Raw genomic sequence first — 71,269 nt, 5'->3', positions numbered from 1 at the left:
TAAGAAGGATTTCAAAAAGGAGAAACGACATGAGTAAAGCACATATTCATTGCTTCTTGATGTGGTATTTCCTCGGTAGGTATTTCCTTGGCGGGAAGCCAACGGTTTCCTTGATCCATACCAAAACATATGTGCCTATTTAATATGTTTCTATTAAAAAAAATGATAAACACACGCATTCGTATAAATATAATTTTATATGTTCGTTTGTGTACACGGATGAAGTGATTAATTATCATATACCGATCATGACGTGATTAATCAATTATTTCTTATTAGTTTTAAGTTATGAAGCTTGGGCTGTCTGAATTACAAGGGCTCCATATAATTTTTAAAGCAGATCTAGTTTTGTTCTCATGAAGCTGTGAAGAGCTTTTTTTTTTTTTTTTTTTTTTTTTTTTTTTTTTTTTTTATTTTAATTTTTGGATATATAATTCAATTTTCTCATTAATTATCCTCCAATACTATCTAGGCTAACCAATGGTAATGCTCCACGTGTTATTAAAAACTCGAATCTGACTACTTGAGTGTTCGAGATTTGTTTGCATACATTTTTCTATGATCTGTAGGAAAAATAAACGTCAGTTGTACATGAAGTTATTTAAACAGATCGACCCTTACTCTTCCCGATCTACTTCCCAACACTTCCGCTCATTTTTGCTTTCATGCGAAGTGTTTCATAGTTGTTCAAAAAAACAAAAGAAGATGTTTCATAATTGTACAGACACTGATGCTTCAATGGTCAATTAATCAAGAACCAACAAATTTTCACGAAACTTGACAACTTTTGCAAACAACGGTAAGAGAAATTTCTCAGCTATGTTGTAGTTTTAACATAATTCTAAAAGAATATTGGAATAAAAGGAAGAACAAAAACCTGCTCAAACCTTTACTTCGCCCTCTCAACCTTAAAAATGAAATCTTATGTCATTATGAATGTAATAAGCAATAGAAATAGTTAGTGATCTTTATTGCAATTCTATGTCCCTATTTTTAGAATGTAAAGTTCGAGTCTACTTCCATACCGTTGAGAGATTTTTAGAGAAGGTAGTAGTGTTTGTAAAGAAAATAACTTCCATGGCAAAATGGCCCAGCAAGAATCACATTCTCTTTACCATTTTTCTTTTATTCCTTTTTAGTTTATCTTAATTTCTTCTTTTCTTTTCTCAAGACATAATGAAATGCTAGTGAGTTACTGTTGTAGAAGTGAATCTGCACTTGCTTACATATATCCTTTCTTGAGATTGGTTTGAAGGTAGGAATGCATGTGAAGAAAAGAACATAATTGACGAAATTGCCAAGAAAGAACTAGATCCTCATTTTCTTGCAAAATGAGTTTAGACTCCTATAAGTAGACACAAGACATGATGGTCGTTCCCATCATGCTTGTGATTTCTATCTAAACTACATTTTGCTCAAAATCGCTTTGCTGCACTGCACTTGTTTTCCAAGCTCACTTTTCTCAAATCCATACCTACAGTTCTATATACATACTTCTCTGTTTTCTAGAGAAGGCCGTAGAGGTTAGTACTTAGTCCCATAAACTTTCCCTTCTTCGTTTCGATGTTTCTCTATCATGTTTTTGTTTCAATTCTCTGGTAATTTCTTTTTTCTATGTAATACTTTTTGGATATGTAATTGTGAATATATAAATGGCAAATAATGTCTCGTAGACTATTGTTCCTCCTTGGCATATATTGATTTCAAGGCTTTGTTTTCATTTTTTTGGTTGACTTTAGACTTGTATTCTTGCATCACATATAGCTAGGCCTGCCAGTCAGGTACTGATACCCAACCCCTGCCTAGGGCGAGCAGGCGGGTTGGCGTGCGAGCACCTAACTATAAATAATATGCTTTTCTCTCTCATTTATCTCATTCCCAGTTCTTGGCCATCTTCCCTTCCTCTCCTCTCCTCTTTTCCACTCTTATCTCCTCTTCTCTTTTCTTGTTTCTTTCCCCCCCTTCCTTTCATGCCTCAATGGTTGCTCACTGTCCTCTCTTCTCTCTCATTTCTCCTCTCCTCTATCTTCTTTTCTTCTTTTTCTTCTCATCCTCCTCCTCTAAGCCAGCTTTTCTCTCCATTTTCGTGGGTCACGACTCATGACTTACGGCCAAGCCGCAGTCTATATCGGTAAGACCACAACTTAGCCATGAGTCTCTACGGCTGCGACTGTGGCTTTATAAGTAAAGACTCACGGCTGAGACTATGGGTTTGCGAGTTTTATAACCATGAGACCCATGGTTACAGCCATGGGTCATAGATCTTTAGATTTGTGTCGAGATATGTGCGATTTGTAACTTTGTTTTGGTTTTTTTTGTTAGATTTGTGCGATTTTCTGATTATATGTGATTTTGTTGGTTTTTTATTTAATGAAAAATGTGTACTTGTCGGACGGGATGGCTGGACGGTGGGTGGCTGTGTCAATCTGACTGCTCAGCTGGTGGATGCGGACTGTCACCTTGTCTAAGTAGGGACGAGATGCGAGGGTAGATTTAGTATTAGTTTGGGTAATGAGATGAGATGATAAATTCTCAAAACTTCTCACAATTTTCTTCTCAAACATCACTCAAACATAAAATACTTTTTAATTTCAAATCTTCAATTTTTTTTTATCTAATCATTATAACTTTTACAAACTTCAAAACTAAACTAAAAAACAAAATAACTTTTTTTCTCTCATTTCTCAAAACCCAATAAAATATCTTAACTCAAATGATTTCATTGTTATTCAATGTATTTACAAAATTTTAAGATACTCAAAATGTCCAAATAACCCTTAGTCACTTGGTCCAGGGAAGGTGTGGGATGAGTTGAGATGAATTAATATTAAAGTTATGAGTTATAAAACTTGTAGTTCCATTAGCGCAATTTTGAATCTTTAAAACCTTGTTTGTTTTCACAGATGAGATGAGATTGATTGATATTAAAGTTAAAAATTGAATAAATATTGTTAGAAAATATTATTCTAATATTATTTTTGTTTTGAAATGTGAAAAGGTTGAATTGTTTATTTTATTTTGTATGGAAATTTGAAAAAGTTGTAATGATTAAACAAGATGAGATGAGTTGAGAAGAGTTGTGAAAACACGATGACTAAGTTACAAATTCACGACAATGACAGTAGTTTTGGGTCGTCGAGAGGTACGAACGATTTCAGCACGAGAGGAAGGAGAATTTAGGGTAGGTTTGGGGCCTTAGATGAGACACAAGATTCTCATCTGATCTCATTTCATCTCATCCTATCTTATTATCAAGCATAACTTAAATATAAAATTTTTAAACTAATTATTATAACTTTTTCAAACTAATCATTATAACTTTTTCAAATTTTCAAATAAACGGGATGGACAAGTGAAATGCCAGGCAAATGGGGTATCGATCCAGCTAACTCTTAACTCTCAATCTAACCATTTTTTTTTTCAAATATTTTTTTAAATTAATTAAAAACTAGTTCATACCTAACATCATCTACTAAAGAACCATAAGAAGTCAGCAACTCTTCTTCACTAGAAATTGACAAGATGACCTCTTTTGCATCTCCTTCGAATTCTACTTTCTGAAGCTGAAGATCATTGCACAGCTCCACTATTGTCCTCAAAGCTTGACATTTTGCAATGACTGCCTTTTCTACATATCCTTTCTGATTACACACAGCAGCTAAAACCTTCCTAGTCTCATCTCTAATTATAATCCCTATTCCCATTTTCTTTCTTTTTTGATCCAAAGAAGCATCCCAATTAATTTTGACATATCCACAATCTGATTTTTCCCAACTCAAAGTGTCTGCACCTCTAACCTGCTCTTGTCTGTCTGAATTGCCCAAAGTCTGCACTACTTGGTAGTCCTTTACAATAGTCTTAGCAGATAGCATAAGTCTATTAGGACATTCCATTCTATTTTCAAAGACCACACCATTCTTTCGAAACCAAACATTTCTAAGGGTTGCCGCCATCTCCTCCAATTGGCCCTTATTTAGAGAATTCCTTCATTTATCCCACAATAGCAGAAAATCATTTTCAAATCTGCTCCACTTTTCAGTGTTAGATAGTCAATTTAATTTTTGAAAAGGATGATTACAAAAAAAAAGTGTTTGAAATAGTCAATTTTTTTTTTTTTTTTTTAACTCTTATGATATGAAACTGGTTATTTTAATTTGTAAGCCTAAGACCAAAATCATTTTTTTTCCCCTAAAGCTGGACTACATGGGTTTAAAGCGGGCTTGGGATTTCTTAAGAAAAAATAATTTTGGCCTTAGGCTTACAAACTACAATAAGCAGTCCATTTAGTGATTTTTCTAAATATCAATGCTGCAACAAAGGGCCAACTTTATAGATTAAGCCCATTGTGCCCCAAAAGTGGTCATCTTTATACCAAAGGGCCAAAACCCATTAATAAGGACATATACTACTCTACTTTTCTCGTTATGTGTGATATTCAGAAAAACTATTCATTTTGATTTGGTATTTCTTTAATATTATTCTTTTGCCCCAATTTTCTACTGATTTTTTTTTTTTGGTTTTTTGGTGTTTTGCTTCTTTGATCTGTAAACGAGCAGAGCCAGACTTTGTCTTGTTATTTAACAAATAAGTAAAAAATAAAAATAAAAATACAAAAACAGAAAACTACTTTTGAAAAAATGGAAATTCTTTTTTCAATTGTTGGAAAAATAGGAGAATACTTGGTTCTTCCAATCGGAGAACAAATTGGCTATCTTATTTCCTACAAGAGCAGTATTATGATTCTTGAAGAGAATTTTTCGAAGCTAAGTCAGAAGAAGGAGGCGGTACAACAATCTGTTGATGGAGCCCAATGGAATCAAGAAGTAGTCTCAAGTGAAGTTAAGACATGGCTGACAAATGTGGAGAAAAAAGTTGAAGTGCGAAAATTCCTTGAAGAAGATGTCAAAACTAATAGGATGTGGTTGAATGGTTGGTGTCTTGATCTGAAGCTCCGCTATTCCTTGGGCAAGAAAGCTCAGAAGAATACTCGAGCCATCGTTGCATTGTTAGAAGAAGGTAGAAAATATGATAGGGTATTCAATATTGCACCTCCATTGAAAGTGCGATCATCATCCATAGAACGGTTTAAGGATTTTGAATCATGAAAAGCAATGACTCGAAATGTTTTGGAGGCTTTAAGGGATGAAAAAATCGACATGATTGCATTATGTGGTATGGGAGGGATTGGCAAGACGGAAATGGCAAAAGAGATAGCTAGAAGAGCCAAAGCTAATGGTTTATTCCATGAAGTTGCCATTGCAGTGGTGTCTCAAAGTCCAAACTTGACAAAGATTCAAGGTGAACTTGCCAAAATGCTAGGCCCGAGACTTGATCCAGAGAGTTTACATGGAAGATCAGATGAATTATATTCGAGATTGACGAAGAGTAAGAGCGTCCTTGTGATATTGGATGATGTTTGGGAACCAATTGATCTTGAGGCTATTGGAGTTTACCATGCAGTTAAAGAAAAGAGCTGTAAAATCTTGTTGACTTCAAGAAGTGAAGAAACTTGCAATCAGATGAGATTTCAAAAGATTTTTCCAATTGGACTTTTATCCGAAGAAGAAGCTTGGAATCTGTTCGGAGAGATGGCAGGTGATTGTATCAATACTCCCAATCTAATCTCAATTGTAGAACAAGTTTTGAAGGAATGTGCACGTTTGCCCATTGCTATTGTGACGGTTGGAAGTGCTCTTAGCAACAAAAGAGATGAATATGAGTGGAAAGCTGCACTTGACCAACTTTAAATGTCTAACCCACAAAATATCCCCGGTATGCATCCAAAGGTATATTCCAGCATAGAGTTCAGTTACAATTATTTACGAAGTGACGAAGCCAAATCATGCTTTTTGCTATGTTGTTTGTATCCCGAAGATTATGATGTGCCAATTGAACATTTAGTCAGGTATGGAGTTGCAAAAAGGTTTCTTAAAGGCTTTAGTACTGTGGAACAAACAAGAGCACATGTGAACACAATAGTTCGAAATCTTCAAAGATCAAATCTCTTGTTGGGTAGCTACAAGGACGAATGTGTCAAAATGCATGATATTGTGCGAGATGTTGCCATATCAATTGCATCCAGAGACGAACATGGTTTTATGGTTGAGTTGGATAGAAGACTTGAAGAATGGCCACAGAGGGATACATATGACAGTTATACCACAATTTCTCTTTTACTTGGAGAAATGAGAGGGCATCCTAATGGGTTGAAGTATCCCAAACTTCAATTTTTGCGACTATCATGTTTAGAAGATTCAAAAAAGTTCCCAGGCAATTTATTTAATGGTATGAATGAGCTAAAGATGTTGTCTTTGCAAGAAGGTTGCTTCTCCTTGACGTCATTGTCACCATCAATCCAGATCCTCAAGAACCTTCGGATGCTGAATTTGGAGAGTTGTCGCTTAGGAGATGTGTCGGCAATTGGAACTCTTGGAAAACTAGAAATTCTTGGTTTTCGTGATTCCAAGATCGAGGAGTTGCCGCGTGAAATAGGAAATCTTAGCCAATTAAAGTTGCTGGATATGAAGAGATGCTATTCTCTACAGCAAATTGTAGCTGGTGTCTTATCTCGTTTATCTCGTCTACAGGAGTTGTATATGGGAGACTTTGAGAATTGGCAACCTAAGACATTATGACATGTATAATTGTAAGGGTTTTGAAAATATATTTTGGTCGGGCATGGTGAGAGATTTGGTTCAACTCAAATCTTTAGAGGTTTTTCGTTGTGAAAAGATACAAGAAATTTTTTCAAAGGAAGGAGAAGATGGTGATGTCACTACATTGCCAAAGTTGGAGAAAATACATCTATTTTCCTTACCAAGGCTCACTGGTATCTGCAAATCCATGGACTCAGTTGAGGTATGTTCTCCCAATTAACAGTACATCTATGATTCATATTATATATGGATTACTTCAAAGATCAAATCTCTTGAAAATTTCTAAAAAGTTAACGGTTTTATACTACTGCTGGAAAAATCTAGCTTTCTTGCTCGAAAAATTTGCAATTTAGAAATATGATTTTCGTTGGGAATAAACATCTTATTAATTTCCTATCTTAAGGATATACATTATATATATTTGAAAACTACTACACACAGCATTGTAATGGTTGAATTAATGGATTAAACAGGTTGAAGGAGGAGGTGGCAACACTTCATCAACAACCATCTCTCATAAACTATTTTCATCCAACACCATTTTCCGGTTTCCCAATTTGGTAAAGCTTGATGTTGATGAATGTGAATCACTAAAAGTGGTATTTGATTTGGAAGGACTTAAGTTCATAGAGAACCGCCAGCCCGTCGTAGCACTTTCTCAATTAAGAAGTCTAGATTTACAGTACTTAACTCGGATTACACGTGTGGAAGAATATTCCAAGAGGATTTCAAGGCTTTCAAAACTTAATATCAATTAAAATCTCTCAATGTCAAAGTTTGAGAAGTTTGCTTCCTGTTGCTGTTGCAAAACTACTTGTGTTCAACTTCAAACCATACAAATACATAGTTGCAAATTGATGGAAAATATTATTCAAAGAGAGGACGAAGGTGGAGAAGAAAACAAAGCAGACATCATTGTATTCCCTCAAACTCATTCCTTCCAACTAAGTGAGGTAGAAAATCTTGTGAGTTTCAGTAGCGAGGCCCATTCTTTTGAGTGGCCATCCATAAAGGAGATCAACTTGGAGGGCTGTCCAAAAAGGATGCGGAATTGGATGCAAGAGCCCCCCAAGAGCCTAGTGTTGGCTCCTCCTCAACCTCAGCCAAAGAAACTTCTAGACTTTTCAACCGATGCTTAGAGTTGTCTTGTGTACCACGTCGCAGGAATTATAATCCAGACCAAGCAAATTGTAGCTCCTCTTCACAAGAGAACAAACACAACTTTCACAAAGAGGTATATACATCAAGACTAAGGTTTATTTATTATTATTTTTTTTTATAACTTTTTTGAAACACTTCGTCTTCTTCTATTTCTGTTCATTTTAACAATTAAAAAGTTTCTTTTTATTTATTTATCTTCATATTTTTAATTTAAACCTGTAAGAGTACGTCCTGCTTTGAGTAAAAAATGAAAAAGAAAATCTTTTCCCTTTGTCGTTCTGCCGTAATTTTTCTAGTTTCATTAAGGGAGCTTTTGGGCCACCTTTTTATATCACATTTTATTTTTCATGCATTCCAATTTTCACCTTTTACGTCGCTTTAAAAATTAAATTTTGGAGAATTTCACTTTGCATATTAAAAATTATCAGTGCTCGTTTTTCAAAGAATACTAGAAATGATTAAAACTAACAATTCTTTTATTTTAAAGGTTGAATTTGATAAAACTCATAAGGTGGTTAAGTAAATTTATTTATCTTTACTATAAATTATAAGCTACTTACCTACCAAAAATTTACTAACAATTCTTTTATTAATGATTCATTCTTTTTCTAGCTCTCTTTACTATTACATTAATTATTTTTATTTTTATTATTTATTGTATATGTATTTGTACTAAATCTCCAAAGAAACTTTGGACTATTAATAAAAAAAATAGAATTGGTTATTTGCAGTATTAAATTATTGATTTGATCATTTGGCCGTGTAATTTAGAAAATGTGGTAATTTAGTTGTTCAAATTGAAGTCAAGCCTAAAAATTTCCTCCTATGAGTCTGCTTTTGACTGTATCTTTTTTTTAATGTTTTTGTAGGTTACATTGACAAAGCAAGATGAGCGAAATAAGAGTGAGACTGAAAATCAAACAAAGACGTGGTCTCTATTTCCATACAACTTGATTGAAAGTTTGGGAAATCTAGAAATACTTCATGCATTTAAATGAGATTCATTGGAAGTGATATTTGAACTTGAGGGACTAAAAGTTGAAGAAAGCAGTATCTTCAATAACTTGACGTTCTTGATGTTAGGAGCTTTACCGAAGCTGTTGCATGTATGGAAGAAAGGTCCACGAGATATGAAGGGTTTCAATAACTTGAGAGTGCTAATATTATGGGGATGTCATAGTTTGAAATGTTTATTCACACCATCCGTGGCAAAAAATCTTGTGAAATTATAACAAATAGATGTTCAGGACTGTGACGAAATGGAAGAAATCATTGGAAAAGAATCATTGCATTCAGTACAAAAATGGAGTGCAAAAACACCTAAACTAAATGGAGTGCAGATGGAGTCCGAAACTTTTCAACCACTCCTACAAGGAGACCTCAATGCCACCATACTACATATTATCAAAGAAAAGGTACGTTACATTTTATGACAAACATTGCTTAATGGGAAGTTTTTACTTCAACTATTTGTAGACCATCGTAATAGTAGAGATGCAATCAGTCCATATTTATTAGAAAAAATTACATTGCATTTTTATGTTAGAAAAATGGAAACTAAGCATCATTCAACTTGTAGTAACATAGGGTTTCAATATTAAGAGTACTATTATTCATTTTTTTCAATTTCTAGGCATCTTATGAGTTAATAATTGAGTTTCACGATGCTGTTTTGATATATGAGTTCTCTTTGCTTTCAGGGGTTGGATCGATCTTCCTCTTCACCTTCTTCTCCATCGAATGAGAGGTACCTAATGTGATTAAATATTTGTTTCCTTGTTAGAATCTAAATTCTCTAAGTTATTATCTTCAAATTTCAAGTGAATTTCTCGGAGATCTCGAAAGTTCCAACTCTTCATATATAGCAGGTGAATTTCTAACTTTGACACTTGAAAGACTAATCAATCTTACATTGTATGTAAATGTACCATGCATCTTTATGAGAATTTGTTTAGAGGAATGCCCTCATGGTTGTCTCCCCATTGCTCTGCTGTGGTGAGTTATGCTTTATGCATGGATAAGAAAACTTTTGGTTGTGGGTAAATCTAATTATTAAGCAGTGATTAAGTAGAATTTAAATAACTTTACACCCTTCTCTTGCAACTACTCCCTTAGATAAAATTTCATTCCATTTGGAGAACTGCTACTTTGATAGTTTCCTTTTTGATACTGGAGAAAATTTTCATTTTTTCTTGAGTTTCCTTTGGGTTGCAAAGTCATTTTGCATTAATATCAGTTAAATGGTGAAATCTACCATTCGCATCAGCTAATGCTTTTGGGATAGTTTGTAGGTTTTCAATCTTTTAAAAGTTTGTAATTGCATCGCACAAGTTTGTATGCAGGTTCATCATGTTGGTGCTGGAACAACTACTACAGGGCACTGAAATTTCTGATTGTCTAAGATTGAAATTATATGAATGTTTTAGTATATCTTTGAGATATTAGTCATTTGGATTTAGCAATAAGAGTGAACGAGTCAAATTATATGATGTTATTGGGAATGAAATTGAATGATATGATTGCTTCCTATTTCTGAAAACATGATTCAACATCAAGTAGACTCGAATTATTTTCTTATTTCTAGGTGTAGTTAATGCCTGCCCAGCTTATGAATTACAGTGTTGGAAGACCATAGTTCCATTCTTCAGAGATCAATTCTTCTGGGGCGATAGAGTACATCTAAATTTGAATAATATGTAGAAGTCGATATTGGGACAATTATGCAGTCCCTTGATGATATTTTCCTTGGTGATTTATTCAGCTCTTTACTTATTGCAGACTGGTGATAACAATTTGCCATCACTTTTTTTAAAGTTGGATCAATTTCCAGCTCGATTCCATGTAGTTACGTACTCGAATAAGTTGACGCAACATAAACACCACATTTGAATACATGCTGCCTGCCCCTCTATCGTTCCCCTCATACTTTTGGATACCATTAATAAAAACTCTCACTTTCCCTTCTTCACCCACATCATTATTGGTGTTTACTCCGAACCACTTACCATATAGATTTGCTGTAACGTCCCGTCTCCGAAGGTCTGAAGAGTTAACTCAAATTACCTGATAATCAACTCCAACATTGCTAATACTCTTTTAAAAGCTCCAAATCTAACGTAAACACTTCAAATTTAAATTAACCACACCTACTCGTATATAAAATCATCAATACAGTAACTCTAAAAAAATACTAACTTCTCTACATGTCACTTAAACTCACATTTCAACAATATAATTATCTAAAATCACTAATATTCATCGAAAGCTTTCTATTCTCTATGCACTATTCTTAAGTCATCTCACCCAATTCTTCATAGTCCTGATCCTCAGCTGAAATATCTAAAAATCATATGAAAATATTGGAGATAAGAGGGGGTGAGTTATCAACAACTCAGTAAGCAGAAAACATATACTAGTATGTAAACATGAGCATTTACAGATTTCAGAATGCAGAACAAAATACTTTTTATTTCCAAAATGCAGAGTCAGAACATGTTTTAAAGAAATATTACAGCGAAAGTTCACAATATTCTTATTCAAAATTCCTTGGCACATCATAACTGAAACATCATATCAGAACATAATTTCATGTTTAACCCCCGTGGTAGGGTTGTGCAAACCCCGGCGGCCAACCGAGCAGAAACAGAATGTGAATCTTCCCCTTATCATTCTCGGAGCCCCGAGTGTGCACATAGGAAAGATCACGCAGAAAACCACTTTGTTTTCAAAGTGGGTGCACTAGAAACAGAAAAGTTAGTACCAACCCAAACAGAGGCCATAGTTTTACACCCGTGGTAAGGTCAGAACAGAAACAGAATATCATGCCAGATGTTTCAGAAATCACATCATATCACATCAGAGTACAGAACATTTTTCAGAACAAAACAGAGTCAGATCACAAAAATATAATTTATGCACAGTTTTTCATATTCACGCTCTTTTGTATAGTTCAGAAACAGAATGCCAAAACTTTGCTCATGTCTACACCAGTCATGACAAAAAGTACTTTATTTTTAAACAGAATTTCATGAATCATGCAGAACAAATAACTGAGATCATTTCAAATTTCTTTTCATAACAAAACATGCATATTTTTCCAAAAATCAATCTCAGTCCATTTTATTTATTTTATGCAAAGTCTAGCATAGGAACCCCGCTTACCTGAACTTCTTAGTTTTCCAAAAATTTCCTCAACAATGTCAAACAACTATTAATCGTTACCTATAAAAATCATGTAATTCCCGTAAATTTCCAATCAATCACGTATTTAAATATTTAAACCTAAAATGCTAAAAGAACCTATTTTAAATCCTCAAAATCTAAAATTCTCATAATTCTTAAAATACCATCATTTTCTAAAACCATCAATATTCACTTAATCGAATTCGCACCAAATAAGAAATTTAAATCGAACAAGTATTAAAATAATTACAGAACTCAATAAAAAGTAATATTTAAGATATCTAAAATGCCAACAACGTATTATAAATTAATAGAATACTTTGACTACTTTTAAAAAAAAAAAATCTTATAAAATACGTCATGAAAAACTTCTCTCTTAAAAAAAATAGGTTTCTTCCTTTAGTTAACAATATTATTAAAATATTATTTACACAACAATAATTATTTTATGAGACTTCAAACAAAACCCATTTAAACAAAAATCCAAAAAGATCACTCATCCGAAAACATATATATAGTACATACACTAAGGGTAAACTGATAATAGTATTCAACTATTAGGTTAACACTTTATAAATATATAACATATATATTATGTACGTACATCACTTATAATCATAAAACCAGACGCACACACACAATGCATGGGAATAACAACACCCAGTACACGGCGGCAGGGGCTTACCCTAGGGAAACCAAGGCACGCATGGAGGGGTAAGGCGCGACGGGGCTGGCTGGAGGAGCTGTGGTGGCGAGGCAGGAGAGCAGGAGCTTGGCGGAGCTTCCGTCGAGCAGTGCTGAGCACGAGAGAATGAGAGGAAAAGGTGAGCGAGAGAGAGGGCGGAAAGAAACAGATGCTCACCGTGAGGGGTTGCTACGGGCTGGGGTGGTCTGTGGGTGTCCGGCGTCCTTTTTCGTGCAGGTGGTGACAGCTTGGAGTGGCTGGTGCGGTGTGGTGCAGTGCAGTGGTTTGGTGGATGGATTCTCTGTTTCATGTGGCTAAAAACAAGGGAGTTTCGTGGGTGGTGTTTCCGTGCGTGTGGGTGGCTCTTCCGAGGTGTGGAGGTGGCGGGTTCAAGATGTGGGATTTTTCTGTTTTCGGAGAAGCAGAATAAAGTGTTTCAGTTGGTGGTTCTTCAGTGGCTGGCGTCGGTTGTGCTTGGTGCAGGGTGACTGCGGTTTCAAGTGAGCTGGGTTGGTAATGAAGACGCAATGAGAGCTGGCTCCGAGGTGGCTGGGTTGTGGTTCGACAGGGAGGAAAATGGGTGCTCTGGTTTGAGCTGCAGGAACCGGGTGATTTTTGGTTGATTGTATCTCAGTTGAAGTGGTAGCCGTGGTTCACAGTGTAGGATGGATGCTCAGAGGAGTTTGGATGGCTGAGGGCGTGAAAAGAGGGCAGCGGCACTTATTCTAGGGTTGAGAATGCTTAACCTATATAAGAGCTATAAGAGGAAACATATAAAACCTAAAGAAGAAGAAGAGGGGGACGTGCATGAAAAAGGAAATGGCTTGAAGCCGTGCGATGAAGTCTAGACTCGTTTTCACGGGCCTGGGCTGGGGACCAAAGGGCTGGGCCCAAAAGAAAATAACATACTCTCAAACAGCCCAGTCCGAGAATAGAAGAGTCCAACAAAAGAAAAAAAAACACAATAAAAAAATAAATAAGAACTAAATAAAAACACTACAACTCAATATTAATAAAATGAAATAATTAAAGTCTAACAATAAAATTATTCATTAAAGCAAAGAGCAGTTTAAATACAAACAATTATTACTATCAAGAAAGCACATCAAAATAAATTTCACAACTAAAAAAAAAGTTTATATAATAAAACCAATAATAAATCCGATAAATTTAAAACAAGAGAACTAATTTTTTTTAAATTAATTAAAATAATCCTTCAATAAATAAAAAATATATATATATATACTAAAATATGGGATATCACATTTGCAGCTAGCAGTAAGTATAATATTTTATCTTTCCATTGTAGATCCCTAGTTACTGCGTCATTAATAAAAGGTTCATCAACAAGCTGCAGATTGACCAGAATTTGGGAAAGATGACAAAAATGCATGTAGTGGGGGAGGACGAACTTGCAGTTATCCGTACTTCACTGTGTGGCCAAGTTGGGCTATGAGGCTGTGTCGTTGTTGTGGACCCCAACCTTCTAGCTCCATTTTCATAAGTTTAACGATCTTCTAGGGGTAAATCATAAGGCTTCTGCAAGACAAAGTTCTTCTGTAAGAGGGACTTGGGTGAATCCACCTGTAGGATCAACACCACAAAGGTGGAGAGGCTCCAACAAAGAACTCACAAAAATCAAGAATAGAGCTCTGTAGCACTAGAAATTGGTATTCACTTTCATGTTCTATCCTGTATCTTTTCTAAATATTGGAGTTATTAGAAACTGAAGTTGTCATCACCTTAATTAATAGCTCTTTTTTTGTGGTTTCGATTACCTCGACGATTACTGCTTTTGAATGTGATGGAAGACTGAAGTCAAGTCAAGCTTAAATTCAGTACATTCTAGTTGGGGTGTGATTACTTAAATGTGCCTCCAACTCTCGTTTTTCTTCTGTTATGTGATTACCTAAGTAGCTCATTTATGTAGGGCTGACTTGCTAGGACAACCTCCCCCACATGGCCAGAGTCTCCCAGAGTATGTTAAGACTTCTAAAAATTCAAAATCAAACATTGATGAACTTCAACCCACCAATAACAATTGAAAGATGGTCAGAGACCTTTCCAAATCAGTGATTTGTATTTCATAACATAGCATGGACAATAGGATAGTATATACCATTTTTGGGATGTGTATCATAAATTACACATTCAAGCTGAAGATGATTTAAGGTGCACATTGAGACTTTTCGTAGTTTTTAGGATGCAAGTTGTAACCGGGTGCACATTGCAACTAGTCATGGCTCTCTCTTTCTCTCTCATTAAATAATTTGCAACTCATTTCAGTTTAATCTACTATAGAACAAGGCTATAACAACAGATATCTGATACCAACTTGACATATGTTAAACTCAAATAGAGCCTTTACAAGGACTATATTGCCGTTTGTTAGGTTAGCTTGAGACAGCTTGCATAAAAATTATGCCAAAGAGCACGACTTCATGTCCAAAAGATTGTTAAGAACAATTGGGCATTATTTTTTGTCCCCACATCTTTGCTATAATACCTCATTTCCCCATCATAGATCTTATTATCAAAGTGGTGGCACCATGAGCAGCACCATGGATTTGTGCAATCGTAGCACCAGATGTTCAATTGAATAATTTGGTACAAAGCCATGGCCTTCGAATTGCCACACTCTAGATAAATAGTCAAGCCCCTAACAAAAGAGAAAAGGCAGCTTAGTGTTTCTGCAATTTTGAGCATTAAGATGTAATTAACAGCCAATATGTATTAACTCATAAACGCAGATAGCACATACATCATGGGAACATGCTTATCTTAAATTATAAGCTAAGTCTACTTGAAAGTCATATGGAGACAGCATTAAATTATATAGGATTCATACTATGTATCTATCTCTCTCTTAAATTATATTATTCAGTTTTGCCAACCAATTAGAGAGAATCTCTATTTTCTCTGATGCAATGTTAGAAGTTGTGAACTACCAAACACAAATTGATTATTTAGGACGGCCACCTATATGTATATTAGCTCAATTTTTTTTAATATATATATATATATATATATAAATATCTCACTTGTGGTGAAAGAAAACCGTGGTAACAAATATCGCTTAAGGTTTAGATATCAACCAACCCCTTTTCCTTTGTCCCCTGTTCTTTGTTTTTTATCATTGGTTGTGAGTAAGGAGTAGCTGTTGCTTTAGTAGTAGAGCTCATGATGGCACTACAATTTAATTAGTCATTTTGTATGTATATGTTTCATTAAACGCATAATTGTGAGGCTATATAAGTCTAATGTTTTTTAGGATGTCACATTGACATGCATATGGGGGTTGTATACATGTAATTTATAAGATGAGGAAAGATGGAACTAAGCAACACAATTTAGCATTTAAAGTGAAATTCATATATCCACATAAACTTAAATAGAAATGAGATGGTTGTGCATTTTGGAATTTGATTGATATTACAGCACATCAGAATCGAATCCCATGATTTTAGCAAATCCCACCAGTTTTGCCATTAGATAGTTACAAAATATTTGATTTAATTGTATAGCCATTTTTTTATCTTATTTCCATGTATATCATCACTCGTGTATAGCTATATATTTCTATACAATATCAATGAGAATGCAAGAAATTCATTCAGCAAATTATTTCTTAACAATTGAGAAGTAGAAAAATGATTATGAAATGGATATGGTCGCCTCCAATTCTAGAAACTGCATACTGCCTTGTAAATGAGAACTGTTTGCTGTTTTTCATCTCAAGTCTTGGTAAAAGATAATTATCTCCTCTGGTTAAGAAATATATAATAAATTTTCTTTTTGGAAGGTTCATTAATTTCAAGTTTTCATATGTTTTTCAATATTAATCCCAGTAGTAGTATTGCTTCAAATTTCTTCTTCACCTTGCTCTTCTGTTCTCCATCAAAGCTCAGAGGTATCTAAATGCGATTAAATTTTATGTTTTTAGTTTTTTAAAACCCCCATTAGAATCTAAGTTGTTCTCTTAATTAATTTTCAGAGTATGCAATGAAAAACTTCACAAGTTTTTAATAATGTAAAGCTCGAATCTGCTTCCATACCATTGGGGAGTGAGTGGTTTCAAAGGAAGGTAGAAATAATGCTTGCAAAGAAAAGAACTTTGATGGCAAAATGGCCCAGCAAGAAGGGTGGCTTTCTTCCGCGTTGCCTAACAATTACTGGAGATCAAACAGAACCATGCATACATACAACACTCGTAGAAACCTTGCACTGGACCCCACATTTACTTAGATATTGCTTTTCTTTCCTTCTTTCTTTTTCTCTATTTATTCACTTCATTTGGAGGTATAGATTCAAAGATAGTAATTCAAATATTTTTTTGGTAATTTAATTCAATGCAAAAGAAAAGCTCAATTACGATAATCTAATCTAAGGAACAGGCTTTGTCAGATGCTTGTGAAGACTGAAACTTCTGCTTGGCATGTCTTTTGTAGATTCAAAGATCGTAATTCAGAACGCCATTTCACAAATAGCCAAAATTCGATATAAAAGAAATTAGCAAGAGTAAAGAGATCACAGAAACAATTGACCTTTGAGGTGGACAGTGAGGATGAACATGTTGTCATCTTCACCAGACAAGAAAACAGGACCCGTTCGATCTTTCGCAAACTGAAATTCGGCCATGGAAGTGAGATCATCACTCGTTTTGGCGATCTTGAGTCCCAATTCCAGTTCCATGGCTGATTTTCTTTTCTTCTTTCTCCTTCAATGTTTTCTTTTTTCCTCCTCTTGTTGGGTGAATGAGAGATGTTTAGTCTAGAGTTGATGAAGAAAAAGTAATTGGATAGATAAAGCTGGGACATTGGTGATTGGTCAGAAGGATTTCAAAAAGAGAAACAACATAAGTAAAGCACATATTCATTGCTTCTTGATGTGGTATTTCCGGCGCTTAAAACTGCAAAAGTCGGTTGCTTTCCTTCGGTATTTCCTTGGTGGGAAGCCAACGGTTTCCTTGATCCATGCCAAAACATGTGTGCCTATTTAATATGTTTCTATTAACAAAAATGAAAAACACACGCATTCGTATAAATATAATTTTATATGTTTGTTTGTGTAAACGGATGAAGTGATTAATCAATTATTTCTTGTTAGTTTTAAGCTTTTGCAAGTCCAAAATATATCACCAAGTGGAAAAAAAAAATAGCCGATCACATTTAAGATGTCTTAGAAAAAAAAACAATGGCATGTTTGGGTAACATTAAACATTGCTAAAATTCTCAAAATTCTAAAAGAAATACTTTTCATTTGATCATTACTCAAACATAAAAATCAATACAATTTTTGAAAATTTTAAAATAAAAATAATATTAAAAAATAATATTTAAACAACTAATTTTATCTATTCATTTTCACACTCTAATACAATACTTATTTTATAAAATATTTGTATTCAACTTTTTTTTCTTCATTTTCTAAAATTCAATAAAAAATTTGCACTTAAATCATTTTACTCCTGTTCACAAAATAGTGAGGAATTATAAGCGTCCAAACATGCTTTAACCGTACGTTTGATTCACTGTTGTTGCAACTTATGTGTTGAATCGAACTGGATCATTTTACAATGCAAACATCCAGACAAGAAGTCAACAAGCACCTCATTCATCTAAGTTATGAAGCTTGGGCTGTCTGAATTACAAGGGATCCATATAATTTTGAAAGCATATCTAGTTTTGTTCTTACGAAGCTGTGAGGAGCTTTGTTTTTGTTTTTATTTTAATTTTTGGATATATAATTCAATTTTCTCATTAATTATCCTCCAATACTATCTAGGCTAACCAATGGTAATGCTCCACGTGTTATTAAAAACTCGAATCTGACTACTTGATTGTTCGAGATTTGTTTGCATACATTTTTCTATGATCTGTAGGAAAAATAAACGTCAGTTGTACATGAAGTTATTTAAACAGATCGACCCTTACTCTTCCCGATCTACTTCCCAACACTTCGGCTCATTTTTGCTTTCATGCGTAGTGTTTCATAGTTGTTCAAAAAAACAAAAAAGATGTTTCATAGTTGTACAGAGCTTTTGTAAACAACAGTAAGAGAATTAATCTGCTCAAACCTTTCATTCACCCTCTCAACCTTAAAAATGAAATCTTGTGTCACTATGAACTCCCACGGCGTCAGGAGAGAATTAATGAATGTAAATAAGCAATAAAAATAGTTAGTGATCTTTATTGTAGTTCTGTGTCCCCATTTTTAGAATGTAAATTTGGAGCCGTTGAGAGAGATTTTTAAAGAAGGTAGGAGTGCTTGTAAAGAAAAGAACTTCCATGGCAAAATGGTTGAACAAGAATCACATTCTCTTTGCCATTTTTCTTTTATTCCTTTTAAGTTTATCTTAATTTATTCTTTTCTTTTCTCAAGACATAACGAAATGCTAGTGAGTTACTATTGTAGAAAGTGAATCTGCACTTGCTTACATGTATCCTTTCTTGAGATTGGTTTGCAAGGAAGGTAGGAATGCATGTGAAGAAAAGAACATAATTGACAAAATTGCCAAGAAAGAATTAGATCCTCATTTTCTTGCGAAAGGAGTTTAGACTCCTATAAGTAGACACAAGAGATGATGGTTGTTCCCCATCATGCTTGTGATTTCTATCTAAACTACATTTTGCTCAGAATCGCTCTGTTGCTCTGCACTTGTTTTCCAAGCTCACTTTTCTCAAATCCATACCTACAGTCTGTGCTATATATATACTTCTCTTTTTTCTAGAGAAGGCCGTAGAGGTTAGTCCCATAAACTTTCCCTTCTTCCTTTCGATGTTTTTCTATTATGTTTTTGTTTCAATTCTCTGCTAATTTCATTTTTTCTATGTAATACTTCTTGGATATGTAATTGTGAATATATAAATGGTAAACAATGTCTCGTAGACTATTGTTCCTCCTTTGCATATGTCGGTTTCAGGACTTTGTTTTCATTTTTTTTTTGTTGGCTTTAGACTTATATTCTTGCATCACATATAGCTAGGCCTACTAGCCGGGCACTGGTACCCAACCTTCGCCTGGGGCGGGCAGGCGAGCACCCTAACTATAAATAATATATTTTTCTCTCCTCTCATTTCTCTCCTTCCCAGTTCTTGGCCGTCTTCCCTTCCTCTCGTTTCTCGTCTTCTCCTTTCTTCTTTTCTCCCCCTTCCTTTCATGCCTCAATGGTCGCTCACTGTCCTCTCTTCTTTCTTCTTCCTCATCCTCCTCCTCTAAGCCAGCGTCTCTCTCCGTTGTCGTGGGTGATGACTCATGACTTACGGCCAAGCTGCAATCTATGTGGGTAAGATGACAACTTAGTCATGAGTCTCTACGGCTGCGACCGTGGCTTTATAAGTAAAGACTCACGGCTGAGACTATGGGTTTGCGAGTTCTATGACCCACGGTTGCAGCCATGGGTCATATAGATCTGCCCATAGATTTTTATGAGCCATGGCTGCAGCTTGCTGTTGTGGCCTATCGGTCTGCGCAATGGTCTTTAGATTTGTGTGAAAGATCTGTGCGATTTTGATTTTGATTTTGGTTTTTTTTTTTTAATAAAAAATGTGTTGTCGGACGAGATGGTTGGATGGTGGATGGTTGTGTCAATCCACCTGCCCAGCCGGCAGATGCGTACTATAACCTTGTTCAAGTAGGGACGAGATGCGGGGTAGATTTAGGATTAGTTTAGGTAATGAGATGATATGTTAAATTTTTAAAATTTATTATAATTTCATTCTCAAACATCACTTAAATATAAAATAGTTTTTAATTTCAAATCTTTAATTTTTTTATTTAATCATTATAACTTCTACAAATTTAAAAAACAAAACGAAAAATTAATACAATTTATTTTTTTTTTTATTTCTTAAAATTAAATAAAATATTTTAACTCAAATCATTTTACTATTATTCATTTATTTACAAAATTTTAAGATACTCAAAAGCGCCAAACAAACCTGCAGTCACCTAGTCTAGGCAAGGCGTGGGATGGGTGACTACCCTCCAGGATAGATTGGGTAGCACCTCTACATGCAACAACTAATATTAAAAAATAAAAGAATATATAGTTTGCATATATTTTAGTATAAATTTATATTGTAGGTATATATTTTTAATATTTTTTTAATACTCATAATTGCCTAACCGTTAATATTTGTCGTTTGGACCAGATGGCACTGGTCCTAGTGCCTTCTGATCCTAGTTTCTCAATAAACCAGGGTTCCATCCTCAGTATTAAAAAAAAAGAGAAATGTTAGGTTGACCATCGGTCTACCGAGCATTTGCACCGAGGGGTGAATTTTTATTTTATTTTATTTTTATTTTTTGTTTTCTCAAATATTTAGAAAAGTATTAAATTATTACTATTTTCTCTTAGGTTCGTTTATTTTCACAAATCATACGAGATGAGTTGAGATTAAAGTTAAAAAGTTGAATAAAATATTATTAGAATATATTTTTTAATATTATTTTTATTTTGAGATTTGAAAAAATATAATTGTTTATTTTATTTTATATTGGATGTTGAAAAAGTTATAATGATTAGATGATATGAGATAAGATATTTTTTGAAAACAATCGACACCTAAGATTAATGTTTAAGAAAAAACAATAAAAAAAATAATTTAATGATAATCAGTGAGTTCTATCGGAAGACCTAATCTCCATAGAACTGCCCTTAAAAAAAAAAAAAAAAAAACATTTATCTTGGCCTTTATAAAAGATTAGGGCTATGTCCATTTGTCTTTATAACCTACAACCCAATTGAATATTTGAAAGGGGTACTAGGAAAAATTAAGAAGGTAGGAGATCGATAATATTAAATTCTTTCTGCTGGGGCATATTGTTGTTTCTTTCTTGTTTATTCTTTCTCATTCAATGAATCCAAATTATATTGATTTGTTGTATTCGAAAAGTAAATACTTTCTTTAAGAATTTAGAATTTCCTAATAATAATTCATTTCAAATATATGAGTTTTCGACTAAACATGGAAAGAAGGTTCATTTTAGAATTTAGTAAAAATTTGCTCACATATGATTTTCAAAGATCTAAAACAATGTCAAGTCATATTTTGATAGTTAATTGAGGTAAAAAAAATTAAACATAACAATAAATAATTACTTAATGATAGCAACTAATGTAGTGTTGAGCTGCCTCAAATCATGAGGAGGCAACATTTATTGTAAAGAGCGGTGCTAGACTGCCGCCTGAGTAGCACCACTCAAAGTTACCGTTAAGCTAAATTGGCCTTTTTTTTCAATCTTTTTTCATATTTTTTTTATCATTTAAAATCATTTTTAAAAAATATAAAAAAAATTAATACACTAATAGTTACTTCCTTAACCATTAAGTAAAAAAATTAAAATTAAAATTAAATAAAGGAAGTGTCAAAATGAGGTATTAAATTTAGGTGTCAAAGTAGCATTTTCCTTATTGTAAATGTTGTTTTTCAGCAGTTGGTGAAATTTCGTGGTTGTTAGTCTAAGACACATAGTTTTAGTATTTCTGCCCTTTGAAAAGTAATTTAATAATTTAATACTGATTCTCTTGATCATACTTTCTCGTAAAAGTTCTTCAATGTGACTTCGTATCAAGAAATTAGGGTTTCTCATAAACATCCTTTACCCAAGTTTCTCTAGCCTCCACAAGTGAGAAGGCAAACTTTTGCACTATACTTTATATACAAACCACAAGCCCTTATACCGCCCAACTGTTTTGGTGTATCTACCATCCAAGGACGATAGCTCATTATTTGAAATCCCGATTCATTTGGATTTTGGTCTGGGTCTAATCCGGACTAATCCGGCCCGGATTTGAAATCCGAATTCTAGTTTGGGTATACCTCAATTTTCAGATCGGAATCCGGATAAACAATCCTATTGATTCATATACAATCCTAGATAGATAATTAATTGTTGTTGCGGTCCGTTTCATGTTTAGAGGGAAAACACTTGTTTTATGGAAAAATCTTTTAGCAAATTGTGTTTTACAATATTAGAACAAACTCTTTTCAAGTGTTTGGATGTTGCTTGAGAATACTTTCATCAAAATAGTTTTTTTTGTTTGGGGTGCATAACCTTTTATCAAAATAGTACTATTAATGTCGAAGCTTATACTTCTATATACGTAGTTTATCGTAAATAAATAAATAAAAAAATTATCTTTGTGCATTTTAATTGAACTTTTTACTCTACATGCATGCTTTTAAGATTTATATAGTTAGTCTTTCCACCGAGCAAGATTAGAAATTTGTTTTCAAATTTTTGAGCTAAAAAACGTTTTCCAAAAAAAGAAGGCTTTGATTTTTATCGATTAATTTATTCTGTAGACTTACCTTTCTAAGCTAATCCAAGCACCAAGAAATCATGAAAATTATTTTCAAAAAGATTTTTACAACGAAATAAACGGAGCCTTAATATAAATTGAGTTCCAACTTAAAACTTTCAGTGCCAGATAGTCAATTTAGTTTTTGAGAAGGATGATTACAAAAATGTGTTTGAGATATTCATTTTTGAAGGATGATTACATATATTTTTTTCCTAAAGCTTGGACTTAGATTTCTTAAGAAAATTAAATGATTTTGGACTAAACTAAAATAAGTAGGTCGATTTGATGAATTTTCTAATATCTATCCGCACCATAGGCCCAACTTTATGGATTAAGCCCATTGTGTCTCAAAAGTGGTCATCTTTGTCTATGTATTGGTATTGATATCCTTACACAATATTTACTACTCATTTACTATTTAGTTATTTTTTTTTCTTTTACTCTTTGAATCTACATTAAAAAATTTAGAACATAACCTTCTTACATAATTAAAAATAAATAAATTCAATCAACTAATGTAATTATATAACTTAATTAAAAATAAAATTAATTTTATAAAAATTAACCTCCTTTTTATAGGCACGTATAGTGACTTGTACTTTGCTCGTTCTGTGTGATATTCTAACAGCTATTTATTTTGTTTTGGTGTTTCTTTAGTATCTTTTTCCCCCAATTTTCCACTGACCTTTTTTGTTGTTGTTGTTGTTTTGCTTCTTTGATCTGTAAACAGGCAAAGGCAGACTTTGTCATGTTATTTAACAAAGAAGTAAAAAAAAAAAAAAATACAAAAATAGAAAACTACTTTTGAAAAAATGGAAATTATTTTATCAATTGTTGGGAAAATAGGAGAATCCTTGGTTCTTCCAATCGGAGAACAATTTGGCTATCTTATTTCCTACAAGAGCAGTATCATAATTCTTGAAGAGAATTTTTCAACGTTATGTGAGAAGAAGGAAGCGGTGCAACAATCTGTTGTTGGAGCCGAATGGAATCAAGACGTAGTTGCAAGTGAAGTTAAGACGTGGCTGGCAAATGTAGGAAAAAAACTTGAAGAAGTGGGAAAATTCCTTGAAGGAGATGCCAAAACTAATACGATGTGCATGAATGGTTGGTGTCCTCATCTGAAGCTCCGCTATTCCTTGGGCAAGAAAGCTCAGAAGAATACTCGAGCCATCAATAAGTTACTAAAAAAAGGTGAAAAATATGACAATGTGTTCAATATTGCACCTCCATTGAAAGTGAGATCATCATCCATAGAACGGTTTAAGGATTTTAAATCACGAAAAGCAATGATTCAAGATGTTTTGGAGGCTCTAAGGGATGAAAAAATTGACATGATTGCAATATGTGGTATGGGAGGGATTGGCAAGACAGAAATGGCAAAAGAGATAGCTAGAAGAGTCGAAGCTGATGGTTTATTCCATAAAGTTGCCACTGCAGTGGTGTCTCAAAGTCCAAACTTGACAAAGATTCAAGGTGAACTTGCGGAAAAGCTCGGCCCGAAACTCGATGAAGAGAGTTTACAAGGAAGAGCAGATGAATTATATTCAAGACTGACGAAGAGTAAGAGTGTCCTTGTGATATTGGATGACGTTTGGGAGCCACTTGATCTTGAGGATGTTGGAGTTTACAATGCACTAAAAGAAAAGAGCTGCAAAATCTTGTTGACGTCAAGAAGTGAAGAAACTTGCAATCAGATGAGATTTCAAAAGATTTTTCCAGTTGAACTTTTATCCGAAGAAGAAGCTTGGAATCTTTTCAGAGAGATGGCGGGTGATTGTATCAATACCCCCAATGATCTAATCCTAATAGCACGAAAGGTTGCAAAAGAATGTGCAGGTTTACCCCTTGCTATTAGGGTCGTTGGAAGTGCTCTTAGCAACAAAAGAAATGAATATGAGTGGGACGCTGCCCTTCAGCAACTTCAAAAGTCTATCCCACAACATATCCTCGGTATGGATCAAGAGGTATATTCTAGAATAGAGTTCAGTTACAATTACTTAGAAAGTGAAGAAGCCAAATCATGTTTTTTGCTATGTTGTTTGTATCCTGAAGATTATGATATTCCGGTTGAACATTTAGTCAGGTATGGATTTGCAAAAAGGTTTCTTAAAGACAGCAGTAGTATTGTGAAAGAAATAAGAGCACACGTCAACACAATAGTTCGGAATCTTCAAAGATCAAATCTCTTGTTGGATAGCGAAGAGGATGAATGTGTCAAAATGCATGATATCGTGCGAGATGTTGCCATATCGATTGCATCCAGAAATGAACACGGTTTTATGGTTGAGTTGGATAGAAGGCATGAAGAATGGCCAAAGAAGGATACATATGATAGTTACACCGCAATTTCTGTTTTACTTGGAGAAATGAAAGGTCATCCTGATGGGTTGAAGTGTCCCAAACTTCAGTTTTTGCGACTATCATGTTTAGAAGATTCAAAAACGTTTCCAGACAATTTTTTTAATGGAATGAATGAGCTAAAGATATTGTCTTTGCAAGAAGGCTGCTTCTCCTTAACATCATTGCCAACATCAATCCAGATTCTTGAGAACCTTCGAATTCTGAATCTGGAGAGTTGTCGCTTGGGAGATGTGTCGGCAATTGGAACCCTTGGAAAACTAGAAATTCTTGGTTTTCATGATTCTGAGATCGAGGAATTGCCGCGTGAAATAGGAAATCTTAACGAATTAAAGTTGCTGGATATGAAGAGGTGTTTTTCTCTAAAGCGAATTGCAACTGGAGTCTTATCCCGTTTATCTCGCCTACAAGAGTTGTATATGGCAGACTTTAAGAATTGGGAATATACGACTACGATAGAAGGAAATGGAGAACGAACAAGTAATAATGCAAGTCTTGCTGAACTAATTCCTTATTTTGGTCGAATGACGGTCTTAGAAATCAGCGTACCAAGTATCGCGTGCTTGCCAAAAGAATTGCACTTCAGTAACTCCAACTTGAGATTTAGAATAAACATTGAAGATGATGGGAGATATTTATTTGAAAATGCAATTAGACTTGAACGGGAGGATGCAAGTGATCTTGGAAAAGTACTTTTCGAGAATAGGGGTGTTTTTGGCAACCTGAAACACTGTGACATATATAATTGCCAGCCTTCGGAAAATATATTTTGGTTGGCCATGGTGAGAGATTTGGTTCAACTCAAATCTTTAGGCGTTTTTGAATGTGAAAGTATACAAGAAATTTTTTCAAAGGAAGGAGAAGATAGTGATGTCATTACATTGCCGAAGTTGGAGAAAATACATCTATCTTCCTTACCAAAGCTCATTGGTATATGTCAATCCATGGACTCAGTTCAGGTATGTTCTCCCAATTAATAGTACATCTATGATTCACATTCTATATGGATTACTTCAAAGATCAAATCTCTTGAACATTTCTAAAGAGTTAATGGTTTTATACTATTGTTGGAAAAATTTCTATATGATTTTCGTTGGGAATAAACATCTTATTAATTTCTTATCTTAAGGATCATATACATTATATATATTTGAAAACTACTACTCACAACATTGTAATGATTGAATTAATGGATTAAACAGGTTGAAGGAGGAGGCATGAGCACTTCATCAACAACCCTCTCTCATAAACTATTTTCATCCAACACCATTTTGTGGTTTCCCAATTTGGTAGAGCTTTATGTAGGAAAGTGTGAATTACTAGAAGTGGTATTTGATTTGGAAGGACTAAAGGTCATGATAGAGAACAGCCAATTAGAAAGCCTAAAGTTAGAGAACTTATCTCGGATGGCACATGTGTGGAAGAATATTCCAAGGGTTTCAAGGCTTTCAAAACTTAAAATCAATTACAATCTATCGATGTCACGAGTTGCGAAATTTGCTCTCTGCTTCTGTTGCCAAACTACTGGTGAAACTTCAAACCATAGATATAGTGGATTGCGAATTGATGGAAAATGTTATTCAAAGAGAGGACGAAGCTGGAAAAGAAATGGGAGAAGATATCACTACGAGTTTTAGTAGCAAAGCCCATTCTTTTGAGTGGCCATCCATAAAGAAGATCGAATTGTGGGAATGTCCCAAACTAAAAACATTTTATTCAGAAATTGAAAGTAGAAGGAAGCTAAAGAAAACTGATGTACCAAAGGCTAGTACTGTTGGCTCCTCCTCAGTACGATCGAGAGATTCAGTTGGACTTTTCAACCGCTGCCTAGAGTCTTCATGTGTACCAGGTCGTAGCGCCAAGAGATCCCAAAGAAATAACAGCTCCTCTTTAGAAAGGAATAAATACGACATTAAAAAAGAGGTATGAGCATCATGATTAAGGTTTATTTATTACTATTATTATTATTTATAACTTATTTGAAACACTTTCGTCTTATATTGAGAATATTTCGTATTACATGATCTTCATATTTTAAACCTGCTTTAATCGTGCATGCATTCCAATTTTCATCTAATTTTTGCCTCACTTTAAAAATTAAATTTTGGATAATTTCACTTAAAAACTGTCACTCATTTTTAAAATAATTCTTTCATTTAAAGGTCGAATTTGATAACACTTTTAGGGCCATTGAGTATATTTAAATTTACCCTTGCTAGCTGTAATTAAATTATAAGCTAGTCACCTCACTAGAGTTCCAATGAAATTTTTATTTTTTATATATAGTTTTTTTAAATCTCCAAAATTAAGGAACGTTGAATAATTCGTTTAAAGATAATAGAGTTCCATTAGATTATAAATCAAAATAAATTGGTTATTTGCATTATCGTTATTGATTTCGGGGCTCAAATTGAAGTCAAGCCTTAATTAGTTTAGAACAAGAATTAAAAAATTGATTTCCTCCAATATATATATGAGTCTACTTTTGACAGTGTCATTTTTTTTTAAGGTTACATTGACAAATCAAGAGGAGCCAAATGTGAGCGAGACTGAAAATCATACAAAGATGTGTTCTCTATTTCCTTACTACTTGATTCAAAGTTTGGAAAATCTTGAAAAACTTCAAGCACTTAGATGTAATTCATTGGAAGTGATATTTGAACTTGAGGGACTAAATGTTGAAGAAAGCAATTATATCTTCAGTAACTTGACAGAGTTGAGATTACATTTTTTAAAGAAGTTGTTGCATATATGGAAGAAAGGTCCACGAGATATCAAGGGCTTCAATAACTTGATATTGCTAACAGTAGAGGGATGTCGTAGTTTGAAATATTTATTCACACCATCCATAGCAAAACTTCTTGTGAAATTAGAAGAAATAGATGTTACCAATTGCAATGAAATGGAAGAAATCATTGCAAAAGAATCAGGAGACGAAGAGAAAAGAGATCATGTGATTGCATTCCCTCGAGTGAAGTCCCTCTGGCTCAGGTATTTACCAAAATTAGAATGTTTTTGCAATGAGGCGATTTCTTTTGAGTGGCCGTCTCTGGAAAGCATGACAATGGCTCTATGTGAAGAATTAAAAATGTTTGTATCGACAAGTATGAAAACACCTAAGCTAAAGGGAGTGCATACGGGGTACAATTATGAAAGTAGTCAACATAAGTTTCAACCAATGATAGAAGGAGACCTCAACATTACCATACAACACATTATCAAAGGAAAGGTACGTTACCTAAGCAGGTTTCCGGCAAATTTGCAAGAGATATTAAACGTGAGTATATATAGAGGTATTTTAAATTTCTGTTTTCAAAATTTCAGGCGAATTTTCCGGGGAACTCGCAGAGCTCCACGTCTCTATAGCAGGTTAATTATTCAATTCGATCAATTTCCACGTATTCATGACTTCTTTCTTTTCTTTTTTTTTTTTTTTTTTTTTTTTGCATTTCTCAGTTTTCTCTAATTAATTAGCTGCTGGAGAGCTTATTATCAATTTGTCTCTCATCATGTGAAGTGTGAACGAGCTCCCCCAATTATATACTTTGTAAAGAAAATCGTATTAAAGCATCGGTTTCTTTCAGTTGGTTTTGCTTGCCCTGCCCCTGAGAGATTGTCTTGCAGCTTTGGAGTTTCTGGAACTGCTGAAAATTGCGTCTCTCGTGAGTTTCGTTGATATCAATAAATCGATTCCCAGATGCAAAATTGCGTCTCTCGTACAGTCACAATTCAGAGCCTCATTTTCATTCCTCTCTCAGAAGAACAGCTGAGATCCTCATTTCATTCTCGTTCCTCTCTCTCAGAAAAGCTCAGATCCTCATTTTCTCTTTCCTCCATCCTCTCTCTCGTTCCTCTGCCCCGCTTGGTGAGTTTCAGCCTCAGATTAGCCCGTCCTGAAGCAATTCTAATAATTGGCATAGACTCATATTCATCATCTTGATAAGCATGTCGCATTCAAATGGTTCATCATCTTGATAAGGGACAGAATTTCTGTTTGACTTATGGAGCCTGTTGGTCCCCATTTCCAGATTTTTTTGGTTGCCAATAGTGGTGCTTGCTGGCAGTTTAGAATTTGTCTTGCATGGTATCAGGTGATGTGACGAGAAAATAAGTTCTAATTTTCTGCCATCTTAATGATCTATCTAACTGATCTGATATTTTTTAGACCCGCATGGAGCAATGGGAGAGAATATGTGGCGTCTGCCCAGTTTGCCGCAAGGTTTTTCTATTCCAAGGATATTGAGCATGTGCTTGGTTTGGTTGGCTCTCATCCTTCTCAATTGGTATGTCTCCTCACCATGTAAGTTTTATTTTTGCAAGAAGAATAGGGAAAAAAAAAAAAAATACTCTGCTCAATTACAGTAGGACCAAGCAGCAGCAGCCTCCTTTACTGAACTTATGGGGATTATTTACTGAACTCCTTAATTTTAGGTTATGTTATTTGGACTGAAGGTTTTCTTCTCAAGCGCATGTTGTTGTTCTATTGAAAAGGGCAAAGTGGAGTCACAGCCCAAAACAATACCGAGAGGAAGAATGCAATAAATATCTATTTTTCAAATAATATCTTGCCTCTCAAAGTTTAAAACCCAACTGCCCAAGTGCCGGTTTTGCAGCATTGTCATCCAATTTCTTTTAGTAAAACTTGATAATTTGTTTTAATGCAGACGGTTTTCTAAACTTGGCTGTGGTAGTATTTCTTTTCTAGAAAAGGTGGTCTCTAGTTTATTCAATTGAATAAATTTAATTGTATTGACCCAATAATCACGGGTGTTAGGTCACCAGAGACCAGGGTTGCATGCTTTCATTGTTACTTTGCAGCGTGAGTGTTACACTCAAATGCTTATTGCCATCGATGTCGATCTTGTGCCCAGTAACTTTAAACATTACCCTGCAAACCAAGTGTTAGACTGAAGAGCTTGTTTGTGGCACAAGTGTTAGACTCTTAACGCTCGTTTAAGGCACAAGTATCAGACTCTAGCACTTGCTCGCTTAGGCGGGGATCGTTCTTCGGGATAACATTAGGCATTACCTGGCAATGCAAGTACTAAACTCAAGCACTTGTTTGTTAAGCATTTTTACTAAATTTCCTATTCATTAAAACATATTGAGCAAAACTACCCAAAAAAGGGGAGACAAGCTCCAATTTATTCTTATAACAAAACCTCACATCTCAAGGTCTGGTAAATCATAGGAGAAAGAATAGGGCCTAATTGATCTTCATGAGCTCAGTCTTTTTGCCTTGTTGCCACAGAATGTTTCCATATCCAAATGCAGTATTGTTATTTTTTTCTTCCTAGAAGAGAAATTTTAATTATTTTAAGTACAAAATTCGAACTTCATGCTTGCCTACTACTGTATGTGATTCTCTCTCTCATTTGAGGCCTTTAATTCTGGACAAGAATTTAAGGAAGTTTTTTTTCCTATTGGTTGTATGGCCTTCTTCAATATGGATATAAACAAGATGTTTACTTGCAACCTAAATGTGGATATTTCAAATGACATATGAATTCGGCATATTACTTCCCCTGCTCTTCTTATTATTGTGGTCCTGTGGAACATTTGAAAGCCTCAAAGATTGTATTGATGCCATAGATACAATATTTGAAATTAAACTAATCGATCTTGCATTGTATGTCACTGCACAATGCATATTTTTGAGAACTTGTTTAATGGAATGCCTCATGATTGGTTGTGTCCCCAGTGTTTTGCTGCATGTGGTCAGTTTTGCTTGATGTTTGGATAAGAAAGCTCAAGCTGTTATTAAGTACAATTTAATTAACTTTACACACTTCTCCTGTAAAGTGGATTGATTTAATTTAATTAATCAACATTTCCAGTTTAAATCTCGAGCAATACAACTGCATGGAAAAATCGATTGAGAAAGATGATTGAGAAAGATGATGGTTTTACGACTACAATTGATGCTTTTCATCGGCATTTACCTCCAGAGCTACCCCTACCTACTCCATATTTGGAGAAAGATGGACAACCAAACCCTCTGCAGTGGTTTTTTCTTCAAATCTGGGGAAATGGTGTTGCTAGTTAGATGACTAGTATTAAGTTGGAGAGGCTCCCACATAGAACACACAAATAGAGCTATGTAGTAGAAAATGGTATTCATTTTCAAATTCTATATTGTATCTGTTCTAAATATTGGAGTTATTAGAAGTTGAAGGTTTGAAAATGCCCACCTTTAATACCTCTTTTTTTGGAGTACATTGCTAGTTGGGGTGTGATTACTTAAATATGCCCTCAACTCTCGTCTTTCTTCTTTCTGTTTTTTCCTCCACAACTTTTCATAGTTTGGGATGTATATTGCAAAAGTGTAGATTTTTATCATCAGCAAAAGGGTGATAATTAAAAGGGAACCAACTCTGCAGGTAGTGTATATGGTACGTAATCAGTTAAAAGATTCAATTCAAAGCTGGTCTGGCTAATCTATCTACTAATTCAACACTAATTCATAATTGGGGAAATAAAAATATCTATTGGTTTGCTGCCGAACTGTCCCAGTTCTCTCTCTGTCTCTCTCTTCCCGAAAGAGAGCGTGAAACTTGAGTTTCCTTTGGGTTGCAGAGTCATTTAAAAGTTTGTAATTGCATCATACAACTTTATATGCAGATTTATCGTGTTGGTGCTGGAACAACTGCTACAGGGCACTGGAATTTCTGATTGCCTAAGATTGAAATTATGTGAATGTTTTAGTATATCTTTGATATATTAGTCATTTGGATTTAGAAATAAGAGTGAATGATTTGATTGCTTCCTATTTCTGAAAACATGATTCAACATCAAGTAGACTCGAATTATTTTCTTATTTCTAGGTGTATCTAATGCCTGCCCAGCTTATGAATTACAATGTCGGACGACCATAGTTCCATTCTTAAGAGATCAGTTCTATAGTTCCATTCTTAAGAGATCAGTTCTTCTGGGGCGAGAGAGTACATCAAAATTTGAATAATACGTAGAAGTCCATATCAGGACAATTATGCAGTTCCTTGATACCACCAAGAGCCCAAGAGATAAGTCAATACTAGATACTAGGCACCCTGACTTGTGATTCACGATGCTTTACCAAACACTCCAAAACACAACACGCAGGAAAAAGAAAAGAAAAATGGCCAACTCAGGCTCCAATGTTTCTTAAAAGAGATTGCCACCAAGGCCTTTATGCAACATGTAATTATTATAGAACTCCGCTTCATTCATATTTTGAAAGTACTATATTTTAGATCCTTAGTTGCTATGTCATTAATAAAAGGTTCATCAACAAAACTGCAGATTGACCATAATTCGAGAAAGATGACAAAAATGCATGTAGTGGGGGAGAAAGAACTTGCAGCTGTCCGTACTTCACTGTGTGGCCAAGTTGGGCTATAGGGCTTTGACCCAAAACCTTCTAGCTCCATTTTTATAAGTTTAATGATCTTCTGCAAGACAAAGTTCTCCTGTAAGAGGGATTCGGGTGAATCCATCTGTAGGATCAGCACCACAAAGTTGGAGAGGCTCCAACAAAGAACTTACAAAAATGCAAGAATAGAGCTCTGTAGTACTAGAAATTGGTATTCACTTTCATGTTCTATTTTGTATCTATTCTAAATATTGGAGTTATTAGAAGCTGAAGTTGTCATGAAAATGCCCACCTTAATGAATAGCTCTTTTTTTGTGGTTTTGATTACGGCCTTGACGATTACTGCTTTTGAATGTGATGGAAGACTGAAGTCAAGTCAAGCTCAAATTGAGTACATTCTAGTGGGGAAGTGATTACTTAAATATGCCTCCAACTCTCGTTTTTCTTCTGTTATGTGATTACATAAAATGAGCCTCATTTTATGTAGAGCTAGCTGGCTTGCTAGGACAATGGCCTCTCCCATATGGCTAAAGAGTATGTTAGACTTCTAAAAATTCAAAATCAAACATTGATGAACTTCAACCTCCCAGCAACAATTCAAAGAAGGTAAGAGACCTTTCCAAATCAGTGATTTGTATTTCATAACACTGCATAGCATTTTCGTGATGTGTGTCATAAATTACTGACAGTTGAATATGGACCATAAACTGCACATTCAATTAGCTGAAGATGATTTAAGGTGCAAGTTCTAACCGGGTGGATTGGGGAAAGAAAAATATCTCTTGATTTGCTGCTGAACAACTCTCTCTCTCTCTCTCTCTCATTAAATAACTTGCACGGCGGTACAATTTTTGTCATTTTGTATGCATATGTTTCATTGAACGTACAATCATCTGGCTATATTTGTCTAATGTTTTTTAGGATGTCACGTTGACATGCTTATGGGGTTGTATACATGTAATTTACAAGAAGGGGAAAAATCGAACTAAGCAACACATTTAGCATTTAAAGCGAAATTCATATGTCCACATTTGAATAGAAATTGTTGGTGCAAAGAGCTGCAAAAGAAAAAAAAAATAGTAGGAGAAAGAGTTTGATTTGATGCACGTTACATTATCACTTTCTTTAAGATAATATTTTCCCCTACTAATAACGGTATGCATACGAATTATAAGAGAATTTGCCTCTAAGATACAATCCAGTCCAAAACAATCCAAATTTTCTAACTGTACTATACATAAATGAAATCAGACCCTGGATGCCTTCAGGCTTTACTATTCAACTAAGAAATTAAAAATATGTTTTCTCGAGAACGAACAAATCCTTATAACAAGTTTTTTGCATAAATGAAATATTTTGGAAGAAAGATAATTTCAAATTGACAAGCCAAGGGGTCTATGTTGGAAATATTTTCAAAATAATATATATTATATTTATTATTAATAATATGTTGAAATTTATTTTTAGAAGTTATGAATTATTTTGAAAAGAGAGAAATTAAGGAAAGTTTGGTTATAATATTTTGAGTTTGCATTTTATTCGAACTCATGTAGGATTCAAGTGATCTATTATACTACAACTCTTGGCAAATAAAATTCCAAAAATACACTTGTTGGGTTCCGAACCCGTGCGAGGATGGATGGGAGGTAAGCAAGGTGACAATCTTTGTGTTACTTGGTAACAGGTACAACTAATATATCTATTTGGATCAGATTATAAAAAAATGAAAAGTTACAATTTATTCACATTTATAAGTTATCTATAAATAGACCTATTAGTCTACGAATTGTAGATAGAAGTCAATTTCAAAATTTTCTCTCTTCCAAGAATCTTCATTTCTTGAAAACTTATTATTAGGATCTGTTCATTCTGCATAGAATAAATTTCTAATCTTTTGGTTGAATAGTAAAATCTAAGGGTATTTAAGGTCTAATTTTATATGTGCATATCGTTGCTACACAAATAAACTTGTTCTGAGTTTTATTGTATTTTAGAGGTAAATTTTCTTGTAACTCATGTGCATACTATTATTAATAGAGGCAAATATTATTTTAAATAAAGCGACATTATAACGCACCTTAAAGCAAACATTTCTCTCATTATTTTTTATTTGCAGCCCTTTTGTTCCAACAGTCTACTTTCAGAAAAAACAAATTATGCGAACAAAAAGTTATGGCTTTTGGTTTTTCTAAAATCGATTTCGAATATGAGTATAGATTGCATCTATTACCAAGTAACACAGAAATTGAATTTGATTTACCTGTCACGCTGCTTCCTCGTCAACAAAGTCGCACACGATTGAAACCCAACTGTTACGACTTTTGGTGTTTTGTTTGCAAACAGAGTGCTACTACATCCACGAACTGATGTAATCCTTTTACAAAATAATTACAAAAAATAATAATTTGTCCAATAGTAACGTGGCCAAATTAATGCTTAAAAAAATATTTTAATAATAAAGTGATTATATAGAAATAAATTTACTGATGTGATTGGATGTATTATATAAAATTATAAAATTAATTTTATTATAAAATAGATTTAATAAATCATATAAAATTAAGAGAACTACCACATACATAAAGAGATTACATAAAATAAATTCACAAATTGATATAATTTTATAAAATTTATTAAATCTATTTTATAATAAAAATAATTTTATAATTTAACCTATCACATCAATTCATATATTTCATTTTATGTAATCATTTCATGAATAGAGTATTTTCTTACAATTATATTTAATTTTACTTAATTTCGTTGGATCGATGAAATGGAGCTCCCTCATAAATAGAAACTAACAAACACTGCAGCGAACAAACAAATTGCCTTATTAGTATCCCAAAGCTCCAACCTCCAACTTCCACTTTTCCTTAAACCACGCTCCAGCAGCCGCAACCATGCAGTGGCCGGCGCCGCCAGGTCTCGGCGTCGCAGCCATTTCCTACGTCGCAATAGACTACCTCCGCCACCTCTCCCCGGCATGGCACGCGCGTCTTCAGCCAGTTCTCTGGTCCCTGCTCGCTCTTAGCGCCGTCATTCGTGTCCCTTTCTACAAGCACTGGTCCTCTGAGTTCCGCGCGGCCATACCCTTTGTCGCTTCCATGATCTTCATGCTCTCAGCTCTCCTCTTCGAAGCTCTATCCGTGCGCTTCGTCACCGCCGTGCTGGGCCTCAATTGGCACCGGTAATCAGTATTTGCTTTCCTCTGTTTATCTCCCTAGTATATGTATTTTTGTTTTCTAGCTAGAAAGAAGGCGACCAAGGTGATACATTGATAAAAGTATTCGTTACAGATGATGGGGTTCTGTGAAACTTTAACATTGGCTCAGATTTGGTTTCGGGCGTTCATTGACTATTAGGTCAAAGAAATAGTTTGAGCTTTTGTAGGATGTGATCTGATCAAAAACATATATTGGAGAGTGGTAGGGATAGGAAATGCTGCATTTAGGGTAAAGCATTAATTAAGCGGTAGATTAAATTGTTCTCTGATATGAGTAGATGTTGATATTGATTACTCGTAGGGCTCCTGTCTCTGTTAAATTTGGTTGATATAGAAATAGCAGGCAATGGTAACAGATTTGGTAGGAGACACTTGTTTCAGGCCCGGAATATTTTGCTTCTTTCCCTTTTTAGCGAGTCTGTCATTTCATGGCCTCAAAGTTAGATAGCAGAGTATCTCCCCAAGTGTTCCAAGGACTTCAGCTGGCTACACTTTTAACTGTGACGATTCTGATTGCTTAAATACAGGTCAGATAGAATCCTCAATGGATCTCTTCTGAATTTAGATGTGAAAGATTGGTTTTTGCATTGTAACTTTTTCGGTCTCTCCACTAAGGGGTGGCTCAATTGAGTGAAGACCACTTTGCTTGAAAGGAAGGTCACTCGTTAAAATATCTCCCTTCCCATCCTTTTGGGGTCAAACGCCCATAAAAGGAGATAAAAGAAAGTCTTTGCCAGCTATAAATACACACATATTATTTTGTCTAACATGTTATAAAAGATGTAGTATTTTGCATGTTTTGAGGGTCTTTTTCCCCTTTTGGGGTAATATTACGATCTTACAATTTTGTGGGATAGATGAAACCTTCTTTCTCTTTTCTTTTATCAGCCTCTAAAGATGTTCATTGAGATCTCAAACTTGACACAATGCCCATCTCAAATCTATGACCAATCCTTGGAGAAGAGATGGTCGTGTTGCATTAGTGCTAAAGAATTGAAAGCTTCATAATGGCATGTAATTTCTGTGAAACTCCACATGCTTACTGTTGCATTTCAATAATAGAGTAGCAAACATGTGTAGGTAATGCAAAGGCTATGTATTTTCCCAAACTAAAGTTCTTAATTACTATTGATGAATTTGACATAATGCTAGCAAATCTTACAATTTGTTATCTTATGGCTGAGGCATTCATACATTCTGATGTCAATGTATGTTCTGAAATTTTCATTCACTCTGCTTGAAGTACATGAGCCCCAAAATAACAAAATGAGACTACTTTCATGATGTGTTGAATTGTTATGGATACGCCTTGATGGATACATATGCTGCCTGATGTGTATGTGCTGTTGACTGACAAAACCTTCTGTAGACTTGGTAGCAAGAACATTAATGTGGTAGCACGCTAGGCACAGGTGACTTGCTGGTGTTTTATGTATGTTCCTGGATAATCATCGAGGAAACCTGAATAAACATCAAGTGGTAACTTTTCCTGAGATGGTAAACATGTAAGCGATTTAGTAGTTTAATCTTTTTCTGAATGTAAGATCCACCAGCTGCATATTTTAGGACTTTTAAGGTCAACCATCTCGTGGCTCCTATGTCAGTGAATTCTAAGGATACCTTTCATTTTCTATGCTATTTCTGCTTTTATTACTAGCTTAAAGTTTGACAATGGGATTATGATTGGCTTCTTAATCGTTGACAGTGAGACACCTCCTCTTCCTGACACTGGCCAGTGGTTACTCCTAGCATTGAATGAGAAACTTCCTCAAACCTTTGTTGAGATTCTAAGAGCTCGTATTATTGGACTGCACCATTTCCTAATGCTGTTTATGATGCTGGCTTTCTCTGTACTATTTGAATCTGTTCAAGCTCCTGGCCTAGGGCTTGGTGCAAGATACATGTTCACCATGGGAATTGGCCGTCTTCTACGAGCCATAACTTTTGTATCCACCATTCTTCCATCAGCCAGACCTTGGTGTGCTGCTGCTCGGTTTAGAGTTCCTGCATATCCTCATCACTGGGCTCAGAAGTATTATGTCCCTTATGCTTCGGATGCTGCTTCTATTCGTCAGTTAATACAACTGGATATAGCTTACGGTGTGTTCCATATATTAAGGTCATTTGCTTCTGTTATTTATCTAATGGATTATGCATGTAGGGGATGTTATTTTCATGACCCTCTAAACTAGGATTTGGCTTGTACTGTTTAGTGGTTTTATTTTTTAGTTGTGTTCTGGTTTTCTGGGCAATCATAGGAACTTCGTGAATCAATCACATTCTCCATGACTGCTTTTTAAATATATTGCTAAACTTGACTGCATTGTGTCATATCATTTAGATTGATACGACCATCATATATTTACCTTGATTTTATATTTATGTTTTACCATTCTTGCTATATGACCATGTCTGTAAATATGAGGCACCTCATATGACATTGTCATATAGCTCGGCGTCCTCACCCCTCAAAATAAATTTACAAAGGTAATTATAAAAATCTAAATCCCAATTATCTGTGAACTATTAGGTCTGAGTTACTTTGCTTGCCACAAGCTATGGAGCGTTTTTCATGTAGCTTGAGACTTCCGACTGTGTCATTATTGATAATTTTGTTCCTTTATTGGCATTTATAGATGTAGAAAGTTCTTCAAGCGTTTTTGCATGCTGGCTTTTTTGTTGTGTAATGTGTTTATATTTTTTATTTTAGAATCCTTTATTCAACGATCATAAAGATTTTCCTCTACAGTGATGTCTATATTCCTACCATCGATATGTTTTCTTGAAGTGGAAACTGTTTGTTAACCTTTCCCTTCTATTCCAGCTGATACTGAACAATACAGTGACTATCAGCCAGAGTGGGGTTCAATGAGCTTTCTGATTGATTTCCTACGACCCACCACTTCAGAAGGATCTTCATGGTACAATCTGCTAAAGAAAGCTGGAGGCGGCTGCAATGACCTCCTATACAGCGGCCACATGCTTGTTGCTGTACTGACAGCTATGGCTTGGACGGTATAATTTAATAGTATGTTTTGAAATCACTTTTCATCTTGTGACCATTTCCACCTGACTGGCCTCTTTATATAATAAACATGGTTGCAGGAAGCTTATGGAGGTTTTAGCTCAGCTCTTATATGGATTCTTGTGCTGCACAGCGCACAAAGAGAGATTCGAGAGCGTCACCATTACAGCGTAGACTGTATCGTGGCCATATATGTAGGCATCCTTCTTTGGAAAATGACAGGTTTTATCTGGCCAGCCAAGGATGCGTCCCGAGGCAGAAGGCTAAATAAGCTTGAGAAAATACAAAGTAGACTTATCCAAGCTGCGAAGGACTCGGACATGGACGAAGTGAGGGAGCTTCTCAAAGAGGTTGAGTTAGGCAATGAAGAGAGCCTGAACAACAAAAGCCTGAGCAGGGCCACTTTGGTCTTTGCCTGTGGAATCATTTTCTCTGCACTAACAGCTGTAATTCTGGCCTTCACATGGACAAGCGATGGATGATGATCTATTTCCAGACACGATACCATAAGTCATTTCACTACTTCTATCATAATGTTGAATTTTCCTCCCGTTTGTATGTTTTCCCACTCGGCTACTACCTCTGATTCAAGTGTAATAGATTGAACATACAATGTACCACTCCCATCTGTATCTTTTGTTCTCTGTATTATGGTTAATGAAACACTTCCCCGGGAGACTATAAACTATGTATCATTGTTTATCTTACAAACCTTCATCTGGGTCTTAAATGCTTTGGTATCAAATTATTTTCTGTGTCCATTATGAAACTTCAAAATATGGTTCCATTCTTGGGGATAAAAATTATTTTCAAAACTATCGTTATATGTCGCCTATCATGAATTTTTATCCATATTTTAATAATGTACTTTTTTTAAATTCCAAAAAAAAAAAAAAATCACCAAATTACCATTATGTATTTTTAAATTACCCAAAAATTATTAAATATTAATCATGTCACAACTCTGATATGTTTTTATTCAAAATGTTATTTATACTTACAATTTTACTTACATAACTATACTAGTTTATGTATCAATTATTAAAAATGGTAAAAATTTTAAAATTCGAAATTCAAATTAAAAAAAACTACTAATAAATATTAATCATGTCACAACTCTTATATTTTTTAGACATTTTTTTTAATATTTGTGCGTTTTTCATTATTTTTTTTTCTTTTGTAATTCAAATTTCAACAATCCGAGAAGACGCTAGGTAGTAGCCACAGCCGCCAAATCTAAACTTCTTCAACGGCACGTAGCAACCAATTTTCCTCGTCGCCTATCAGAAAGTTAAGCGGAACGACAGTCGAGCCAAAATATTCAGTCTGGGCTTTTTCTGTCCGTCCGATCTAATAACTTTGTTAGTTAGTCTACGCCATCAACAGCTACCAACTTACATCAAAATGTTCGTTGCTTCACTCGCGCTTTCTCCTTCTATTTATTTCTTTCTCGGATTTCATTTTCCCTTCAAACAAGCAGATATTTTCCCTTCCTTTCGGCCGATTATCCAAACTTCATCAAGTTTTCCGTGGGATTTTCTTCTGGAATCTGCTTCAAATGGCGGTTTCGGTACCTGTTTTGACGATTCCTTCCTTGGATTCGGGTCGGGGTAGCTCTAATCGTTTAGCGGCTCCGTCTTGTTCGTCAAAGTTGTCTTCGTCGACTTCTCTGCAGTTTCCTCTACGCACTCAGAAATTTAGAGTTGGAAACACTGGGGTGTGCTCACCCGCGCGACCTCGAGTTCTTCCTCTGGTAACAATTTCGAATTTCATGAACCGTGCTCTGTTTGCCTAGAAAATTGGAACGAATAACGGAAAATCCGGTTTTTCTTTTTCATTCGTCGTAATTTTTTTCTTTGAAGTTAGTTGAATTGGTTTCTTACTATTATTAACATTATTCTAGAGCTTAATCTTCTTAGTAGTTACTGCGAAGATATGTCAGATTTGCAGCTCTGAGGTTACAGAAAAGTCATTTGGGATTTGTTTCTGGGTTTTAAGAAACGAAGATCTCAACTTTATTAAGCGTAATAATAGAACTAGTTCAAGTTATTGCTTTCAATAAGGAGAAGAACAATTTCCGATTCTATTAGGAAGAGAAAGTAACGTGACATATAAGTGAGTTGCTTTCTCGCTGAAGACTAATCTCTATGCAATCTTGATACCATGGATTAGGCATGATACTGTATGGCAAAGCAGACTTAATCGCATAGTACCATTTCAGATTTAAGTAATTTCTAGAGGTTTTTACTAAACGTGTGAAGAGGATTTTTGTGGCTGAAAACTACATCTTACTTTTTTTTTTTTTTTTTTTTTTTTTAATAATTTTCTGTTCTTATAACGGTACATCCCAATAATCTTGAGCTTTGACTTGTAATCTACTTGTTGCTTATAAATTCTCAATTTTTTATATTAGAGGAAGCTCCAGTTAACTTCTCAAAATCACATAGCCATTGGGATCATTTAACCAGTAATCAGCTGTCAAAAGTCAAGATTAGAAATTCTTCAACCCATTATGTTGTCAGTCATGACATGAAGAAGATGAAATTATTCTTTGTTCATGTTTCTCATTCTTCGAGTGTACAATTCTTGAAAATGTATTTAATGTGTTTAATGTCTGTTTTAAACGCAAGATATTTCAAATTGTGCATTTAATGCAATTCTTTATCACCCAACTTGAACTCATTTTTGCTCATGAGGCTATCATAAGTCTGTTTGGTACTCCTCAGTTATGTTATAATTCAGCCTTTTCTTTATACATTTCTGAGAAATTTATAAATATCAGTAAAACTGGATGCAACAAAACCGTTATTCAATTTGACTATATAGCAGCTATAAATAACTAAAAACTGGATTCTCTTAATACTTGTATGCTATGACTTCTAAGTTTGAATTTCTCTTCTGAAATAACGGTTGATTTGTATGTACCACAAATATTTCATGCAGGTCAAAGCCAAGAAGCAGTCATTTTCCTCTTTTGATGATTTGCTGGCTAATTCTGACAAACCTGTATTGGTTGACTTCTATGCAACCTGGTGCGTTCGTCCCTGCTTTTGTGTAACTCCCCCTTTTTTCTGTTTTCATATTTTTCCAAAGAGGGGTCAGACTGAGATGGTCTCTGACCATGTTGCAGCCTAATTTATCCCCTGAAATGATAATGTGGAAAAAAATTACTTATGTGGAAAGTTGTGATGGCTATCTTGTGATTAAATCTTTATTCTTAATAGCATATGATATTTTTCACACTATAGGCTGCTGGTGAAGGTCTTTGTCATGAATTCCTTGTTTTTATGATAGCAAAAAAGTTTAAAATTGAAGAATGAGTTACCCAAGTTATGGTTTCCAGGTGTGGTCCTTGTCAATTTATGGGCCCCGTTCTCAATGAAGTCAGTGCTCGGCTGCAAGATAAGATCCAGGTGGTGAAGATAGACACTGAGAAGTACCCTAGCAGTGCTGATAAATTCAGAATCGAAGCATTGCCTACTTTCATTCTATTTAGGGACGGAGAACCTTATGATCGCTTTGTGAGTTTAATTTTCGTCTCGCTTCCTTTCCTGTGGAACTTGGTTTTTTACCATCTTTAGGATGTTTATGTATAAATTTATGGAAGTGCATTGAAGTCTCTTCTTAAACTTCTACAAGGACACGTAAAATCTCACACATGCCTGAAATTGTATTGACTCTTAGTTACTTGATTTGTCTTATTATTTCCAATCTTTATGCAGGCTCAAAATATGTAGACTGACACCTTTTATTTTTGTATATTTCAATTTTATCTACATTTGGTTGAATTGGCTTTTGGTTTTAGGAGTTTTAGGGAAACTCTGTAATTCCTTTTAATGGTCCGACTTATCAAAAATAAAAATTCCTTTTAATGGTCCGATCTGGACAAATCAAAGTCTGTTGCTTGGCAACGATTATGTTCCTTTATGGAGTGTATGTGCAGTTATTGGGACTTAACAATGATTAGTTTACATCACTGAGAGAAAATAAATAGCATCATAGAACCCAAGTACTGCTCCCTCTCTCATGGCTATTTGTGAAATTATGTTGATTTTGATCAAAGAGTTGTTGGTTTAATTATTTTCAGGAGGGTGCTTTAACTGCAGATCAGCTCGTCCAACGAATCGAAAACTCTCTGAAAGTTAAGCAATAGGTAAGGTAAACCTTTTGTTTTGTCTCCATGATTTTCTTCTGTGCGCTCTTTCTTTGTTTCCTTCCCGTCTCTCTCATACTTGGTTAATATTTTTCAGTTCAGAAAAGAAATCAAGCTTTTACATTGGGAAACTGGATTTCATAAACGAAGATTGCACAGGAGATTCTTCTATCCTTCTTTGGGCGCTTCCTTTCCAATTTTTTTGCAACTGATGTTGTACTGAAAAATATATTGAGTTTCTGCCATGTTACCCTTGATAATGTTAAGGAAAGGTCAAACAAACTTTGGCAGTAGATCATTCCGACTGTAATGGATCTGCACAAAAGTTGTATCTGTATCTAAATTTTGATGAGGAAGAAATAAATTTCTCTTGTTGATTCCAGGGAACATTCATCCATTATACTAGCATGGTTAATGATTTCAGGGTCCTCACTGTTATGTCTTGGGTGATAATTTTTTTGCTAATTGTAGTCTAATTGCTGGTAGCTAATTAAGTCAACCAAACAGAGTTAGCTGGGAGGATGAATGCCTGATTGGCTGTCTGAAGGCTTCTTTTTTGCATCGATCTCCTTATTTATTTACATTTCACAGGAGAAACAAATCAATGAATCACCCAAAGAGAGCTCTATTGCTTCTTGGTCTCCCCTGGTTTTGCTCGATAAATTGCATGAAAAGATTTTATGAAAGTAAATTTACATTTTGTCATGGTTTTATGAGATTTATTTTTTTAATAAAAGTAATTTTACAATTTGATATATCACATCAAGTCATATCAATTGTTTGGTTTACTTTTATAAAATATGTGCTAAAGCATTTCTTGCTTCAAATTATCAAGTAACCATGATAACCAAAGCTAATTTTCACTTCAAATTATCAAGCTTTTTTTAGTAGCAACCCTACATTAAGGGCTTGTTTGGATGCAGTGATAAACATCTCATATCATCTCATCTCATCTCATCTTCTCTAATATAATTTTAATTAATAATTTTACTATTATTCATAAATCATCTCAACTCATCTTATTTTATCTCACGATCTAAACAGGCTTAAGATTACCTTCGAAGTCACATATCCTATTTTTTATCGAGTTCAATAACCATTATATAAAAAATAATTTTTTTATGGAAAATTGGCCGATTAAAGACTTTTGATAATTTTCTATTCTAAACACTTTTTATTGTTTAGTAGATCTCATGATATCAAATTAATGTTGTCCATTTATTATGAAATTATAATTTTTTTTGCTCTAAATATTTTTATAATTGCTGATTAAAATGACACGTGAGCTTAATTTTTTGTTCTAATTAATGTTGTCCATTTTGTCGCCCCGTTCCGAGCGTCCCTATGCCGTGCAGTTTGAAAGCAGAGATGGAGATGGAGATGGAGATGAGAGGTAGGGAGGATATAGAAATGGGGCAAGACATTACCCCACCAGTCCCTCCTCTCTCTTACTCCCTCCACGATTCCTTCCTCCTCTCTCACTGCTCCGCCTGCTTCTCCCCTCTCCCTATTCGCCCCACCTTTCCCCATATTCCCCTCCCTCTCCCTCCCCACCTCCTCTCCTACTGCTCCCCTCGCTGCTCCTCTTCCGATTCCCCCCTCCATTTTTCTAGCTCCGAATTCCACCTCCTCCGATCCCATCCCTCATCATTCGGAGAATCCTGTGACCTCCGCGCCGCCCTCCGCTTCCTTCATTCCCTCCCCGCCTCGTGTCGCTCCGTCCCAAACGGACGGCTCGCCGGCTTGCTCACCAACCGCGACAAGCTGCTCGCGAGGACTGGCTATGACGAAGAGTTTGTTGAGAGAATTCGCGATGGCGCTAGAGTCATGGCCGAGGCGAGGAAGATGAGAGAGGGCTATGCGTCCTCGGAGCCAAACGACTTCGTTTTGGAGGAGGCGGCGCTGTGCCTGGTGCTAACGAACGCCGTGGAGGTGCAGGATGACTCGGGGCGAACCCTCGGTATTGCTGTTTACGACCCCAGCTTCTCTTGGATCAATCACAGCTGCTCCCCCAACGCTTCTTACCGGTTTTTTCTGTCCTCTCCACCTCCTTGTTGCGCTCAAGCGAGGCTTAGGATTGTCCCATGCGCCCGCCATGGCCTAGAAACTCAAGTAAGCATCTTTCGCCGATTCTTCAACAATTTTTTGAAATCTAGGAGAGTTGTCAGTGAGATTAATTCGTCTATTTTGTTGCAGATAGAGAGTGGTGTTTGTAGCATTAGTGAATTATCATATGGTATATCTTTGGGTTATCTTTTAAACCTTTGTTATAAAAAAAAGTTAATTTTTAAGTTGCATAAGCGTATGAACGGATTTTAATCTTCATTGTTGCAGGTGAGATGAGGGAGAATAATGGTCCAAAAGTTGTTGTTAGGAGTATTAAGAGGATAAAGAAAGGGGAGGAAGTGACTGTTGCTTACACTGACTTGTTGCATCCTAAGGTATATTTCCTATTTCACCTACTTTTGTTCATCAGAGTCCGATGAACAACATTAAAAATATTAAAACTTTGCCACTTTGGTAATTCTACTTGTGTTTATCAGGCCTATCAACCTGTTTGTCTTGTTTTTTTTATTACTCCATTGATTGAGTAAGAAATATTAAACTTGGGAAATTCTATGAACAAATGTATTGATAAAACTAACAATCATGTTTACATGTTTAGATTTTTTGTTGATTTATTAGGGTTTTACTTAACTTGTTTTCTTCGAAGCCCTTTTGGAATCTATTTATTATTTGAGATTCTGAATCATTGTTCTTTCATTCTAACATCTTATGTGCAACATTGGCTCCCCAGGAAATGAGGCAATCTGAGTTATGGTCAAAGTATCGGTTTATCTGCTGTTGTAGGCGATGTAGTTCTTCACATCTGACCTATGTGGATCACATTCTGCAAGTAAGATTTTGGTGAAAAAGCCATACTATGTATTTGCTTGATGTCCTCATGTTTGAATTCACTCTAGGAGCTTACAACTACAACCCAGTGATATCTTTCCATTTGCCTCTTCACATTTTACTTTTTGGTGCACTTTAGCGTTCATTTAGCCAACATATCCGTGAACATGACCTAAACAGGAAATCTTTTGCCATTTTCCTTTTTAGGAAGTTTATCCTGCTAGTCTTCAATCTTCCAGTTTACTTTCTGGTCAAGACATCTATATTGACGGTGCAATTGAAAGCTTGACTGATCATATTAATGATGCTATAACTGAATATCTGGAAAGTGGTGATTCAGAATCATGTTGCAAGAAGCTTGAGGACATGCTCACTCAAGGTCTCCTTTACGAGCAGCTAGGAGGCAGGGAAGAAAAATCTCAGTCAGTCTTCAAGTTGCATCCCCTGCACTACCTCTCTCTAAATGCCTATACAACACTGGTTTCGGCATATAAAGTCCGTGCAAGTGACTTGTTGACTCTATATTCTGGAATGGAAGAGCATCACTTGGAAGCTCTGGACTTGAGCAGGATCAGTGCAGCATATTCATTATTGCTTGCAGGAGCAACTCACCATCTGTTTCAGTCCGAACCTTCTCTAATTGCATCTGTTGCAAATTTCTGGATAGGTGCTGGAGAATCCCTATTAACTCTTGCAAGAAGCTCAGTATGGAGTATAATTGTCAAACCCGGCCTGCCTGCAACAAACCTTTCTTATACTCTCTCCAAATATATCTGCTCCAAGTGCTCATTGATGCAAAAGTTTATAGCCATTCTACATCACAGGGAAGCTCAAAGTACAGATTTGGAGAACATATCTAGTGAGTTCTTTGATTGTGTCACTAATATCACACAAACGGTTTGGGATTTTCTAATTCACCGTTGCCAGTATTTGAGAGCAGTCAAAGATCCCATTGAGTTCAGCTGGCTTGGAGCAAGGAAAGATTTTAGTACAAGGGATATCCAGCCTCATCTTAGGAGCAGTGCTGTTGTTTCTTATCATGGGGATGAGGGAAGTTTTTCTGTGTGTGAAGCACATACATGTATCTTCCAGGTTGGTGTTCATTGCCTACTATTTGGAGGATATTTAGCTTGCATATGCTATGGTCGACACTCCTATTTGATTACTCACATTCATAATATTTTAGACCCTGAAGGGTGTTTGATAAATCGTTTTCATGAAACAGACAAATAATGAAACGTACCAGATTTTTATGTGTTGTCCAAGCAGTTACTGATTAATTTGAGCTGCTCAATCAGGAACTTCATTCGCCATTTATCCAAGGCTGTGAAATGTTTGATTAATTGGTTTTGAGTCTGCAACGAGCCCGGCTTGTTCAATTAAGATGGGCTACAGACTGTTCAGTCCATTAGGTGGGCTTGTATTTCTTCCAACATGCTAATCCAGCTCAGCAGCCCAACCTAGCCCAAAATATCTATTTTTTTTAAGTTCAAGGTTGATAGAAGTAGTGGGAAGAATTTTTTACGTGACCCAATGAAAATAATAATAATAATAATAATCCAAGTGCACCCCGTGATGAGGGCAACGTGGCTACACAAACGTGATTGCGATGCGACCCATCGGGACCTAATTCCATCGATATCCAAAACATTAATGTCACTGTACGACAACCCGTTTTATGCTGTGGACTACCCCATCTTACAAGATACGAATGTATACACCTTTTCTTTTTATCCAAACACGAGGCTCATGCAATCTCTCTTTAATTAATCATCACCAAATGCACAATTCCGTCCAGGTTCGGTTTCGAATATAGGCATCTTCGAAGCAAAAACTTGGGCTTAATAAATAGCCTTTTCTTTCTTTGATTATAGAGTAATTTCTTGAATTCTCAAATTATATATTGAGAAGTTAAAAATCTCATCTATTTATAATCAAAATTATTATTGGACATTTTATTAGTTCTAGGTTCTGTCCCATCTCCCCTAAAATTAAAATTTCTCAAAACATATTTAATTTTATCAAATAAAAAAAAAATACAAAAACTTCAAAAATAAAACGTGGAGCAATGCAATTGTTGAAGATATATAAATGGGGAAATGATTGGAGTGATTGGAAAGGGAATACTCATAAATTGATATAGTTTCATATAATACGTTAAGTTTGCTGTACAATAAAAACATATTTATAATCTAACATCGCACATCAAATCACGTCAATTTATAAATTTATTTTTATATGACTTTTTTTAATTTTTCCTTTATGACCCTTTTATTGTTTGGATGTGTCTAACTTTTTAGGGTTTTGGTCAGATCAAATTAATTATTTTCTAGGCAAAACGCATCCAACATTAATAATGCAGCTTATATGTTCACTTCACTTGGATTAGTTTGAGATCTGAGCGTTTCCTTTTTGGGTCCACAGACAGAATTGGCAATTTTTAAAGCAACCTTTTTATATAAATATAATATTAATTCATGCCCTTAATCATCATATTTATCGATCTTTCTCTATTGTGTCCAAAGTTGCCGCCACCCACTACCACAAACAAAATATGAAAAATTAGAGATCAGATGTTATTTTTCATCATTCAGCACAAAAGCTAGAAATGGAGTATTATTAAATGCAGCTTGTATTTCTGCCCAAGAATTTTAATCTGATGATCACCAGCCATGCATAAACACATGCATCGATCTTTCTTCCATGGGTCAAGACCACTTTTCATTAATTATCTTGTGTTCTTTGATTTTTCTCTTTTGATTGTCCCCTTAATTGGGTTTTCATCCGATTCTCTTCTCCAAAAGATTTCTATAATGCTCCATCAAAATGAAATATAGGATGGATCTCTTAGATTTTACGGCTACATTTCAATTAACACTTAAAATGAGAGAAAGACATGCAAACACGTGGAATGATTTCGACTCTAATATTAGTGTTGTTTCACATGGATATTTTGACATCATTAAAGATTCAACAAAATAGAATTATATTTATTTCATGTGCATGCCTTTTTCCCATTCTACTCTTAACTTCTAAAATTGAAACAATAACCCTAGCAAACTTTGATCAATATTTTACATTATTTTCTTTTATATATATATAAAATAAAATTCTTTTATCTATGCTCGAGTAATTGCCTAAAGTGAAATGATATTTGCAGTCATGAATTGCGTAAGTGCCGTGTAATCTTTTTGAAAAAACTGAATAAATACGATATTTATGTGAGTAAAAAAACTAATTTTTGATAGTAGGCCCCGCTCAGCATTTTTAAAAGGATTACATGGCACTTGCACACTCCATAATTATGGCTAACATTACACTATTAGTCATGTGCCTCGCAATCAAAACAAACAAAATGAAATTGCAATGCCATATTAATCATATATATATATATATATATATATTTGCAAATACTTATCTGTTTTTTATATATTTACCATTTTATTAGTTGTTAACATTCATAATTTTCTCAGGTTACTTCTCAAAGAAAAGGTACATATTGCTAATTCATAAGGCCGTATTTAATAATAAGTAATTCAAAAAAATACAATTTTTTTGTCTAAATTATATTCGACATTAATATTCTTTCAATCTAATTCATTTGATTTTCATGCAAACTCTAAAATTAATACTTGTTCTTAACTTCTTAAAATTTATGAGACATAATCCTGTGATCGATCTTTAATTTCTTTTAGTCGAATCCAAAATCTACCTTAATAGTGATGGAAGATTAATGATACAATTAATAAATTATAATAAAGAGGTGGTGGATCTACAGTGGAGTGGCTATTACGTACCTTATAAAGTGCCAAATTTTATTTTATTTTTTAATTTTTGGGTGATTTTTTTCTTTTATACATATATATATATATATATATATATATATTAAAAAGGCGAGGTGTGGAGAAAGAGAGGCCATGCCTATGATATGAAACATTAATTTACTGATAAAAATAATCACATTTTGAGGGAGATAAATTGTAGAAATGAGTATCTTTGGGGTGAATATACTGATCTTTGCCGACAAAAAAATAAAATTAAAAGCAAAATACCATTGAAATGGGGCCACGCCACCAGCCTTTAATTTTCCTTGTCCTCCACTTTTTTCTGGAAAAAATAAAAATAAAAATCTGTTTGAATTGAAATCCTAATTGATAGGTTGAAATGTCACATTTCGTATTAAATTATTGGGAGAAAAAGGACCAAAGTTCATTGAGCCACCTAGCATTGTAATTTGTGAGATCAGTACCATCCCAAACTCGCATTAAGATCTTTGACGTTTCGAAATTACATTATATTTTGTTTAGATGAAATGAGATTACGTAATCCTATATCAACGTCAGAACAGAAAAAAAAATAAATAAATAACTAACCAACTTGGACGTTAAAATAAGTCAAAAGTCACGTAAAGCTATCTGGCGGTGAAGTTGTTTAAAGTTCAAAAAGTGTTTTCAACAACCTATAAGTTGTTTTAAAGAAAAATAATGTTTGATAAGTCTATAAAGATCAATGCTTTAAGCAGTACCTAAAAAAAAGTTGAAAGTTCATTTTTATTTAAAAATTAAATTGAGATTTTTATTGAAAAGTCTTTGCAAATAATATATTCTACATTTTAAAAAGTTAAAAGGAATTAATTTTAAAAACATCTTAATTAGATGTATGTTTACCAAAAAATAAACAGCTTTCTACAATTAAAAACAGTACTATTATGAAAATATTTATTTCTTATTGCAATCCCAAACATGTACTAATTAAGTCAAAATAAACACTTAAAAAATAGGAAATTATATATTATTCTTCAATTGAGCCAACAATATCCCTTTTCTTTTGTGAGTAGAAAAAATGTAAGCAAAAAAAAAAAAAAAAAAAAAATGTAGAAAATACTATTGGGAGCCCCTTGAGCCAACATTCATTGCTATGTTTTTCGTTAGAAGAGAATATATTTTGTTCCAATAAATTACCATAACTTTTAAATTTGCACTCTAAATGTCACTCTGTGATCATAATCTTTACTTTCAATCAAGATCTACCCGTTAAAGGAAAACTTGCTAAGAAAAAACAAGAAGAAAGATCTACCCGTTAATTATAAGGTCATTTTCATGGTAGCAAATATAATATAGATGTTTATAAATTAACATAAATATGTAGGACTTGCATATCTTAAGACTGTATTTTATTCTTATTACTGATCTTTAATAAAAATATTAAGAAATATGGGTTAATCTGCGAATTGGGCATAGGTGATCACTGTTGGATCAACTAAAGCCACATCGTGACGTCAGTATCATGTGGAGGATTTTATAACTACATTGAGCTAGCTGCCTTAATAATAAGGATTTATTTCATTTTGGGACCATTTTGAAGAATTGGCCTGTTTATGGTGATCATAAGGCCACCGAGTACGTATATACGTGTAAAGGCAATTTATAAGAAGATGGTATGGATGAAGTTTACACTTACCTACCATTAACGAGCATTAATATATGTAGAAATTATACTATTTTTCTAGAAGGACATGAAGCATCAAAGTCGTGATCTTAAACTTAATTTATTGTACATACAGTTATTAAATTTCCATAAAAAAAAAATCTTATAAGCTAATTTGTATATATATATATATATATATATATATATATAGCTAATCATTATGGAGTTTTCTTTAGTTTGAAGTATTTTTTAATATTATAGTGTGATTTCAAATAAATTAAATTTCCTTTAATTGGGTTAAGAAAGAGGGTTATGGAAGCAACAATATTGGCCCATTAAAAGATAATTAAGGGATTTGATTTTTTTTTTCTCAGAAAGTTATATAATGATCACAAGAAAAAACTTTCATAATTAGATTACTAGAAATTATATGATCATATGGATTTGGATGGAATATTCATATCTCTTATAGTTGTATTTATATGAATTAATATAGGGTTTAAGTTTATAAATAGGAGAGAAATAGATATATGAATTAGAGTCAACGGTATTAAATTTTTAATAAATATTATAAGACTCACTTCATGTCCATCCGTTTATCTCTCTTTCATAAAACATATCATGGCCGGGGATCATGCTTATAGACAAAACTGTAGGATATATTCACTTCAAAGCAAGAATATTGTCATCTGGGAATTAAGGTAAAATCATGTACTATATATTTTAAGATTAAGATATATCTCTCTTCCCATTTTAAAAGGAGATCCCATCTTCATCAATATAGGTGTTGAAACTCCCAAAAACCCCATGAATGTTACTAGCATGCATGCATATAATTCGATATCCAAACCAAAACCCCAATTTATATACTAGTGGCGGCCTCTATTGATCTTGAATATCTCTATTGCTCATGTTGTGTTTGTCATATTGCTTAATTGCTAGAGGAATAACAAGGTTATATATATATATATATATATATATATATATATATAGGACAAATAGTTGTTTTTCGAAATATAGGTTTCAATTCTCAGAAAATCAATACTATTCTTCATATCGACAAGTGCAAATGAGAATTATAAGATGAAGGAAGAGTTTCTTCAACCTATATTATCTTTATTACTGTCTCATGCATGCGTTGCATTTTCAGAAATATTGTTAACGTACCATAACATCCTGCATTTTCAATTGTTCTTGAATATATAACATATGTTTTTGTATTTATAGGTGAATGAGGTTAGAGAAAGAATGAAAATATAGATACTAATTGATACTGATTGATTTATACAATAAACTAAATATGGTAGAAAATAAATTATATTACCATACATACTAAAACATTATGAATATATTCTATAATAAGCATATATATATATATATATATAATTAAGTAATACTATTCTAACAAACCATTTTCCTCAGTCATGCATGCCATGCTTCGAGAGAAAATGGTTCACTTTATGTTGAATTGGGCTAGGAACACTATATTAATAACCGCAAATGAAGATGATGATCAGAACCCACAGACAAAACATGCCCCTCCAAAAAAACACAAGCATTATCCAAAAATGGTGGATATAAAGCAGAAAATTAAAGAAGATCCGTGAGCCCAAAGAAATCGATCGTGACCGTCCATGACAACATTATGGCCACCCACAAATTACAATGAAGAAAAGAGCTAGCAAGTGAGTCTAGTATGGCACTAGTTGGCCCCGGCCTTCCCCTATAAATGCCAACCCCCACACAAACCACTCTCCCACAACACATCAAACAATCTCTCTCTTTCATTATTTTCCTCTTTCACACTCCAAAACACTCATCATCAGTACCACTACTACTACCAAAAATCATGGCTGAGGAAAAGCACCACCACCATGGCCTCTTCCACCACAAGGATGAAGAAAAGCCCGTCGACAATGTCTACTCGGACGTCGCTTATTGCTGCGGCCACGGCCAGTACTCCGAGACTACAGAAGTGATTGCTGTCACCACCGAGCCTGATCAGGTCGACTACGAGAAGGAAAAGAAGCACCACAAGCATCTCGAGGAGGTTGGCAAGCTTGGTGCTGCCGCAGCTGGCGCTTATGCCTTGGTAATTATTTCGTTCTTTTTCTCAAATATATATGTTATTTTCTTCTATCTCGTGTGTATGTGTGTGTGTATATATATATATATATATATATATATATATATATATAGTACGTAGCTGCAAACAACATGAATATTATAGGTTTTAAAATCTTTGTTAAGGCTAGAATTTTAGAGTTTTGACCCACTTTTTTTGTATTCTTGCTCTTTTTTCTGATAATTTGTGTCAGTATGAGAAGCATGAGGCGAAGAAAGACCCGGAGCATGGCCACAGGCACAAGATACAAGAGGAGGTTGCAGCAGCAGCTGCAGTTGGGGCCGGTGGTTTCGCCTTCCACGAGCGTCATGAGAAGAAAGAGGCAAAGGAAGAGGAGGAAGAGGCTCATGGAAAGAAGCACCACCATCTTTTTGGTTAGAGAATTAAAAAACGAAGACAGAATCTCTTCCCAAGTCATGTCTTGATCTTTTAATTAACTGCGTGTTTTTCTTTCTTTTCTTTACTTTCTCCAAGTGTTTCTGTGTTTGGATACACCACCATGAGTAAGCTGCAACTACCTTAAATAACTCTTGTGCCAGAGTCATGAGTTTGTGAAATGCTTCCTTGCGTCCTTGTTAATTAAATGGGTGCCATCTGGTTTTCTTATTACCCATTGTTAATATTAATGATATATACGTTTGTTAATTATCTCAGAAAATCTATCGTCTCTTTTATTATATATACTTCATTTTATTAATTTTTTTTTCTTTCCCTAATGAGCTTGAAAATTGACAGATTAAATGCATGGAATATGATATTTTTCTCATCTTTCATTTTCTTTATTTTTATAATGACAGAATTAATTAATAAGAGGACCATATATCCTATAGGCGCGGACATTTTCTATTTGCTGCAGTTTGTCAATTACAAGAACCTTTGCGTCATGATGATCTTCTTTTTCTTTTTTTCTTTTTTCTTTTTTCTTTGTTTTTTTTTTTTGGCTGAGGTTGGGTTTAGAATATACATCATGCTTAGGGTTGCTCAATTGACAGCTCTCAGAAGAACATGTTAATGGTAGACTCATCATGCAATGGAAATGAAGATTGATGCATGATCGGTTCTTATTATATATTTCTATGATCTGCGGTGTAAAAAAAGGGTAACGGTCCCGGAACTGACTGATCATGAAATAATATTGAAGATGTCCTAGAAATTGGTAAAGGGCAGGCAAATCTAATTTCTTATAAGTTTTTTTTTTCAAAAATTCTCATTTTAATTGTCACAGTTCAGGCCTTGTAGTTAACTACTGAATAGTGACTACTCGTGAGAAGTACTCTCACACGACTTAGGAATAAACTTATCATGGACTTTATAAATAATTACAGCAATCCTCCTGTTAGGCCTTTTATAGAGATAAATGAGTGTTTCTATATAGTATCAAAGCAGGTTAACTTATAACTGATAATGGAGCGCTCTTGCGACCTACTCACGATGATGGTATCGAAAATATCGGCCCACACGTGAGGAGGTGTATTGAGAAGTCCCACACGGCTTAGGAACAAACTCATCATGGGTTTTATAAGGAGTTACTTCACTCCTCCTCTTAAGCCTTTTATGGGGAGAAATGATTGTTTCTATATGATATCAAAGCAGGTTAATCTATGATTGATGATAGGCTCATGTAATCTACCCATGATGATGGTACCAGAAATACTAGCCCACACGTGAGGGGACGTATTGAAAAGTCTCACATGGCTTAAGAATAAACTCATTCTGAGCTTTATAAGGAGTTACTCACACTCTCCCAATTAGGCTTTCTATGGGGAGAAATGAGTGTTTCTATAGTGACAATGAGACATACGACACTATCGACGACCTTGAACCTTGATGCTATCTATCAGCTTCCACATATCTCTTTCTCCGGAAATCAAGTTTAATATCCCAATCACTCTAATTTAAAAAAAAAAAAAAAAAAAAAAGAAATTAACCACATGATGATGAAAGGTATATCCTGTTTGGATGTTGAATTGAGTTTAGATGAGTTGAGTTCTACATAAATAGTAATGGGTTGAGATAGTGGAGTGAGTTTTGTGGGGCCTACCTAAGATAAGACGTTTAGATATGTTTGAATGTTAAGGTGAGTTTAGATATATTCATGGGAAGTTGAAAAAGGTTGTGTCATTCTGCGTGTGAAGGGGTCATCATATTGAGTTGAAAAAAGTTGTGAGTCTTACGTGTAAAGAGATTTTGAGTTGAGATGAATTTAGTGATTTGAGAGTTGAGTATTTAGATATTAAATTCAGTTTAAAATTAAACTAAACAGAGTTGATCTCAGTTCAATTCAAGTTCTAAACAGGCCTAAGTGTCCGTAGCTAGGATAGTCAAAAGTTGCTACAGTAAAGTGGACCGATCCACTTTAGGTGGTTAATTTGCACATTATTTGGCAGATATAATATGGTAATTGCATGCATGCATGCATGGTTATCTACTTGAAGTAACGTTTGGCCCAACTTTTTTTTATCATCAATAAAAACTAATTAGTTTTAATTGGACACAAAGCGAGTCAAGAAACTACGTACTACGATAATATTCCACGGAGGATAATAAAGGAATTGTCATTTGAATTAGTAATTAAAAGCTCATTAATTAGCATTAATATATACAAGAAATGTGCATTCTTAATTTGATCTGTACGTTAAATATTCAGTTTCTTTTATCGTTTACACTTCTGATCTTTTAGTTTCCGATGTAATTAACGTATTTTGATCATTCATATAATTCTGTACGCGATTGTTAATTAATTAATTTATGGGTTCCAAAGCTCATTTACTATTGAAAGACTTGCTATCTCTTACATATATATCTTAGCTTGCTTCTATTTATTAATGTCTTATATAGTTGTTTTTGGCCTCTTTTGAAACTCGTGTGTGCTGTCATGCATGTGATGATTTATATGTTATATTTATTGTGGACTAGCATATATATATATATATATATATATATTTCTTATATCTGTCTTGGGCTCGTAACTAGATGGGCCAAAAATATTAACATATGAGGAAGACACTTCTAATCTCCTCAAAATAAAAAAATTCTATACACTATATTACCATTTTACTTTTATCTTATTAAATATGATGTGATATATTTATCACTATTAAATGATCATTTATTACATACTTCTTTACTATTTATTGGTAATGAGAGTGTGGTATATAGCATTACTTCTCAAAATAATAATAGAATTAGTCCATTTGATTCTATCAAAAATCACCATTAATGCACAATGGAGATGGGTTCTTCGAGTCATGCATTGAAGCTGTGATTCTCAACCCAGCTTTTACTTGCGCATGCTATATATGAATGAAATTAATGAGATAGCTTGTTTTGGAATTTTCTGAAGGTACATCATATTATAGCCTGAGAAGCATGAGGCAAATTAAGAAAGATCCAAAGTACGCGCACAGGCACAAGGTAGAAGAGGAGATTACTGCAGCAGCTGATCTTAGAAATATGCAATTTATTATATAATCTTTTTGTGTCTGTAGCACTTCTCTTATACATTTACATTTGTATCCTTGTATTGTGAAGTACCCCTGTTTTCAGATGTACATGTAAATACTCCTACACCTGTATTTTAGTTGGTAGTACAGAATATACAGATCAAGGATATTTTCATCCCAAATTCTCTCTGTTCTCTCGAAACCCTTTCACCCTTCTGTATCTTGGATCTCCAAAGGATACCATGGCAGAATTCTTCTTTTGTCAGCAGCAGCTGCAGTAGGAGCAGGCCGCAGTTTTGTTTTCCATGAGCATCATGAGAAGAAAGAAGAGGAAGATCAGGCTCATGGAAAGAAGCCTCGCCATCTCTTTTAAGTGTGATCCCTAGTTATTAGCTAGCATCTATGATCTGTTTGATATTGTGTTAAAATATGATCCCCAGAAAATGAAAATAATATCCGGAGAGATCGACCGATCGAGTCTCTGAATGTCTTCTCGGTGGGTAATGAGACTAATACTGTCCTGGCCTTGTCAAATTATATATAGGTGCTCTATTTTATACGTATATGTTCGCTTGCAGTGTACGTGCAATATTAGGATGCCAATGTTCAAATTAACGTACGTATATTGTAATAATTCATGATAATTAAGTTTCTTTCTTTTATTTTGATCAGTTGAAAAAATTGTAATGATCAAAACAAAACTCACAACTAATTAAAAAGGCCTGCTTTAATTAGAATATCATTGAAACATAGTACTTAAGTGGAAGTAACAAAACTCATAATTAATTCATATTAAGTAACGCAGAAAAGAAATTAGCATAACTGAATGCATGCATGGCACCTTAAGACTTGATTCCCAAACCCAAAACAAAAACAAGCAAACTAAACATGATGATGAACCAAAGACCAAACCCCTACAAATAAAACACACAGATCAAAGACCCTTTTATTATTTTGAATCACAAAGACCAAATACTACTTCTAACAAATTAAGGAACCAAGTTTTCTGTCTGCATAATTTTGTTAGGTGAAACCGATGGCGGCGATGGTGTTGTGGGATTGATCATGTGGGCAAGCGCATCGCAGTAGCCCTGGAGAATATCACCCTCTTCCGTGGTAAATCCGAGGAAACCAAACATCTCAGGCCAGCATTGCTGTGATCCAATGACTCGGATGGCTTGGCAACAGCTGGGGCGTAAATTATAAGTACTCTCCTGATCCCCAAGATTAAAGAAGAAATTTATAAGCTCCGCGCTGCATGTAGAGATCTCAAGCAAAGAGTCCCAGCAGTTAACTGGAGATTGATCATGATCACCATCATCCAGTTTTAATCGAGCCCTGAGGCTTGGGGTAGTACTAGTAGTACTGGTGCCCAATGGTCGGGACATGACGGCCATTGATGCCATGCTCAAAGCTAGAGAAACGGTTAAAAAGAAGAGAATGAAAGAAGTATAAGCCATTTTCATGACGAGGAGACAGAAGAGAGCAGCTAGAATATTGTGTGGTGAAGAGAGCTTGGAGAAGCTCTAGTTCATTATATAATGCGAATTAGAACGCCAACGCTACGTGCATGGGGAGGTGAAGAGGCTGAGAAAGATTAATGTCCGGTTAATCGATGGAAGTCGATAAAATGAGCAATTAATTTCGATCGTAGCGGTTATGTACATGTTAAATATTCCATCACAAAACGTAAATTAATGATATATATATATAGTGCTAGGCATGCAGTACTCCAATTGGTATGAGTAGTTCTATAGACATAATAGTACGTATTACTGGATCATGTGCAAATCGGCCTACACACTCTTAACAAAAATTGAATAAATCTGGGGCGGCTCAGATGAATTTTTATTTTAATGGTTAACTCCCCTCTAAGCTCACACACTTCTTTTGAAAAAGATTGGTAAATTATGATTTACATAAAAAAAATTATTTCTTTAATAATAGATTTTACTTTATTTCAAATGATTGTATGTGACTTGCATATTCTAAGATTGTAAATATGATTTCTTAATTAATATATTCAATTTAGAATTATGTGGGAAGCTGAAAAGTGTAACGTAGATAGCGTACGTATAAAGCCACATACCCATCATTTGGAGTATTAATTATAGATTCAGACGATTGGTATTTGAACGGTCTGATTATAATGTGGGATCGATGAATCCCTGGTTTTTGGTCGAGAATTTTGGTCAAGCTATATACATACATACATATATATATATATATATAATAATGCGACTATATATTATATATATAGATATGATGTCATGTTTTTTGTGTTGCCGGAATTTGATTAATTAGAGCTCCAATTACATTTTTTTAAACCTAAAATCTGTGAACTTTGTAAATTTAGAGACATATATATATATATATATATACAAAACAGCGGAAAGAAGGAAAAATCGAGCCGAAACTGACTGAAGAAAATGAGAAAAAAGGGAATGCAAGAAGCAGATTAAATTACACAAAAATTAAATTATGCAAGCACAAATAAACAGGCGGTTAAACTAGCCATACGCATGTATGAATATGCAAAATTAATTGTAAAAATATATAAGCTTTATTAAAATTAACAAGCTTAAAGTAATTATAGGTACAAGGTAGTGCAGATTTGCACTTACAGAAATCAGGGTATATAAGGAGACTCAAGAACAGGGAAGAGAGGGTCAGGTTTCTCTCGAGTGAGTTCTGGTTTGAGTTCTGCCTCAGCTCAGAATAAGGTTCTCCTTTTATAGCATAAGGAGTTCCTCTTTACAATTATTAAAGTAAAACAGTAAATCAACCCGTGAGTGAACAATGGGAACTGTTTAGGCACGGGGCTCAGAGTATCATCATTGTGTCTTTTCAGCTGTCTTTGTGGGCGGCTGCTTTGGGCACAAGATGACAAAATAGCATTCGATCGTCTCTGTGTCTTCCAGCTGTCTCTGGAGGCTGCTGCTTTAGGCACAAAGTGACAAATATCTCAAAGATGACTATGGTTGGTCTTCTTTAAACTCAAGTAGTAGTCAATCATCTTCCAACTTTGGAATGCTTTCAGAATCATGTACCAAATATATTACTGTAAGAAGCCTCTGATGATGCTTCTGAATTCTCATTGTTTTCAGAATTATCGCTCGTAGACTTAGATAGTTGTTGCTCCAACAATTTTATTAAATCTTTTCTGCCAAGTCTGTTGAGGATATTATCTTTAGCAGACTTAGAAGATTTCTTTGAGGATGAGCTGGTGGTTTTTCCTCTTGATGAAGCAGTTGGTGAATTAGGGGCCCGAATTATTAGGGGATATTCCGGAACTGGTGAACCAAATTTGATTGCTGATAATTCCTTCTTATCTTGCAAATCAGGAGCGACTTGAGGGAAATCTTTAATCATCTGGTTGATCACTTTTTCAGTATATCCAAACCTATCCCACCATTTTGTGAAATAAGCTCGGTCAATTATATCAGCATTTTTCTCATAAGTCCATTTAAAGATCCACGGTAATTTGTAGTTCTTGCAAAAATGGAGCTCATAAGGAAACATCTGTGAATGCCAGTTCAGTTTTGTACCAGCAACCTGTTGATAAAATGTAAAAGCTCTGGCGAGCTGCTCAGGAAGATTCTGTGGAATTAATCCGAATTGGTCCCACCATTGGAGAAACCAGTAAGGGAAAGTTCCTTTGAATCTTGTATTAAAATTGATGAACCATGAATGGCTCATATCAGGTACCTGAAAGAACATGAAACGTCTCCAGGCAGTTATGTAATCAAAATAATTATAACTCAATGCAGAGTTTGAGAGTCTTTTGGGGGTCCATGGGTTTGTTCCCCATTCGGCTTTTGTCATGACTCGGAGGATATAAGCAATGTGATAGATTAATTTGGTAGAATCAATCTTATCATAAATGGGTTTCATGACAAGAGAGTTAGTGAGAATTAAAATACTGGAATAATACTGGAGATTTTTTGAGGAATCTTCAGGTATCCAGTGGAAATTAGGGGGAAATTGGAAGAGGCTATTTTGAACGGATCTGTTAAATTAGAACGGTTAAGTTCTATATGAAACAAATGAGTAATAAATTGCTTCTTCAAATATTCAGATTTTCCTTTTGGGAGGAAAAACTGAGGAGTAATCAAAGTAGGACCTTTTGATGCAATTGCTTTCGTATATGGGTCAAAAGGCGTAGAAACCGTAGACGCGAAGCTCGCCGGTTGCACAATTTTACCAAGAGATGTGAACCTATTGGCAATATCCAGTGCTGTTGAGGAGACACTGGGCACAATGGACCAGATTCATTCTTGATGAGTTTTATACTGGGTATTGGAGGTGGGGGGTTCGCTCTCTGTTTCTCTTTTCCTTTCTTCTTGCTTACGCTCATAGTTGAGTGTCTGCAAGAACTCTCTGGTAAGAAAATCAGGGATAGAATTATCAGTGCCTTTGATATATTCAATATCAAAATAAAAAACACTTAAAATACATTGCCATCGTGCAAAAATGTGTTTTGATGCAATGTTTTCAACATCTTGTTCTAAAACAAATTTGGCACTCATGCAATCAATACGAAGTAAAAGCTTCTTATTTAACAAATCAGATTGAAATTTAGAAATACATTAGATAAAATATCTTGTTTAATAGTACTATATTTCTCTTGTGCAGGATTTCAGGTTCCAGAATGGAAACGAATAAATTTGTTCAGAAGAACCTGGTGAAACAGATTGTTTCAGAATGCCACCATAACCAATGTTTGAGGCATCTGTTTCAACAATTTTAAATGAATCAAAAGTGGGGATACCAAGGCACGAAAGAGTCTTGACATGTGCTTTGATTTTCCTCACTATTTTAGTATGGATTTCTATCCAATGGGGAGGATTAGAAAGAAGTCGTTTGAACAAAGAACAACATTGTTTCCTCATATCCTTGTAGAAATCAGCAACATAATTAAGAGATCCTAAGAAAATCTGTAATTGTTTTTTGTCAAGAATGACATCAGGGAATTTGTCGGCAAAATCAATGGCTTTTTGGATAGACCTGATTTTCCCTTCAGAAATATCATAACTAAGGAATCTGATTTTGGTTTGAAACAGTTTGATCTTTTTCACAAAAATGACAAGACTATTGGTTCTAATGATATCTAGAAACGACTTTAAATGTTTCTAGTGTTCATCAATAGATTTAGAAAAAACAAGGACATCATCTATATAGACGATGGTAAAAGCAGAGAACGAGTTGAAGACGTCGTTCATGATATGTTGGAACTCACTAGGGGCATTTTTGAGACCGAATGGCATCACATTCCATTCGAAATGACCGAAGGGGGCTACAAAAGCTGTCTTGTACCGGTCTGACTCGGCTATCTGGATTTGTCAAAAACCAGATTTGAGGTCAAATTTCGAAAAGACTACAGCATCACTCAACCTATGAATTAAGTCATTTTTGTTGGGAATAGGGTACCTAATCCACTGCAAGACTTTGTTCAAAGGTTTATAATTAATGACTAGACGAGTGGTGCCTCTTTCTAGTTCAGCATTTTTTCGGACATAAAAGGCTAGACAAGACCAAGGGGACTTGCTATCCCTAATTATGTATTTTTTTTATAAGATCTGCAATTTCCTTTTTACAGAATTCTAAAGTCTGACTATTCATCTGAATTGGTCTGGATTTAATGGGGATAGTGCTTTCATCAAAATTTTTGATATAAGGAAGAAAAATGATGTGTTTCTTCCTATGCCAAAATGTATTTGGTAAATCAGAACAAACATAAAAAAACAAGACGCTTGTTAAAATTATCAATTTTTTAAAGTAAAATTGGCGAAGATAATTGTTCAGAAATCTTTTTATATCTTATTTCCTGTTGGATGAAATTCAGATGCTTTTGTTTTGCAAAAAGCAAAGATTTCAAACCTTTATCTTGATCGATCTTTTGACGAGATGCAAATTTAAATTTGACCTTTTGACCAAAAGGGTCGGTAGGAATACCATCTTTTTCAGTCAAAAAATGATATAAAGCAGAAATAAATGGAATGCCTAAAATCACTTTGTCAGACATGTTTTTGACTAAAACAGAAGGGATTTTAAAGCAAACATTGTTTTGACAAACATGAGCGTTGTTAAGCTCATATGTGATTTTCATCTGGGATCCATTTGCAGAAAATAATCTCTCAGATGATTTTTCAAAATATTTACTAGAAATGTGTCCTTCCTGAATACAATTCAGGTCTGATCCGGAATCAATCATAGTAACAACAGAAAATTGAAAATCATGGGCGACTACAATGGTAACCCTTGAAAACCATTTTGGAGGAATGGTATGATGGATCAAACAAATCTGGTTATCAGCGGCTAACTCATGTTGGCTTGAACCAGAATCGTTTGTTTGCTCATTGTCAAAGGAATATCCTGATCAAGTTGTTTATCGATTTTAAACACAAAAAATTCTTGTTTTAAAATCTCATTTTCAGATTTAAGGTTGTTAACCTCGGATCTAAGTTCAACGATTTCTTTTTAACAAGATTTATTTCGTGTTGTAAATCATTTGTAGAAATTTTCGTGAGTTTTTTCTTTTGAAATCTTTCCAAGGTTTCTTGAAAACTAATCATTTGCTTAGAAGACTCTGGTTCTTGACGAGCCATAGTCTTTCTTAACTTAAGAAGATATTATTCCTTAAGCTCAATATTTGTTATTTGAGAAATCAAGATTAGCAATAGGTTTTCTTGTTCTTCAGATTTAGACAATACATGGATTGTCTTACCCTTTGTCTGGCAATAAGTGTCATTCCAATTGCAACCTAGCTTAGGACCAGTAGAATCTAGAGATTCAGTTTCTGAGTGATATTCTGAATCACTAGAACTGAACTCGAGGATATCAAATGATGAAGACGAAACCATTTCTAGGAGTCGAAATAGTTCTTCTTTATTATTGTTATCAATATTCAACTGATTAAACTTCTTTTTTAATTTTTTATCTTTTTTGACTTTCTGGGGCATTTATCAGCGAAATGTCCTGGATTGCCACAAACAGAACATTTTTCTTGAGAAAAATCCTTAGATTTCTTTTTCTTAGAAAATGGTTTTTTTATAAGTTTTCTTGTAAAATTTATCACAGGATTTTCCCCTGATACTGCCATGAAGTTTAGAAAACTTGTACTTCCTTTTAGAGGGAGCTGTAGCAGGAAGTCTAAATTGTTCACAAAATGTTCCCATTTCATATTTGGCTTTCTTACTATTTCTCATCTGCTCTCGGAGCATCCTTTGATCATTACAAATACTAATACCAAGTTCCTTGATTACTGCACAAATATCACCAAAAGTGTATGCGTCGTAATTAAGAGACCCAGCAATAATAAGTTCATCCTTCACTTTGTAAGCGAATAACCGAGGTAAACCATCAATAAATTTATCCTTCCAGTAAGGCTTTTGATTATCATCTCGAGGCATCACTTTGGAAATAAAAACATCTTGGTACCATCTATAATCAGACATCTGATGACATCTAAGATTATTCAACTGGTCGCTGATGCGGCTAGTTATGTCAGATGATGTGCTAATAAAATGCTTTAAAATTGAATAAATCAAAGTATTAACTCCATCAGATTGGACAGATCCAATGGATTCATAAAAAATAGGTAACCCTTCATCATTACACTTGACAGCGTTCTGAATAGTTTCCTTAGCATTTCTGGTTAGGTGTTTATCCCACCAGTTTTTTAAAACACTGAAAAATCTTTGTGTTAAAATCTTAACAATATCAGGTTGTCTGATATTGTTGTTCACATAAGCATTTGCTACAAGGGACATTTTACTCATGGTATTCATTATCTCTTGTTTAGAGAAACCATCAATATTCTATTCGTAAACCTTATCAGCAGAGTAAGAAGATTGGCTTTGAAAAACTTTTTCTTCAAACTGTAAATCAGGAGGAGTAGGCCTGGAATACCAGTTCTTCGTCAGACTCATTGGTTTGGGTCCTTTTGAAGAGAATATGGCAATTTCAGGTTTTAAAACAATATTTTGAAAATTCTTTTCAAGTAAATCAATATCATTTTCTTCAGAAGAGTGATCGTTAGAAGACTCATCTGTAGTTTCAACAAGAACTTCTTCTTCTATTTCTTTGTTAGACAAAGTACTAGTAGAAGGTTGTTCTCTTTTCAGATCATTAAGCATTTGATCAATCTTATCTAAAGTTTTTGCCTGTGGATTTTTAAAATCAATTTTGGCTCGACTTCAGGTAAGATAATCAAAGGTTTTTCAATTATTTTCTTTGGTTGATCTGTAGTCAAAACCAAAGGAATAGGATCAGGTTTTTCAACCTTTTCCTCAATCCGATCTAGCTGTTGTCCGATCGTATGAAGAGCAAGATTCACAAAGTTATTTTGAGAAATAACCTTTTTTGTTTCTTTGATAATCTTGTCCTTCTCAGGATCTCTGGAAACAGTTTCCGATATTTTGAAAGGTAAAGCAGATATCTCAACCCCTTTGTGGGTGATGAGAACAATCTCAAAAGGCGGATAGCTAGACTGGACTACCATTTTGCCTTCTTCCTTGACAAAATCAGTTTTAACAACATTCAAAATATTGTTAGAAACATAAATATTTTCAACAAAATCGAAGAAAAGAATGTTTTTGCTGCTTATTCATTTCTTCTTTCCATTTTCGTTTAACACGTTGTTTCTTTTTTTCATAATACTTTGCATGATAGGTTTTTCGCCTAGCACTGTTTTTTGAAAGTTTGTATTCTTCAAAAAGATAAATAAGATCAAACGCAAATCGTTTATTCAACACAGTTAAATTGTGATGAACTTGTGGTGCAATAGGAGCTACCATATATGAAGTTGTAGGTGATAAAGATGAGTCATCTTCTTTATCGGCTTCATTATGAATAGGCTGGTCTTTAGAGGAACCAGTATCCTGTGCAGAGTAAAAAGCAGAAGTAACTTGAGAGGACGTAGAAAGTCCTTCAGTTTTAAAACAGGATTAACAGGTTGGGCTGTTTTAACAGAATCTTCCAGAAATTGTTTGAGATTTTGGTCTCTTCTTACTGGAATTTCTGACCCTACAAAAGAAGAACTAGATCCAGCATAAGAATTTCTTCTTAGCCCTGGAGATCTAGTCTGATAAAAACTAATTTTAATAGTTCCATCCAAATACTGTTGAATGTTACTTGGGTAACTGTCAACAAGGTTTCGAGGAATAAGAGGAGCCTCTTCTTCCAAAATCCATTCTTTGGGAAGAATAATATATTTCCAAAAAATCATTTTTGGAGTTGAAACATCCGCATCTGGAGTTGAACTCTGGATCAGAAGAGTTTTTCCCTGGATGGGTTTTGCAATTGCTTTTGGATTTAAACTCGTTTTTAAAAGACGATAATAAATCCTGTAAATCAAACTAAGGGGTTTGCTACCCTTAAGCATATCATATCCAGAAGTTAAAATGTTTAAAGTTAAACATTTTGAAATATGTTCATCATCAATAGCAAGAATTAAATCTGGATAACAATTAAAATGGACTGGTCCATCCGCTAAAGAGGATTGGATCATTCCGAGAATACTTATTTCAAAATTATTGAATCTGGCATCCCTTAAACAAAATAATACGGAGGCATTGATACCTCTCCTTATTAAAGGTTTGGCAGCAATTTGGACAGATCCAATATGAATATATCTAAAACCTTGCTGTAAGAATTTTGTCATCTGTTCTTTTGGGAAGAGATAACATTCTTCTTGAGTTTTGAAAATAGCATAAGTTTGTTCAACAGTACGCACGCAAAATTGTGTGTGTAAGGATCTTTCAAACCAATTAGTTCGATAGATCGTGCTAACGTCAAGTTTTGGAATCTTCCATGATCCCGGCACAGGCGACTCAGTTGCTTCAAAAGCACAGTCTTCCTCATTAACTATGTCAGGTGGCATAGCCGACCTGGAACTAATTGTTGAATTGAATCTATTTATCCAACTCATTTTGTTCTAGGACAACACCGACCGTCGCATCTCAGGGGTCTGCGAACTTACCACTCTCGGCCCTCGGGTTTGAACCTATAGCTGCCCTATACTCGCCTCCCTGGCTTCAAAACGGGACTTACACCTCCGGGTTCCTGACCTACTTATCGAAAGATGATCCTGAACCAACCAAAGTAGAAACTCCGGGTGGGGGTTGTCAGAAAACAAAATAAGTTCAACAAAGAATAAACAATTCACAACAATTAGATACCAGAATGACAAGTAGATTTCTCCCCACCCGGAGTTTCTACTTTGGTTGGTTCAGGATCATCTTTCAACAAGTAGGTCAGGAATCCGGAGGCGTAAGTCCAGTTTTGAAGCCATGGAGGCGAGTATAGGGCAGCTATAGGTTCAAACCCGAGGGCCGAGAGTGGTAAGTTCGCAGACCCCTGAGATGCGACGGTCGGTGTTGTCCTAGAACAAAATGAGTTGGATAAATAGATCCAATTCAGCAATTAGTTCCAAGTTGGCTATGCCACCTGACATAGTTAATGAGAAAGACTGTACTTTTGAAGCAACTGAGTCGCCTGTGCCGGGATCATGGAAGATTTCAAAACTTGATGTTAGCACGATCTATCGAACCAATTGGATTGAAAGATCCTTACACACACAATTTTACGTGCGTACTGTTGAACAAACTTATGCTATTTTCAAAACTCAAGAAAAATGTTATCTCTTCCCAAAAGAACAGATGACAAAATTCTTGCAGCAAGGTTTTAGATATATTCATATTGGATCTGTCCAAATTGCTGCCAAACCTTTAACAATGAGAGGTATCAATGTGTCCGTATTATTTTGTTTAAGGGATGCCAGATTCAATAATTTTGAAACAAGTATTCTCATAATGATCCAATCCGCTTTAACGGATGGACTAGTCCATTTTAATTGTTATCCAGATTTAACTCTTACTATTGATGATGAACATATTTCAAAATGTTTAACTTTAAACATTTTAACTTCTGGATATGATATGCTTAAGGGTAGCAAACCCCTTACTTTGATTTACAGGATTTATTATCTTTTTTTAAAAACGAGTTTAAATCCAAAAGCAATTGCAAAACCCATCCAAGGAAAAACTCTTCTAATCCAGAGTTCAACCCCAGATGCGGATGTTTCAACTCCAAAAATGATTTTTTGGAAAGATATTATTCTTCCCAAAGAATGGATTTTGGAAGAAGAGGCTCATCTTATTCCTCGAAACCCTGTTGACAGTCACCCAAGTAACATTCAACAGTATTTGGATGGAACGATTAAAATTAGTTTTGATCAGACTAGATCTCCAGAGCTAAGAAGAAATTTTTATGCTTGATCTAGTTCTTCTTTTGCATGGTCAGAAATTCCAGTAAGAAGAGACTAAAATCTCAAACAATTTATGGAAGATTCTGTTAAAACAGCCCAACCTGTTAATCCTGTTTTAAAACTGAAAGGACTTTCTACGTCCTCTCAAGTTACTTCTGCTTTTTACTCTGCACAGGATACTGGTTCCTCTAAAGACCAGCCTATTCATAATGAAGCCGATAAAGAAGACGACTCATCTTTATCACCTACAGCTTCAGATATGGTAGCTCTTATTGTGCCACAAGTTCATCACAGTTTAACTGTGTTGAATAAACTATTTGCATTTGATCTTGTTTATCTTCTTGAAGAATACAAACTTTCAAAAAACAGTGCTAGGCGAAAAACCTATCATGCAAAGTATTCTGAAAAAGAAAAACAACGTGTTAAACCAAAATGGAAAGAAGAAATGAATAAGCAGTAAAAGCATATTCTTTTTTTCGATTTTGTTGAAAATATTTATGTTTCTAACAATACTTTCAATGTTGTTAAAACTGATTTTGTCAAGGAAGAAGGCAAAATGGTAGTCCAGTCTAGCCATCCGCCTTTGGAGACTGTTCTCATCACCCACAAAGGAGTTGAGATATCTGCTTCACATTTCAAAATCTCGGAAACTGTTTCCAGAGATCCTGAGAATGACAAGATTCTCAAAGAAACAAAAAATGTTATTTCTCAAAATAACTTTGTGAATCTTGTTCTTCATACGATCGGACAACAGCTAGATCGGATTGAAAAAAAGGTTGAAAAACCTGATCCTCTTCCTTTGGTTTTGACTACAGATCAACCAAAGAAAATAATTGAAAAACTTTTGATTATCTTACCTGAAAGTCGAGCCAAAATTGATTTTAAAAATCCACAGGCAAAGACTTTAGATAAGTTTGATCAAATGCTTAATGATCTGAAAAGAGAACAGCCTCTACTAGTGCTTTGTCTAACAAAGAAATAGAAGAAGAAGTTCTTGTTGAAACTACAAATGAGTCTTCTAGCGATCACTCTTCTGAAGAAAAGCATCTTGATTTACTTGAAAAGAATTCTCAAGATACTGTTTTAAAACTTGAAATTGCCAGATTCTCTTCAAAAGGACCCAAATCAATGAGTCTGACGAAGAACTAGTATTCCAGTCCTACTCCTGATTTACAGTTTGAAGAAAAAGTTTTTCAAAACCAATCTTCTTACTCTGCTGACAAGGTTTACGAATGGAATATTGATGGTTTCTCTGAACAAGAGATCATGAATACCATGAGTAAAATGTCTCTTGTAGCAAATGCTTATGTGAACAATAATATCAGACAACCTGATATTGTTAAGATTTTAACACAAGGATTTTTCAGTATTTTAAGAAACTGGTGGGATAAACACGTAACCAGAGATGCTAAGGAAACCATTCAGAACGCTGTCAAGTGTAATGATGAAGGGTTACCTATTTTTTATGAATCCATTAGATCTGCCCAATCTGATGGAGTTAATACTTTGATTTATACAATTTTAAAGCATTATTTTATTGGCACACCATCTGACATAACTAGCCGCATCAGCGACCAGTTGAATAATCTTAGATGTCATCAGATGTCTGATTATAGATAGTACCAAGATGTTTTTATTTCCAAAGTGATACTTCGGGATGATAGTCAGAAGCCTTACTGGAAGGATAAATCTATTGATGATTTACCTCGCTTGTTCGCTTACAAAGTGAAGGATGAACTTACTATTGCCGTGTCTCATATTACGACGCATACACTTATGGTGATATTTGTGCAGTAATCAAGAAACTTGGTATTAGTATGTGTAATGATCAAAGAATGCTCCAAGAGCAGATGAGAAATAGTAAGAAAGTCAAATACGAAATGGGAACATTTTGTGAACAATTTAGACTTCCTGTTATAGCTCCCTCTAAAAGGAAGTACAAGTTTTCTAAACCTCTTGACGGTATCAGGAGAAAACCCCGTGATGAATTTTATAAGAAAACTTATAAAAAATAATTTTTAAGCCATTTTCTAAGAAAAAGAAATCTAATGATTTTTCTCAAGAAAAATATTTTATATATGGCAATCCAAGACATTTCGCTGATAAATGCTCCCAGAAAGCCAAAAAAGATAAAAAATTAAAAAAGAAGCTTAATCAGTTGAATATTGATAATAATGATAAAGAAGAACTATTTCGACAATGAGCAAACAAACGATTCTGATTCAAGCCAACATGAGTTAGCCGCTGATAACCAGATTTGTTTGATCCATCATACCATTCCTCCAAAATGGTTTTCAGGATTACCATTGTAGTCGCCCATGATTTTTAATTTTCTGTTGTTGCTATGATTGATTCCGGATCAGACCTGAATTGTATTTAGGAAGGACTCATTCCTAGTAAATATTTTGAAAAATCATCTGAGAGATTATTTTCTGCAAATGGATCCCAGATGAAAATCACATATGAGATTAACAACGTTCATATTTGTCAAAACAATGTTTACTTTAAAATCCCTTCTGTTTTAGTCAAAAACATGTCGAACAAAGTGATTTTAGGCATTCCATTTATTTCTGCTTTATATCATTTTTTGACTGAAAAAGATGGTATTACTACCGACCCTTTTGGTCAAAAGGTCAAATTTAAATTTGCATCTCGTCAAGAGATCGATCAAGATAAAGGTTTGAAATCTTTACTTTTTGCAAAACAAAAGCATCTGAATTTCCTCCAATAGGAAATAAGGTACAAAAAGATTTCTGAACAATTATCTTCGCCAATTTTACTTTCAAAAATTGATAATTTTAATAAGCGTCTTGTTTTTTATGTTTGTTTTGATTTATCAATTACTTTTTGGCATAGGAAGAAACACATCGTTTCTCTTCCTTATATCAAAAATTTTGATGAAAGTACTATCTCCACTAAAGTCAGACCAATTCAGATAAATAGTCAAACTTTAGAATTCTGTAAAAAGAAAATTGCAAATCTTATGAAAAAAGGCATAATT

At 34.5% G+C, this 71,269-nt stretch overlaps 7 protein-coding genes, 2 long non-coding RNA genes and 1 pseudogene across 10 annotated transcripts in view; 7 read left to right on the top strand and 3 right to left on the bottom strand.

The window, feature by feature from the left end:
• LOC121244519 (zinc finger CCCH domain-containing protein 13-like) overlaps nucleotides 1-57 on the bottom strand; it is a 2,121-nt gene extending 2,064 nt beyond the window's left edge. Inside the window, exon 1 of the mRNA XM_041142625.1 lies at nucleotides 1-57. This exon is cut by the window's left edge and continues 283 nt beyond it. The gene's annotated coding sequence lies outside the window, so the exon portion shown is untranslated.
• A 4,548-nt stretch (nucleotides 58-4,605) lies between these two features.
• On the top strand, nucleotides 4,606-6,635 carry LOC121244760 (annotated as a pseudogene).
• An 8,541-nt stretch (nucleotides 6,636-15,176) lies between these two features.
• Nucleotides 15,177-19,092, bottom strand: LOC121244521. The gene is made up of 3 exons (XR_005936445.1): nucleotides 18,761-19,092; nucleotides 17,229-17,675; nucleotides 15,177-15,343 (listed from the first exon to the last, which is right to left on the bottom strand). It is a non-coding gene; the product is annotated as an uncharacterized LOC121244521 (long non-coding RNA).
• A 4,644-nt stretch (nucleotides 19,093-23,736) lies between these two features.
• On the top strand, nucleotides 23,737-31,558 carry LOC121244520 (disease resistance protein SUMM2-like). The gene is given in 6 exon segments (XM_041142626.1): nucleotides 23,737-26,313; nucleotides 26,557-26,979; nucleotides 26,981-27,277; nucleotides 27,864-28,631; nucleotides 29,520-29,637; nucleotides 31,192-31,558. Coding segments are annotated over 5 exon segments (4,074 nt in total). The 5' UTR covers nucleotides 23,737-23,805; the 3' UTR covers nucleotides 29,598-29,637; nucleotides 31,192-31,558.
• Nucleotides 31,559-32,272: 714 nt separating this feature from the next.
• On the top strand, nucleotides 32,273-32,990 carry LOC121244522. The gene is made up of 2 exons (XR_005936446.1): nucleotides 32,273-32,533; nucleotides 32,636-32,990. It is a non-coding gene; the product is annotated as an uncharacterized LOC121244522 (long non-coding RNA).
• A 2,521-nt stretch (nucleotides 32,991-35,511) lies between these two features.
• Nucleotides 35,512-39,642, top strand: LOC121244617. Its single transcript, XM_041142769.1, has 4 exons — nucleotides 35,512-35,895; nucleotides 37,637-38,031; nucleotides 38,756-38,946; nucleotides 39,037-39,642. Exons 1-4 carry the CDS (start codon nucleotides 35,609-35,611, stop codon nucleotides 39,436-39,438), a joined length of 1,275 nt encoding a protein of 424 aa, XP_040998703.1. The 5' UTR covers nucleotides 35,512-35,608; the 3' UTR covers nucleotides 39,439-39,642.
• Nucleotides 39,643-40,379: 737 nt separating this feature from the next.
• Nucleotides 40,380-43,491, top strand: LOC121243839 (thioredoxin Y1, chloroplastic-like). 2 transcript variants are annotated; one of them, XM_041141907.1, is made up of 5 exons: nucleotides 40,380-40,709; nucleotides 41,900-41,988; nucleotides 42,300-42,477; nucleotides 43,044-43,114; nucleotides 43,207-43,491. In XM_041141907.1, the coding sequence occupies exons 1-4, from the start codon at nucleotides 40,515-40,517 to the stop codon at nucleotides 43,107-43,109; spliced, it is 528 nt and encodes a 175-aa protein (XP_040997841.1). In that variant the 5' UTR covers nucleotides 40,380-40,514; the 3' UTR covers nucleotides 43,110-43,114; nucleotides 43,207-43,491. The 2 variants fall into 2 exon arrangements, with proteins under 2 accessions (XP_040997841.1, XP_040997840.1); XM_041141906.1 differs by having other exon boundaries at nucleotides 40,382-40,709; nucleotides 43,044-43,109.
• Nucleotides 43,492-44,418: 927 nt separating this feature from the next.
• On the top strand, nucleotides 44,419-47,262 carry LOC121244863 (protein SET DOMAIN GROUP 41). The gene is made up of 5 exons (XM_041143088.1): nucleotides 44,419-45,221; nucleotides 45,306-45,345; nucleotides 45,444-45,550; nucleotides 45,907-46,005; nucleotides 46,212-47,262. Exons 1-5 carry the CDS (start codon nucleotides 44,454-44,456, stop codon nucleotides 47,235-47,237), a joined length of 2,040 nt encoding a protein of 679 aa, XP_040999022.1. The 5' UTR covers nucleotides 44,419-44,453; the 3' UTR covers nucleotides 47,238-47,262.
• A 5,913-nt stretch (nucleotides 47,263-53,175) lies between these two features.
• On the top strand, nucleotides 53,176-54,201 carry LOC121244913 (abscisic stress-ripening protein 1-like). The gene is made up of 2 exons (XM_041143156.1): nucleotides 53,176-53,523; nucleotides 53,750-54,201. The coding sequence occupies exons 1-2, from the start codon at nucleotides 53,281-53,283 to the stop codon at nucleotides 53,933-53,935; spliced, it is 429 nt and encodes a 142-aa protein (XP_040999090.1). The 5' UTR covers nucleotides 53,176-53,280; the 3' UTR covers nucleotides 53,936-54,201.
• A 3,787-nt stretch (nucleotides 54,202-57,988) lies between these two features.
• On the bottom strand, nucleotides 57,989-58,459 carry LOC121244759 (egg cell-secreted protein 1.1). The gene has a single exon (XM_041142965.1). It carries the CDS (start codon nucleotides 58,457-58,459, stop codon nucleotides 57,989-57,991), a length of 471 nt encoding a protein of 156 aa, XP_040998899.1.
• Nucleotides 58,460-71,269: the final 12,810 nt, after the last annotated feature.

This window comes from Juglans microcarpa x Juglans regia, chromosome 8S (assembly GCF_004785595.1).
Source record: "Juglans microcarpa x Juglans regia isolate MS1-56 chromosome 8S, Jm3101_v1.0, whole genome shotgun sequence".
In the NCBI taxonomy this organism is placed as follows: Eukaryota; Viridiplantae; Streptophyta; class Magnoliopsida; order Fagales; family Juglandaceae; genus Juglans; species Juglans microcarpa x Juglans regia.
The sequence above is the reverse complement of the archived record's forward strand: the minus strand, read 5'-3'. Positions and strand labels throughout refer to the sequence as shown.

Bases quoted from the DNA above. Each gene is read 5' to 3' on its own strand.
- LOC121244863 (XM_041143088.1), top strand. From the start codon at position 44,454: ATGCCGTGCAGTTTGAAAGCAGAGATGGAGATGGAGATGGAGATGAGA. The intron at 45,222-45,305 runs GTAAGCATCTTT...ATTTTGTTGCAG, and splicing joins GCCATGGCCTAGAAACTCAA to ATAGAGAGTGGTGTTTGTAG. The intron at 46,006-46,211 runs GTAAGATTTTGG...TTTCCTTTTTAG, and splicing joins ATGTGGATCACATTCTGCAA to GAAGTTTATCCTGCTAGTCT.
- LOC121244913 (XM_041143156.1), top strand. From the start codon at position 53,281: ATGGCTGAGGAAAAGCACCACCACCATGGCCTCTTCCACCACAAGGAT. The intron at 53,524-53,749 runs GTAATTATTTCG...AATTTGTGTCAG, and splicing joins CAGCTGGCGCTTATGCCTTG to TATGAGAAGCATGAGGCGAA.
- LOC121244759 (XM_041142965.1), bottom strand. From the start codon at position 58,459: ATGGCTTATACTTCTTTCATTCTCTTCTTTTTAACCGTTTCTCTAGCT.
- LOC121244617 (XM_041142769.1), top strand. From the start codon at position 35,609: ATGCAGTGGCCGGCGCCGCCAGGTCTCGGCGTCGCAGCCATTTCCTAC. The intron at 38,032-38,755 runs GTGTGTTCCATA...CTTCTATTCCAG, and splicing joins ACAACTGGATATAGCTTACG to CTGATACTGAACAATACAGT. The intron at 38,947-39,036 runs GTATAATTTAAT...ACATGGTTGCAG, and splicing joins TGACAGCTATGGCTTGGACG to GAAGCTTATGGAGGTTTTAG.
- LOC121243839 (XM_041141907.1), top strand. From the start codon at position 40,515: ATGGCGGTTTCGGTACCTGTTTTGACGATTCCTTCCTTGGATTCGGGT. The intron at 40,710-41,899 runs GTAACAATTTCG...TATTTCATGCAG, and splicing joins GACCTCGAGTTCTTCCTCTG to GTCAAAGCCAAGAAGCAGTC. The intron at 42,478-43,043 runs GTGAGTTTAATT...AATTATTTTCAG, and splicing joins GAGAACCTTATGATCGCTTT to GAGGGTGCTTTAACTGCAGA.